Source organism: Lithobates pipiens, unplaced genomic scaffold (assembly GCF_037356315.1).
Source record: "Lithobates pipiens isolate NorthernLeopardFrog02 unplaced genomic scaffold, aLitPip1_a1.2 Scaffold_16, whole genome shotgun sequence".
Classification (NCBI taxonomy): Eukaryota; Metazoa; Chordata; class Amphibia; order Anura; family Ranidae; genus Lithobates; species Lithobates pipiens.
In genome coordinates this window covers 436213815-436285903 of record NW_027507748.1, presented here as the reverse complement: position 1 = coordinate 436285903, position 72089 = coordinate 436213815, and the positions used below count along the sequence as shown (strand labels likewise).

Sequence of the window (72089 nt, the reverse complement as noted above, 5' to 3'; positions counted from 1 at the left end):
AGTATTGAAGAACTACAAGAGGCAGTTGTAGTGAAGCTGAAATAATTGTTATGTTTAAGTTAGGAACTGTTAAAGACTGTTCCAATAGGAGACAGCATTCTTGCATGTGCAGATGTGGTGCCTTGCTGGGGCCTTTCCCTGCACAGCTGCCCTCCTGTTGAATTCTTGGAGTCTGTCAATTGAATCTACAGCTACTTAAGGGTGTCCTGGCCCTAACCCTCTTTCCCCAAAAAACACAAAAAGGACTGTTAAGAGAAATAAAACCTCTTTTACATCCAAGAAGTGTCTGGCGCCCAATAACTTTGTCCACCTTGCACCCACTATGCCTCACAACCCACTACATACAGAAGGATATCAGCTATCTTTGGCCTGGGAAGTTCTCATTAGACTGGACAGGGCTAGAGACCTTGCTACATAAATCTATTCTCTCCCTTGGTGGGTTACCGGTCGGGGTATTAAAGGTGGATTCATGGACTTATTTCTATAGATTTTGCACTATTTATACGGTATGATCCAGGGCAGCCTGACGTTAGGATGAACTAGAATCATGTATAGAGGAAATCTGTATTTTATACTGAATTTAACTGCACAAGTTTTCAAGTAAACGTTCTGGAATTTCAACAAGGTGTCTGGTCTGAATTTACATAAAAAGGGGTGCATACATGGCATATCAAAGAACAGGGCTTAGAATGGAGAGGAAGAGAGGTTATTGAAGATACATTACATACAGTATCTCACAAAAGTGAGTACACCCCTCACATTTTTGTAAATATTTTATTATATCTTTTCATGTGACAACACTGAAGAAATGACACTTTGCTACATTGTAAAGTATGTGGACAGGACCTCCTCCAGATCCCTGGGTGTTTGCATTGCTGAACATGTAACTAACATCAAGAAAGGTTTGAGGACACATAGCATTTCAAAACATTTTAGGATTTTTCATAACAGGGATCCTAAATGTCTTAGATTTTGGGGGTTAGAGAAGGTAATCAAACACTGGAGAAGAGGAAATTTTACACGCCACTTAAGTCAGCAAGAATCCTTCTGAATTCTCGCTGGAAGGGTTAAATGTTGAATTTGATTTGAATTGTTTTATATCGGATAAACATTATTTTAAGGTGTGATTTAGGGCGTTTTAAATGTTTTGTTATATTCATGTTTTTAGTGTAAAGGGATGGCCGTGGGTATCTAACGTCCAATTTATGCATTTAGTTGATTAATGATTATGGTTGCCCCTAATCATGCCCTTAACTCCTGATAGCTATCATATACATTTTTGTATATGTCTTCTTCAGCTGGGCAGTGTCCCCATAGGAATGACACATCGCAAAGGAGGACATGGGTTTCTGTTTCCCGCTATCCATGGAGACCATTTGCTTATTTAAACACTTGGGTGATATGATAGACCCGCCCTCACTGACGAAGTTCCATAAGATGTAATACATACGAGGGGAGAAGCTATCTTGCGGACATCACCCGCTGCCATCTCACGATCCTTGCTGTATTTTATCTACTACTTTACTAGTTCATCGGTAGTTCTTTTCAGCGCTGCCTTGTGCTATGATTCACAGTGTTTTGTAAACAAATTTTTATCAAATTACTTTCATAACGGAGAGCACTTAGATCATGTCCTTTCTTCCCTTCTGTTAATTCAGGAGTCCATCATATCTGGTAATAGCATCAATTTGCTGGTGACGGGGGCCTATCACTCGGAATCTCAGTGGATTGGAATTTTATCTTCTCACGAGGTGACTTCATCCTTTATCCTGGGACGTGAAGGTCTTTTGTACTTTTTATATCGACATACCCTCAATTATCATTGTGCTGCACTTATTATTATTTTTCATATGTATTTGAGGTGATGTGATTAGCTTGAAGTGTACAGCTTGCAACACTTTTATATTCATTATTTGTTTGTGCATATTGTCCTTTAATTTTACAATGTAAAGTAGTGTGTACAGCTTGTATAACAGTGTAAATTTGCTGTCCCCTCAAAATAACTCACACAGCCATTAATGTCTGAACCGCTGACAACAAAAGTGAGTACACCCCTAAGTGAAAATGTCCAAATTGGGCCCAATTATCCATATTCACTCCCCCATGTCATGTGACTCGTTAGTGTTATAAGGTCTGAGGTGTGAATGGGGAGTAGGTGTGCTAAATGTTGTGTTATCGCTCTCACTCTCATACTGGTCACTGGAAGTTCAACATGGCACCTCATGGCAAAGAACTCTCTGAGGATCTGTAAAAAAGAATTGTTGCTCTTAATAAAGATGGCTTAGGCTATTAGAGGATTGCCAAGACCCTGAAACTGAGCTGCAGCATGGTGGCCAAGACCATACAGCAGTTTAACTGGACATGTTCCACTAAGAATTGGTCTCACCACGGTCAACCAAAGAAGTTGAGTGTACGTGCTCAGCATCATATCCAGAGGTTATCTTTGGGAAACAGACATGTGAGTGTTGCCAGCATTGCTGCAGAGGTTGAAGAGGTGGGGGGTCAGCCTGTCAGTACTCAGACAATACGCCGCACACTGCATTAAATTGGTCTGCATGACTGTCGTCCCAGAAGGAAGCCTCTTCTAAAGATGATGCACAAGAAATCCCGCAAACAGTTTGCTTAAGACAAGAAGACTAAAGACATGGATTACTGGAACCATGTCCTGTGGTCTGATGAGACCAAGATAAACTTATTTGGTTCAGCTGGTGTCAAAAATGTGTGGCAGCAACCAGGTGAGAAGTACAAAGACAAGTGTGTCTTGCCTACAGTCAAGCATGGTGGTGGGAGTGTCATGGTCTGAGGCTGCATGAGTGCTGCTGGCACTGGGGAGCAGGGCCGCTGATAAGGCAGTACAGCCAGCCCTCCAGTAGGGGGCCCGAGCCTCATCAGTCCAAAAGGGGGCCCGGACAAGTGCAGGAGAGGAGAGCTGGCTGTTCTGCCTTGTGACTCCTGTGCTTTATCCCTGTGTTCTACTTACTTGCCTACAGTGCCTTTGTTTAGCAAGCTGTCCCATGCTGGCTTTATTCTCGGGCTGCATCGTGATTTTAGAGCAGCAGTGACAGCTGCACACTGTCTCTCTGCTTCTGCCTTGAAATCATTACACTGCCCGTGTTCTGTGGGTCCTTAAACTCCCCCTCCCCTCCCCCTTTGCAGCGTTATCTTGCAAAGAAGAAAGATTGAAGGTAAGAAGTTCTCTGCCTGTTCCTCCCTGATGAGTCCTGAGCTCTGCTCTCCTGACCTCTACTCTGTGCTCTGTGTGAATTGTGGCTGTAGGGTTTGAATGTTGTAGTGCTTCTAATGGAAAGGGGTGACTGAGGAGGTGGGGTGTGAAGCTGCAGAAAGTTCAGAATTCCAGCTGACAAACATCTCCACCAGCCACAATGCACCAGCTATTTCTATATGCCACTCCTGAGGCCCCATTTACACTTAGCATAGCGAGAACACATGTTCCTGCATTTATTTTGAATTTTTTTTTTTTTTTTTTTTTTTTAGATTGTTTATACATAGGGCAGCCCATTCACTTGAATGGGCACCCTATATTTGACAAACGCACCATAAAAGTTCTAGAACATTTTCAGGCTTGCAGCTTTGCAAGTTTGTCACATGACAAAATGCAAGCTGTTTTTGGGGTGCCATTAACAATTAACGGCACCACAAGCACTATGCGAGATTGCAGTGCATTTCTAAAATTAATGCAAAGCATGCGTTTCCCTTACCCTTTGTCACACGGTCAGGAAATACAAAGTGGAAATGCAGCCTAAGAGCCGGTTCACACAGCGGGCGAATGCGAGGCGACAAGACTCGCCTCGCCTCGCTCTCGCAAGTCGCCCCCGTTCTGTACAATGGAACCGTTCTGAGAGGAGCGACTCGAGTCGCTCCGACTCAGAAAAAAGGTTCCTGTACTACTTTTGGGCGACCTCGGGGCGACTTGCATTGACTTCTATACAGAAGTCATCTGCAAGTTGCCGCTGAGGTCGCGGCAGGTCGCGGCGAGGCAAGTCGGAGTCGCCTCGCCTCGCCTGCAGTGTGAACCGGCCCTAAGAACTCTTTCACATGGTTGGCTGAGCCGTGGATTTATCATCACCCTAGCTGCACACCCAAATCCTAACAATACCGTCAGACAGGGCTGTACACATGATGTAGTTGCAATGTTTTACTACACAGCTGCGACATTTTAACACAGGCTGCAGAGTTTGACAGGCAGCACCACCTATCAAACTTCCCATTGAATTCAATGGGGCCACTTTGCAACTGCAAGCCAAACACTTGGCTCACAGTTGCAGCCAAGAGTTGCTCACAGTTGCAGCCAGTCTCGCAAAGAAAAATTACTATTCAGCAATTTAAAAAAATGATAAAAAAAATACAGATGTCAGGAGGCAGTAGTAGCAAAGATATAATTTCTGCCATGGCTGCAAAACGGCATTGCTACCATCGCATTTTAGCAAAAATTTTATTTGATATTTTTTTTTTGGGGGGGGGGGGGGGCCCTGTCAGGTAGGCTGTATGGGGCCCTTTGATTTCTAACAGCAGCCCTGCTGGGGAGCTACAGTTCATTGAGGGAACCATGAATGCCAACATGTACTGTGACATACTGAAGCAGAACATGATCCCCTCCCTTTGGAGACTGGGGAGCAGGGTATTATTCCAACATGATAACGACCCCAAACACACCTCCAAAATAACCACTACCTAGCTAAAGAAGCTGAGGGTAAAAGTGATGGACTGGCCAAGCATGTCCCTAGACCTAAACCCTATTAAGCATTTGTGGGGCATCCTCAAACGGAAGGTAATTAGAAGGAGGATCTGGACAGCTGCACTCCAATAAAAATGCCTTTATTGTGTAAAAGAACAAAAGTTCAAACCACAGCAGGGTACAGGATAGATTTACTGACACGTTTCACACTCTCAACAGTGCTTAGTCATAGCTGCAGGACTACAGGAGAGTGCCATTCTCAACTTCCCACCTGGAACGGTGATCCTTTCTCCCTCAAATGGAATATGGAGGACCATAAGGTTTCTAACATCCACCAGCTCTGTGATGTCATCATGGAGTGGTGGAAGAGGACTCCAGTGGCAATCTGTGAAGGTTTGGTGAACTCCATGCCCAAGAAGGCTAAGGCAGTGCTGCAATGTGGGTATGTGGGGCACCGATCGCTAGGAAGCAGGCTAAGCTCACAAACCCCCCCACTAACTGGGCTTTCCATTACTGGTCACCTGTACTATGTCACCACGACACTGCTTTGCTGACTGCTTAAGTACCCAACATTACTTGGTTGTCACTCTTCTCTTACCACTGTAGGTTAGACATACAGTATCTCACAAAAGTGAGTACACCCCTCACATTTTTGTAAATATTTTATTACATCTTTTCCTGTGACTAAACTGAAGAAATTACACTTTGCTACAATGTAAAGTAGTAAGTGTACAGCTTGTATAACAGTGTATATTTGCTGTCTCCTCAAAATAACTTAACACACAACCATTAATGTCTAAACCGCTGGCAACAGAGAATGAGAACGAGCCCACCCAGGTGTGAAACAATAGCGAATGAATATTCGCTATTTGCAACACTGAACCTCCTCTCCTCCCTAATCAGGAAGCGGATCTTGAGACCCGTCACTCGATTGGCTGAAAGGACAGGCAATCTTATTGGACGCCCATGAGGAGGAGACGCACGTTGGAAGCCACCGTGATTAAGAAGAGGACGCAGGAGTCACTGCCAGCTGTCCGATGCCCGCCACCCGCCATCTAGATGGGGTAAGTGCTAGACTGACCGACAGACATCGGCCGCCCGGGGTGGGGGGGGGGGGTTGGTGGTTGTTTGCTGCCCCCCCCCCCGAAAAAAAAAAACACCAACCACCACTGATTCTCTCACGTCAGTATTTCCCACGCAGAGGTTTCAGGTTTCATCTTCACAAAGCGTTATAAGCAAACTCAGGTAAAGAAAATGCTAAGCGCTCTGACCCACTCAGCAGCACCATTGCTCTTGGCACTGGTCCCTCAGACCTGGCTCTCTGAACTTTTGTGGCTCTTCAGCTTTTTAGATTGCAGCCTCTCGCTGCACAGGCCCATTTCTGGTCTCTCCGTAGGAGATTTCCTGGCATTTCCTGACCTTTCCTGAGACTAAAGCCTTGTACACATGATCAGATTTTCGGACGTCCATTTTTTGTTGCATACTAGTCTCATGACGAAAGTGAAGAGGTTACTCACCATACGAAAATTCTCGTACAACAGACTACAACTTCAGAAGTGACGTAATGTGTTGACTAGTTTTGTATGTATTCTTTTGTTTCTGAGAATACGTAGTCTTGCTCTTACAATTTTTTTCATACGAAAACGAATTTCCGAAAATCGAACGTTGAGTTCACATATGACAAAAAATGTATGGTGTGCACATCCAGCTTTTTTTGGACGAAAAACCCGGAATCGGCTGTTGAAAGTACCGTACTAACAAAAACAGCAGATCATTCGCCAGACAAAATTTTACTTCTACTTTCTACTTTTTACTACTACTTTTTCGTATCATGTGTATGGGCCTTTACAGACTCCCTCCGTCCTGTGGACTTGCGTAGTTGCCTCAGCTCTCCCGGTCTCGTTCAGCTGTCCCAAGTTTCCTTATCCTGTGGGTGAGGGATCTCTCCAAAATGGGGTGCAGTCTGTTGACGATATCACCTCTCTTAATGGAAGCACAACTGTCCCCTGGCTGGAGCACAGAGCTTCCTTGTAAAAGGGCTCTAAGCTATGACAAGCTCCTTGCTTATAATGAGTGTGCACACCTGCACCCTCATACAGCCTGCAGGGTTCCAATAAGACGTGGGCACAGAATTGGAGACTTCTTCCCACCCAAATCACTTCAAAGTCTCCAAACTCCATACCCTGATCCGGGATAATAAAACCCAGAGAACATTGACAAGCCAGTCTTCTCAACTCAGAAAAAATACTCTACATTAGGGCAAATCCTGTGTGTATTCTGCCTATCTTAATACAGTGTCATTGCTTAGCACTGTCACAGTATTCTTAAAATGTGTGTAAGGGGGAATAGCAATCCCTGTCCAACCCTTTTCCTGGACTGGTGTTCTACTTTATTTATTTTTGGAGGTTAAAAAAAAGTCAACATATAAAAAAAAAAACTGCACGCTTGACCTCACTCTCAATGATGATACATGCGGCAGTCCTTTAATTCAGTAAAGTACACAATTATGAATTTAAAACAGAGCGAAGAAGCATACATATATAGCGTTAAGTTTGCATTGTCATATAGGGAAATGAGTAATAGCAAAGGAAAAATAAAGAGGAAAGGTTACTACAGTGAAAGAAAAATATTATGTCCAGAATGATTTCTCACAGAAGGGCTCATGATTAGTTCATAGATGGATTGTTTCCCATGTAATGTTATGCTATTCTTAAGGGGGGGTTTCTTCCTTCATATAATTGGGAAATAACAGTAATATTAGCATTCCCTGTAGAGATGGTCCACTAGCGCAATTCACATACAGCATTCCCATCAGGAAATCATACAGCCACATAAAGCAAAGAAGAGTCTGAAAGAGAAAAAAAATCAAGCACATCCTTCAGCTGGGGTCTTGGGAAAATGTTATAGTGGACTTCTGCTATAAATCAGTTTTCACAGGAAATAACAAGAGATAGCTCATATATACCAAAGTGGTGACTGAATCTTATTTATTTTTGGAATCTTAGCTTGTATCAAACCAAACCAAACCCATCCTGCACTAGGAGTTGTGAACTCAGAAGTGAATCTAAATAGCTGGGTACACAAGGAGTTGTTCTTGGCACTCTGTATGAAGCAGAGGAATTTCTATACTGCCCATCTGGCATATGCCTATGCTTCATGGGGTTGGTAAGTAATGGTCATACACTGGTAATAGGCAGTTTAACTAGAAAAAGACTTAAGATTTCAGCTCTCAAAAGACATTGATCTACACCTCATGAACAAAATTATGCCAGGCATCTAGAGCAGGGGTCTCTGCTACCGATGTGTGTGTGTGTGTGTATATATATCACCCTGCTAGAAGTAGGATTTTTTGAGTGCAGGTAAATTTAATCAGGCCTGTTTGTTTTGATCTGTGTGGGCTGGGAGTGGCTCAGTGTAGGCTGGTGACTCACAGATAGCATCATCATTGGGTTACATCTCTCTGGCTTCTAAAGGATTCTAGAAGGGAGGAGGGTAAGTGAGGTGGAGCTGTCCGAAGGTGTCTCAGGGAGCCCTGTCCAATCCCTAACTAGGATTGGCAGGAGGCAGGCCTCCTTGATATACCCAGGGTCAGCCCAGCTGGCAGGGGCGGGCTGGGCCGGGGGGCAGGGTGGCAATTTCCCCCTAGGCTGCCCTAACAATATATGTATAATGGCTGGCGGCCACTGCTCACGATTTCTTTTCTTTTCGGGTCAGGGCAGGGGCTGCAAGCTGAGGAAGAGGGAGGGGCGCGGAAACTCAAGAGGCACTCGCACTTACTTATGTAGTGGAGGCCGCTCTGTTCCCGCACCTCCCGTCGGTCGCACTCACACTAATCCACTGACAGTGGAGTGAGAGCCAACCTGACCTGTCAGTTCGTGTGGGGGATTCCCCCCCTCCTCTCCTCCTCCTCTCCTCCGAACACTGCAGCCTGTGTGAGCGTCCACCCACTCTGTTCCCTCCCCTGCTTCCTCATTGGTAGAGGGAGGGAGCCCATCAGAGCCTCCAGCAGCTGCAAAGCATCGTGGAACATGTAGTCCCGGTGGCCTAATAGCAATTCCTGGGAGCAAAAAATTCCCTAGCCTGACCACAGGAAGAGAACAAACGAGAGGCTGTGGGGGAGCAGACTGTCACCCCATGAGGCTGATCCTGAGGACAGAGCACAGATAATGTAAGCTTTTTTGGTGAATGTGTTTTTTTTTTTTTTTTTATTAAAAAGAAAAGTCTTACACTATGAAGATTTCTCACTTCTTTCCCATTGTTTCAAGCTGGGAGCTGATATTATTAACCCCTTCATGCCTAAACCTTTTTTGACACTTGTTTACAAGTAACAAATCTTTTGTTAGAAAATTACTTAGAACCCCCAAGCATTATATATATATATATATATATATATATATATATATATATATATATAATTTTTTATTTTTTATTTTTTTATTTTTTTAGCAGAGACCCTAGAGAATAAAATGGCAATTGTTGCAATATTTTATGTCACACTGTATTTATGTAGCTGTTTTTCAAATACAATTTTTTTTGGAAGAAATACACTTTCATTAATTTACCACTTTAATACCGGGCATTTTCATCCCTTCCTGCCCAGGTCAGTTTTCATTGTGCAGTCATGCAACATTGTACCCAAATTTATTTTTTCCCACAAATAGAGCTTGCTTTTGGTGGTATTTGATCACCTCTGCGGTTTTTATTATTTGCACTTTAAACAAAAAAAGAGTGCCAACTTTAACCACTTCAGCCCCGGACCATTTTACTGGCCAAAGACCAGACCACTTTTTGCGATTCGGCACTGCGTCGCTTTAACTGACAATTGCGTGGTCGTGCGACATGGCTCCCAAACAAAATTGACGTCCTTTTTTTCCTACAAATAGAGCTTTCTTTTGGTGGTATTTTATCACCCCTGCGGTTTTTCTTTTTTGCGCTTTAAACAAAAATAGAGCAACAATTTTGAAAAAAACTGATTATTTTTTACTTTTTGTTATAATAAATATCCCCCAAAAATATCTAAAAAAAAAAATTTTTCCCTCAGTTTAGGCCGATACGTATTCTTCTACATATTTTTGGTTAAAAAAAATTGCAATAAGCGATTATTGATTGGTTTGCGCAAAAGTTATAGTGTTTACAAAATAGGGGATAGTTTTATGGCATTTTTAGTAATAATTTTTTTTTACTAGTAATGGCGGCGATCAGTGATTTTTATTGTGACTGCAACATTACGGCGGACACATCGGACATTTTTGACACATTTTTGGGACCATTGTCATTTATACAGCAATCACTTCTATACAAATGCAGTGATTCCTGTGTAAATGACACTGGCAGTGAAGGGGTTAACTAGGGGTGGCAGTGTAGGGGTTAAGTGTTCCTAGGGGTGTGTTACTAACTGTGGGGGGGGGGCTGGGCTTTCATTTAGTGAACACTGATCTCTGCTCCAATCACATGGAGCAGAGATCAGCGTCACTTGTTGCTAGGCAGAACGGGGAGATGCTGTTTACAGCGGCATCTCTCCGTTCAGCCGCCCCGTGAGACGATCGCGGGTATGCCCGCGGCGATCGAGTCCGCGGGACCCGCGACCGGACTCACAGGGGTCCCGACCAGATTGGACGTACCTGTACGCCAATATGCCTGCCTGTGCCATTGTGCCGACGTACATCGGCGTGCGCTGGTCGGGAACTGGTTAAAAAAAACAATATTTTTTTACTTTTTGCTATAATATGCCAACTTAAGCCTTAACAGTTTAGGCTGATGTGTAATTTTCTACATATTTTTGGTAAAAAAAATTGCGATAAGCAGTAATAAGTTATAGCGTCTACAAAATAGGTTATTGATTTATGGAATGTTTATTATTTTTTTATTTTTACTAGTAATTCTGCAATTTTTATTGTGACTGTGACATTGCGGTGGACAGATCGGACACTTTTGACACTATTTTGGGACCAGTGACTTTTATACAGCGATCAGTGCTATAAAAATGCACTGATTACTGTATAAATATCACTGGCAGGGAAGGGGTTAACACTAGGGGGCAATCAAGGGGTTAAATGTGTTACCTAGGGAGTGATTCTAACTTTGGGGGAGATGGGACTGACTAGGGAGGAGACCAATCCTATATACTAGGAACACACAATCTGTCTCCTCTCCCCTGACAGGATGTGGATCTGTGTATTTACACACACAGATCCACATTCCTGCTCTGTCATGAGCGATTGCGGGTGCCCGGCAGACATCACAGCAACCGGGTACGTGCATCGGCTCCTCTGTGACGTGTACCTCAGTGTACCGCCAGGAAGCCAAGGATGTCTTATGATAAAGAGCACACTGGTGACATCTATCATAGAACCTGGTCCAGGAGGCACGACTTCGTACGACAGAAGCCGCACTAGGTAAGCGGGAGATCTCCGCTCTGTGTTATCCAGCAGCTTTTCTCTCTCTAATCCCCATGCACTGAACAGACTGCATTGATGGGCTATGGTGAGGCTGCATTGATGGGCACTGACAAGGCTGAGCTGATGGGCACTGGTGAGGCTGCATTGATAGGCACTAGTAAGGCTGCATTGATGGGCATTGGTGAGGCTGCATTGATGGGCACTGTTGATGGTGAGCTGATTCGTGGATTAATGGGCTACTTGACTAGACTTGCCCCCCAGGCCTAAGGCTGCCAGCCCTCCCCTGCCAGCTGGGGGGGGAATTGTCGGGTTGAAGAAGCTGGAGATTGAGTACTAAGTCGTCGGGGCCTTTGAGGCACATCCCAGTCTGGGGGGGTGACCTTGGGCCTGAGGGGTTCAGGTGCATATCAGAACCTTTCTGAGTAACAAAGGAGGATCTGCACAGGAGGCACAGAGTGGAACTGAGAGACAATGGGAGCTAGTGTTGCCAGGCAGGTCTCCAGGAGGGATCCAACAAAGTGCAGCCAGGAGGGCTGGTGAGTGACTGACACAGTTGGGTAAAACTGGGGAGGCATGCCGGAGCGGACTGGGAGTGTGCAGTTTGAGTTGGATGTAGAGCCAGCAGGAGAGACTGTGATGTCATGGGAGTTGGAGTCAGGCGGTTGTATTCAGAAGGGCTGACAGGGCCGAAGAGGACTGACTGGGAGCAGTAGTCCACTGAAGGACAGCTAGCACTAAAGGACTTTTTCTTACACCATTTGTTGCCACAATAAAGGGGCCCGCGGTCCCTCCCTACAAATGGCAGTTGCTATGGCCTGACAGAGTCAGAGTTGGGCCTACCATGTGCTAGCTGTGCCTGGAACCAAGTATTGCACAGGAGAGAAAGAATCAGTCTACAAATAAGTGTTGTGCTGGAGGAGACTGGAGCTCTCGAAGTGTAAATAGAGGTTCCAACTGATCATCCTATTGATTCCATTGTTGATTCTGGGCATCCCATGATTTCCTTACCCTATCCAAGTTCAAAACCCCTCAATAAAAATACAAAACAAACATACGGACTGTTCATTGTCTCTAAGGTGGATGGGAAGTGAATGCCAGGCTGGGCAGGGTGACAGGTGGACTACAATATCCAGCAGTCCCTACAGGGGTACCGCTATATATATGACTGAAAAGATTTGTAGACCCCTGAGCCAGAACATGAATTTGCTGGTATTCTAAGGCCCCTTCCACACAGGGCGGGCTCCGTTGGAGTCTGCCTGTTTAGCAGGGAATCTTTCTGCTGATCTCCGCTAAGCAGACGGATGGCTGGTCCGTATCTGCTCAGCTTATGCAGAGCAAACACATACAAAGCCCGCTCTCCTCTATGGGTGGTGACGTATAGTCCACCTGTGCATTTACTTCTGACTAGCATGCGATCTGATCTGTCAAACGGATGGCAGAAGGGTGTAAACGGACAGACAGACCATTTACAGCTGACCGCCCATAGAGGAGAGCGGGCATTGTATATGTCCGCTCGCATAGGCCGAGCGGATACGGACCAGCCATGTTGGCAGATGTTGGCAGGTGCCTCCATAAAGGAGACTGGAGGGTCTGATCGGGTCCACCTGGTAACTGTGAAAGGGGCTTTACACTGTGTTTTCCTTATATGTTTACTCAGCTAGGACAAAATATTGTTCCTATAACTTTTACATTAATTAGTTGATTAGATGCTTATGTGCTTGTATAACCCGCTTTCTATATTTGTTGAAAGACCAAAGACTGGGAAGTGTAAACAACCATTGGCAATTAATAATTATTGGTTATCCTCGCGCTACAATGGCTAAACAAGATAGCTAGCAAAACACCGACAGAGGTGCAAACCCTCCCCTCAAAATGTGATAGTAAATAAAAGGTGGTGTTGCGCTCCACAAAAAAACTAAATTAATTCAATAAATACATAGATAGTGATAAAGATAATAAATAAATAATACCGTACAGGATCTAAAATACACTCTATGTGACTATTTAAAATCAATTATGTGCAACTTATTAAAGTGTATCAATGCCAATTAAACATTATAAAAACCATTGTAATGTGACCAGTATAAATATTCCAAATCAAGGTAATAAAAATATTCATAGTAAAGTGCAGGTGAAATAAGTAGTGAAATCACAGATATAATTCAACCAGTGATAATAAAGATACAAAAAAAATAAAATCCAAGATGTGTCTCAATCCATAAAGTGCATCCAGTGAAACAAATATATATTAATAGAATAAAAAAGCACAATCCAAAAAACGGAATTCTTAGAGTGTCTCTATTTATAGAAAACAAGGCAATCCATATCAGGCCATGCAATAGGTGATCTCCTAAATCCGCAAGACAGGTGCTCACACACTGAGTGCAGTGGGTACCTTTCCTCACTGCTGTCAGGTAAACAGAAATACGTTCCAGCGGTTAGAATATGTGTTCTCAGCTGGTGCAGACACCCCAGGCAATCCCCTTTAGGTACTCAGCCATGGACCATAGATCGCAACCAAAAAAAGAGAAGGGGCTCCAATAGTGAAGTAATGCTAAACAAACTTTATTATAGAAAGGACATAGTCCTGGGTACTCACATTCAGTAGCACAGTATTACACACATGGCAGGGAGCTACAGCAACTGCAGAGATGCCAGAGGGCCAGGGGAAGGAGGAAGAGGAGAAAGCCGCGGTGCCCCTCTCAAATCAGCTCTGGGTGTCTCCCCCATTCAGGTGGGCAGATGGTCACACCAGAGGGCAGCCAGAGGGGTGACACTCAGCTCTGAATGGCCCCCAGGGCTTGTTGAGGGGCGCTGCAGCTCTATCCTTTTCCTCCTTCCCCTGGCCTCCGGCACCTCTACAGTTGCTGTAGCTCCCCATGATATGCGGGGAGGGAAGGGAAGAAGGAATTGTCAGGCAGACAGCTCTGTATTCTCAGAGCCCAGTGCCCGCATATCCTGCAGGAACTGACCCGCGATTGCCCTCTATTAGGACAGATGCCGCACGCCTATAACATATACACACCTCAGAGCTGCCGGAGCCTAGGCTCCTCCTCCACTCTGACAGTACATCCACAACAGGAGGAGGACCTAGGAGGAGGGACATCTCTGTGGACAGAGCAACGCTGATCTGAGGTCTGTAAATGTAGGGAGGGGAGATTTCCATAATTTCTGTCACACTGTGCAGATATACACGGGCGGTTACATTGTGGGCATTACATGGTGGAGTTACATTGGGGGCATTACACAGGAGGGATTACACAGGGGCATTACACTAGGGGGTTACATAGGGAGCATTACACAGGGGGCTATACACTGGGGGCATTACATGGGGGGGTTGCATTGGGGGCATTACACTAGGGGGTTACATAGGGAGCATTACACAGGGGGCTATACACTGGGGGCATTACATGGGGGGTTGCATTGGGGGCAATACCCAGGGGGGTTACATTGGGGGCATTACACATTGGGCATTGCAGTGAGGGGGCTTTTAAAGGAATAACAGGTTTCAAAACAAAGTAGAACAAACCCCCTCAAAAAATGTAACCGCTTGTAGGCAGGCAGTAGGCAGCTGTCTAGAAATGGAATGTAACATGTTAGAAAACTAGCTAGCCTACCCAGGTTAGGGAAGGGTTAATGCTAGTTCTGTAGTTCCTGCTCTTTCTGGGCTCTGCATCTCTTTCTGTACTACTATAAAAAGGGGGAGGGCTCTGGGAAGAACATGGGAAGAAGACAGAGACAAGCCATAAAGATGTAATCTCCAGTTACTTTATAGAGGGCTCTGCTCCAGTTCCAGTGACATGGGAACATAAGCAAGAGGCTCACAGAAGAAGATGTAACCTTTTACAGCCAGCGGCCACCCAGGAGCTCCCTGGGGTTCTTTTGCAATAGCATGGACTTGTACCAAGTAATGGACTCTCACATTTGCAAGGTATGCCTGGGCAGTCACACTCTAGAGTAGCTAGATAGGGATGGGTGCATGTGTGTGCACGTAACCTGTTATTCTCCAAAAATTCAATAAAGTAAATGGTTTCCTGAGCCTGGTCTAAAGTCACTAAAGGGGTGCATGAGTGTCCGATGACAGATACACCACACTACTTTGGGTCAATAAAGCACATACAGGGTATGAAGCAGGTGAGTTGCAAGGGGTTAACTCAGCAAGGCAAGGAAGAGTAAAACTGTTGCTAAGGCTAACCAAGTGCAACCAGTCATTAGGTGTGGTACCTGGTAAGGTGACAGGTCATCTTAATTGATAAAAGAAAAAGAGAGTACGGGAGGATCAAGATGCTGGTCTGATAGTGGTTATTGCCAGAAGAGATACGGAATACCGACTCACCAATGATTATGGTGGAGCGCCTCCCTTCAACTCCTGAACACACGGATATTGCCAAACAAAACAAATGGGAAAGAACCCACAGGAGTTCTAACGGGGGAGGAGGGTATGGGGCAAACAGCGGTCTCTCCTTAAATGTAAATTTTATTAGCCAGTTCTGGATGCGTTACATCCACACAGGCTTCAACTGGGGCAGTTTAAGTCCATGTGGACGAAACGCGTTGGATTTTAATGCTTGTTTAAGCTCTACCTATTGCTCATTTCTTATATATTCATGTGATCACTTTTTTACAGTATCCATCTGTCTTGATGCTGTACTTTTAAATCAAATAAAGCTTATCATTTTTGATCTATGCCATGTGGAGGATTTTTTTCTCATCCTAAATAATTGCTGTTCCCATTATCACTTGGAGAGTGTGGCTGGTGACTGCTTGCATTCCTGATCCTCACATCTAATGATCATCAGAGAAGGAGCCAGAGTGAATCCTGATTGGAGTCTGACACCTACAATCTCTGTTTGCATTCACGCTTGTACGATTCACTGCCGCTGGTGTGTGGATCCACTACTCAGGGTAAGAGTACAGAATCCCCTTTATTCCTAGACGGTGGAGGCACAACCCCTGGTGCTGCTTAATTCCTGGAATGTTCTGATGACTATACATTCGAATGAAGCATTGTCATTTCCTTTGAGGTCGCATTGGGATTTTATCTTGGTACTCCATTTACATGGACTTACCATTTCATTGCTTTCATTTGGTGGATTTTCATCCTATGGACTGATCCCCTATTTCACACTGTACTATTTACCTAGAAACATTTCTGTTTTTATTGGGAAACAGCATTTTTTGTTTCAAGTTTTTGTACATGACAGTATTACTTTTATGTGAGCTACATAATACTTTTCTGTGTGCTTTCAACATTTATATGTTTATTTGTATCTATTTACAGGTACTTGGCACTAATTACACGTCACTGTGTTATTTGCATTCCATTTTTTTTTTTTTTTTTTTACACAGACTATAAATGTTTTATGCTTTTTTGCACGTATTTACATGTATGTGGCACTAGTTACATGTCATTGTGTTATTTAGATTGTCTATTTTTCATTTACACACAGATTTGTATTTGTGTTTATGCATATATGTTTTTTGAGTGTTTATCACCTGCTTGGTATTATTCACAGGTTGTCACAACAGTCTTTTAGCACTACACATTTATCCACATACGGGACGTGGCCTGGACTGGCATGGCGTGAGGAGCATTGTGTGTGAGCTCCGCTGGATTGATATCCGTTTATTCCTATCCTGAGGCTATTTCTGCTTTAATTTGGGTTGCTACGAACCCCTGAGCATCCCGGACACACAGGGGACATGTCTCCCTCTAAAGCTAAGCTGGAAGCGGCGGCTAAACTGGCTAAATTCCGCCACGCGGAGAAGGGCAACATGGCCGCGGATGGTGCATCTCCCCCCTCCTCCTCCGCCGCGCCTGACCCTGATGCTAGAGTCTTGGAAGCTATCCTGGACTGTAAGAGTGCTCTCATGGGGAAAATAGAAGAGGTAAAGGTGGATGTATCTCTCCTCCGGCAGGACATGCAGAAGCTGCGGGAACGGGTGACCGAGACGGAGACCCGAATTGGCCGCGTGGAAGACGAGCTGCCCCCGCTCCAGACAGTCACCAAGCGATTGCAGCACCAGCTCTCCACGGTCCTGGCGAAACAGGACGATATGGAGAACCGCTTAAGGAGGTGCAACCTGCGCTTCGTTGGCCTACCCGAGGGGGAGGAGGGCAACGATCCCCCCGCGTTTCTTGAACAACTGCTGATCACCTCCTTTGGCCGTGCGGAGTTCTCTTCGTCCTTTGCGGTGGCGAGCCTCCCCCGCAGGGGGCTCCCCCTAGGACCTTCATTGCGAAACTTTTGAATTTTCGGGACAGGGATGCGATCCTGAGATTGGTGAGATTGAAGGGCAACATCCCCTACCACAACTCTGAGCTCAAGGTTTTCCCGGATTTCTCGGCCGAGGTTCAAAAGAAGAGGGCACTCTTCACTGAAGCTAAGCGCCAACTGCGCATACATCACTACTCATATGCCATGCTTTTTCCGGCCCGGCTTCGAGTTGCGGGAGAGGACAGGGCTCACTTCTTTGATACCCCAGAAGCGGTGCTCGGGTGGCTGGAGAGCAGGGCGGCACCAGCGCGAGAGGCAGCCTGAACATTCGTGCTGCTGCTGGGCATCGTGACAACCAGTTTGATGGGGAACCGGGGGTACGAGGCAGTTTGGATCCTGTTTCCCGGACTACACCGGCGGACTGTCCTCTGGCAAGGTACTGTACTTTTTACCATCCCGTCGGCCGCGGTGGCGAGATGACCTAGTCTGGCTGTTTTCCCTGCTGATGGACTGGCGGCCTCCCCCCCCTGATCCTATCCTACACCCCTGTTGTGCTTCCCCGGTCCTCTTAATCCTGGGCCTCCTCTCCCCCCGCCCCCCCCCCCCCTCCCCACCCTTCCCCTATTCTACATCGAAAAGGTCGCTGTTTTCCAGACTTGTTCGTGTCATTGCTAAGGATGTTCAACCATTTGCATGCCTACTGAACGATTTGTGTCCTTCCAGCGGACTCTGACCTATCATGGCACCCCGGACGGACACGGGACGTTGGCCTGCATGTTGCATCCCAGTGCTAATCTGACCATCCGCGGATGCACCCGGGGGCCATGCTCCTCACGGTGTTGCTCGTTCTTCAGAGTTCAACCGTCACACTAGGTTTATGTTCTACTGGAGCCTCTACAAGGTTCCGTGAGCCACAGGACTGTGGGCTCAGGTTTCAAGTTTGGTTTCCCCGGGCCGGGCGGTGCCGGCCCCTGACTTTGGCCCTTTGGCCGGGACGGGGCCGCACCGAACGGTCCGGTGTATGTTATACTGTATATTTTTTTATGTTCAGTTCTTTAGTTTTTAAATGGTGGTATGTATTATGCCTACTTATGACAATTGAATGCTGGTTAGTTTACATGTGCGACAGTGGGCTGGGTATTTTGTTGGTCTTTTATGTGTTGTGGGAGGCGGGAGGGGGTGCTGACTTCTCTCTCCTAGTAAATTTTTGAGTTCTCTGCAATGAGTAGTTTGAAATGCCTTACTTGGAATGTTAGGGGGATCAGGGCAAAACAGAAACGCAGTGCAGTTCTGACCTATCTTAAAGCTCAGAGGGCAGATATAGTGGTCCTGGTAGAGACCCACCTTACTGGCCACTTGATGCTGACGCTTAAGAAAACCTGGGTGGGTTGGGTGTACCAGGCCCCGTTCTCTGCTAACTCCAGGGGAGTAGCGATGCTGGTGTCCAAGTCTGTGCAATTTTTACTTATTCTGCTTAAATCCGATCCCGAGGGGAGGTTTCTCTTTTTACATGCCCGGATTAACGGTAAAGAACTTCTTCTTCTGGCTATATATATACCCCCTCCCTTCCAATTCACTGTTTTAAATGAGGGCTTAGCGTTTATGTCCCAATTCCCCACTGTCCCGGCGGTGTGGCTGGGGGACTTCAACAATGTTGCACACAGGGATCTAGACAGACTTGTGTTGACTCCCCCACCCGCGCTGCCGCCTGGACTTACAAGGTTTGGTAGGTTCTTCCTGGAGCTTGCTCTGGTGGATACCTGGCGATATAGATTCCCCACGGGCAAGCAATACTCCTGTTTTTCGGCGTCGCACTCTACTATGTCTCAGGTCGATTTTATTTTTATTTCCCGCTCCCTCCTCCCCTATTTGGGGGAGGTAGGGTTCAATCCACGTGTACTTTCGGACCATGCCCCGTATTGGGTCGTGTTGTGCTTCCCGGGCCCTCCAAAGTCCTATTCTTGGAAACTGAATCCTTTTTGGTTGGGAGTGACCCCTGGACTGGAGGACGCGGGGTCGGAATGGGAACTATTTTTTAATGCAAATCGCGATACGGCCCCTTTTGCGTTGGTCTGGGACTCGTTTAAAGCTCATGCTCGACTGTTCATGGCCCAACAAATTTCGCAATATCGCAGGTCGTCTGCTGGGGCATTGCTTCAGGCGGAGCACCAACTGTCTGTCGCTGAACAGGAGTTTGTTAGGGATCCATCCCCGAGTAAGGCTGACTTTCTCAGGCTGCAATCCAGGGTGGTGAACGGCTTGCATATTGAGAAAGCAGAGCGAAATATGTTCCATATCAAGCAAAGGGTGTATGAGTGCGGGGAGCGGGCTGGTCGCTTGTTGGCTTACCTGGCGCATATGGACCAATGGCCCCCCACAGTGGTCTCCTTGCGTGGCTCTGATGGAGTGATGATCTCTGATCCTGACGCGGTAGCTGAGGAGTTCAGGGCATTTTATGCCTCGTTGTACTCCACGGTAGCCACTGATGCTGGGGATGGGGTGGATGGGCTTTTTGGAACTCTTGATTTACCCTCGCTTACGCCAACTGAGGTAACACTCCTGGAGGCCCCCATTACCACCGACAATATTGCAGAGGCGATGTCCCAATTGAACGTGTCCAAAGCCCCTGGTTTGGATGGGCTCCCTCTCGAATTTTACCTTAAATATGCTGACACCCTGACCCCTAGGCTGCAAGAACTGTTTTCTCACATATTTGAGTCGGAATCTCTTCCTCCCTCAATGTGTGAGGCTTACATAGTCCTTATCCCCAAACCCGGGAAAAATCTGGAACTCCCCGAGTCTTATTTCCCTGCTTCAGTTAGACATCAAGATCCTGGCCAAGGTCCTGGCTATCCGCCTGAATACGGTTATCCTAGACCTTATCCATCCCGACCAGACGGGGTTCATGCCATCCAAAAACACAGCTTACAATTTGCGGAGGCTCCACATGAACCTGCAGGCGCAGCACGACCTGGTGGGGGCTAGAGCGGTGGTGTCTCTGGACGCAGCCAAAGCGTTCAATTCAGTGGAATGGCGGTATTTGTGGAGTTGCCTACGGCGCTTTGGCTTCGGACCCCGCTTTATTAAGTGGATCCGCCTTTTGTATAGCGGCCCTTGTGCCAGGATCTTGGTTAATGGGCGGGTATCGCCCCCTTTCCCTCTCTCTCGGGGTACTAGGCAGGGCTGTCCCTTATCCCCACTGTTGTATGCTATAGCAGTGGAGCCGCTTGCGGCGGCCCTTAGGGGGCACTCCGGTATCAGGGGGCTTGAGTGTGGCAGCCTGGAGGAGAGGATCAGCCTGTATGCGGATGATATGCTGTTGTATTTGGCGGATACAGGCCCCTCCCTCCGGGCAGCTCTTGAGACAATTCAGTTATTTGGAGCACACTCAGGGCTTAAAATCAACTGGGAGAAATCCCAAATTTTGCCCGTTGATCTGAGTGCCCCCTCTGAGACTGAGGCCTCTGCTCCCCTCCTACGGATTAGTAAGATAAAGTACTTGGGCATCTCTGTCACCAGGTCCCCAGAGGACTACATAAGACTAAATATAGATCCCCTGGTAGCCACCATGAAAGCCAAAATTAAGACGTAAGACGTAATTAAGAACTAAGCTCCCATTGGGCGTTATGGGCCGAATAAACCTGGTGAAAATGGTTATTTTACCAGGGTTTTTGTACGCGTTCTGGCACTCCCCTGTTTATTTGCCCTTGAGGCTGTTTAAGTCCATAGAAGCCCTGCTGAACTCCTTTATTTGGGGCGTGCAGTGGCACAAACTATTGTGGCAAGCGTGGAAGTGCCCTGGGGATCTGGGAGGGGCGGCCCTGCCGGATTTTGCCCTGTACTACCTGGCGGCCCAGGTGTCCCACTTCTACCACTTGGACAAACATGACAAAGACAGATATTTGACATTTATTTGCCCTAAACGTGGATACTCGATCACCCATCCCTTCCAATTGCTATTTAGAGACCGTGCTTCAGCGGAGTTTCGGGGAATCGCAAAGGACTACTTTACGCACATTGCAGGATTTGGGAGGTGGTTGGGAAAAGGTTGACGCTTCCTGAGACCCACTCCCACACCCCGCTTTGGGATAATCCCGGCCTAGGCGAATTGCAGTCGCTTCCGGACTACTCGATATGGCTCACGCATGGGATTAAATATCTCTCTGACTTATATCGAGAACGGGTGCTGAAATCATTTCAAGAGCTCAAGGAGGAATTTGCTCTCCCGAACTCCATGCACTACAGGTACCTCCAACTTCGCCATGCTCTTCAGGCACAATTTGGGCAATCCCCACCCAGGGTACATAGTCTGGCGGTAGTGGATGTGCTCTTGGGGCAGGACCCACGCAAATTGATTTCTAGTATATACAACCTTCTGATTAGACCCCCAGCAATTGCATTGACAGAGGACCTTAGAGGGAGGTGGGTGGAGGATGTGGGGGAGCTTGAGGATGATGAATGGGAAGAAGCCCTGGACAATGGCAAAAAAGTCTCACCCAAGCTCTCGAATCGTTTCACCACCCTGAATATTCTACATAGAACTTACTTGACACCGAAACGCTTTGCCAAATATAAACCTGACTACAGCCCCCTTTGCCCCAGATGCGGCAGCTCACATTTATCCACATACACTTTCACAATTAATCTTATTGTTGTGTTGGCAGCTTATCCCTTTTAGGAGGTGCAGTAATTTATCTTTACTTTCATCCCCCAGTTAACCCTTTCACTCTGTCACAGTGTCAATAGTATAGTGTACAGATCTATTTTCTGATGAATATATTAGTGTTAAAGGTGACATCAGTTAGGTGTTAGCGTCAGTTAGTGGTAGCATCAATCCCAGACAGTGTGATATTTTAACCCTTTGATTGTTAGTAACACTAGCACACACACTATATACAGTGCCTTGAAAAAGTATTCCTACCCATTGAAATTTTCCACATTTTGTCATATTACAACCAAAAACATAAATTTATTTTATTGGAATTTTATGTGATAGACAAACACAAAGTGGCACATAAGTGGAAGGAAAATGATAAATGGTTTTCAATTTTTTTTTTCAAATATCTGAAAAGTGTGGCGTGCATTTGTATTCAGCCCCCTTTACTTTGATACCCCTAACTTAAATTTAGTTGGAACCAACTGCCTTCAGAAGTCACCTAATTAAATAAATAAAGTCCACCTGTTTGTAATTTAATCTCAGTATAAAATACAGCTGTTCTGTGAAGCCCTCAGAAATTTGGTAGAAAACCTTAGTGAATAAACGGCTTCATGAAGGCCAAGAAACACACCAGCCAGGTCAGGGATACAGTTGTGGAGAAGTGTAAAGCAGAATTAGATTATAAAAAAAATCCCAAGCTTAGAACATCTCACAGAGCACTGTTCAATCCATGAAACCCCGAAAATGGAAAGAGTATGGCACAACTGCAAACCTACCAAGATATGGCTGTCCCCACTTAAACTGACAGGCCGGTGTCTTGTGAAATAGGGTCCTCCATCAGATGCTGTCCCCTGCGTACTGCGCATGCGCAGTACACAGGAGCACAGATTCCGAAAATTGCCGAGGACGAACGGCGCCTGCGCCGTGAGTCCAGGTTCTATCCCCACTATCCAAGTGGACATAGAGTTAGAATAAAAAAGAGCCGAGCGCAGCGAGGCCGAGCCCGAAGCGTGGCGAGCGAAGCTCGCCCGCGAGGGGCCCTCTAAAATTCTAAACCCTATGTCCGCTTGGATAGTGGGGCTACCTCCTCCACTCACGGCGCAGGCGCCGTTCAGCTTCGGAGATTTTCCGAAGCTTCGTCTGCTCCGTACTGCGCATGCGCAGTACGGAACGGACACATATGGATGGCCGGACTCTATTAGGCAGAACACCGGCAAGGAGAGCATCCCTTTGTAGAAGTCATGTGACAAATGACGCAGCGCGTCGGTTGGAGCTGGCATCTTGTACATCAGAATTAGCGATGAGGAGCCGAGGAGCTCGCAGCCTGGAAATTATATTTGCATTCTATACAAGATGTGGAAATTGTGTTGAGTGTTTTAATAAATCTTTTAAATGGTATTGCGCAATAAACTTTTTATATATTTTGAGCAACATCTGAGAAACCGTTTTCCAAAGAAAATGTGTGTCCTTAATTACCAGAGCTGGTGTTCTTGATTGAAGATCCCCTTTACTTACACACAAGGCTTAATTAGACCCATATGGGTCTTCCTTTGAGGTGAGCGGCTATTTCATGGTGGATGGTGGTGGTGTTTGCACATCCATTAATTTGTGGCATGAACTGTATTACCTTCTTACAGATGTGAGGGACATCCATTCATCTCAGAATCATCACACGTGTTGGACTTTTTTTAACTTTTTTTACACATTATTTTTTGGACTTTTTTGGTGATATTCATTTTTGTGTCTTAATATTTCTGTTTTAGTTGTTAAGATAGTTACTTTACAGGATTCATTTATACTGCTGAATAAGCACACCGTTATTTGCATATTTAATTAATCAGAGAAGCAGCCAAGAGGCCCATGGTAACTCTGGAGGAGCTGCAGAGATCCACAGTTCAGGTGGTAGAATCTGGCCACAGGAAAAACTATTAGTCATGCACTCCACAAATCTGGCCTTTATAGAAGAGTGGCAAAAAGAAAGCCATTGTTGAAAGAAAGCCATAAGAAGTCCCATTTGCAGTTTTGCGAGAAGCCACGTGGGGGTCACAGCAAACATGTGGAAGAAGGTGCTCTGCAAAAGGCTTGAGACAAGGGTGGAGGTTCACCTTCCAGCATGACAACAACCCTAAACATACAGCCAGAGCTACAATGGAATAGTTTAGATTAAAGCATATGCATGGGTTAGAATTTCTCAGTCAAAGTCCAGACCTTAATCCAAATAAGAATCTGTGGCAAGACTTGACAATTGCTGTTCACAGACGCTCTCCATCCAATCTGATAGAGCTTGAGCTATCTTGCAAAGAAGAATGTGCAAAAAATGGCACTTTCTGTGCAAAGCTGGTAGAGACATCCCCAAAAAGACTTGCAGCTGTAATTGCAACGAAAATGGTTCTACAAAGTATTGACTCATGGGGGCTGAATACAAATGCACACCACAGTTTCAGATATTTATTTGTAAAAAAAATTGAAAATCATTTATCATTTTCCTTCGACTTCACAATTATGTGCCACTTTGTGTTGGTCTATCAGATAAAATCCCAATAAAATACATTTACGTTTTTGGTTGTAACATGACAAAATGTGGAAAATTTCAAGGGGTATGAATAAATTTTCAAGGCACCGTACCTCCATTACTAGTACAGTGTCTGAACAAATCAATATCTTTAATGTGATCAGAACTATATTAGCATCCCCAATAGTATAGTGTTTCCAAAAATGCAGAGTTAGCGGGATCAGACCAGACACCTGCCAGCACCTGCGTTTAGCCCCTCTGCCCAGCCCACCCAAAGTGCAGGATCAGTAGATCACTGTCACTTCCAATACACAGCTCAAAAAAACGCAGCGTTTTGTAGAGTCACGTCTGATCTCTGCTAGTGTTAGCAGTTAATTTTTGTAGCAATTCAAACAGTCTCTGACAACCAGGTGTTTTTTTTTACTTGTGAGCCACAATGGACAAAATGTCAAATGAAAGGTACACTAGTGAAGAGGCCTATAGGATACTGAGCATGACAGATGATAGTGCAGGGGAAGCCTCACTGTCAGCATCACAATCTGATTCAGGCTTACTATATGAACCTCTAGGGAGCAGCTGCACCCTGACAGATAGCTCTGACGACAGAGTAGTGGTCCCTGCTAAGGTCAGGCATACCTGACCACATTCTTCTGTTGCTGAGGTGCAATCTCATGGTTCTCATATGCAGCAGAGAGCCAGTACTAATGCCACTCAACCTTCTGGTGAACTGGCAAGCACCAGCAGCCTAGTACGTCCTGTTCGTAGATAAACCAGCACTGCAGTAACACTTGGTGACGTGATAAGTCCCATAAGTGCAGTTCAAGCTGGTGCGGTGGCCAGCACAAGTAGTGGCCCGCAGCCACCAAGAATTCAAACATAGACCCAAAAAACCCATAGTGCCCTTTCTGATGCATTTGCAAATCCTGATTGGCAGCCCATCACTTCTGCACCCGTACTTCCCCCATTCACTGGCCAACCCAGAATTCAGGTGGAAACAGCAAATTTTACTTCCCTTGACATTTATGAGCTGTTTTTCACGGAAGATCTGTACAGATCTATTGTGGACCAAAGCAATTTATATGCTGGCCAATTTATCGCCGTAAATCCATATTTGAACCTTGCCAGAGAATTTGCCGGGAAACCTATAACAGTTCCCAAATTTAAGACATTTCTGGGCCTATCCCTCCTCATGGGCATTACTGAAAATAGCGAGTTGTGGTCTTATTGGTCCACTGACCCAATTCACCATATGCCTGTGTTCTCTGCTGCCATGGTCAGGACTAGATATGAGCAAATCTTGTAGTTCATGCACTTCAATGACAATTAACTCTGTGGTCCTCGGGGTGACTCTGAATATGATTGGCTCCACAAAATTCAGCGCCTCGTAAACCACTTCAACCAACAATTTGAAGCCTTGTTTGTTCCCGATCAAGATGTCTTTGTTAATGAGTCCCTTATTAAATTTTCTAGCCGCCTTGCGTTCCTACGGTTTCTCCCCAGCAAGCGTACCAGATATGGAGTCAAGATGTATAAGCTCTGTGACAAGGCAACAGGCTATACATATAGTTTCCTGTTTTACTAGGGAAAAGATAGGAGCGTGGAGCCCCATGACTGCCCAGACTACATAGGGAGCAGTGGCAAGATTGTTTGGGACTAGGTGTCACCCTTGTTTGAAAAGGGGTACCATTTATACGTGGACAATTCTTATACAAGTGTGCCACTTTTTAGACAACTCTTTTGATTATGAATTTGGCGCATGTGGCACCATGCCATCTAATCGCCGGGGCTTCCCCCAACGGCTTGTAGATACCCGATTTAGATGGGGGGAGAGAGCCCGCTTGAGGTCCAATAAATTGCTTGCCGTGAGATGGAAGGACAAATGGAACATTTTCGTTCTGTCTTCCATTCACGCAGACACAGAAATCCAAATTACTACAGCGACTGGTGTTGTTGAAAAGCCCCTCTGTGACCACGAATACAACCTTAAAATGGGAGGGGTGGACATCAAAGACCAGATGATGGGGCCATACTTAATTGCCCAAAAGGCCAGACGCTAGTACAAAAAAAGTGTCTGTATACCTATTCCAATTGGCTCTGTTCAACGCTTATGTAATATACAAAGCGTCTGGAAGAACTTGATCCTTCCTAAAATTCCACTAAGAAATCATCACATCCCTTCTGTATCCAGAAGGTGCTGTGACCCAATTTCCCAATCCAAATGCAGTGAGCCAGCTGCATGAGAGGCATTTTCTGGATGTCCTCCCTGGTACCCCTAACCAAAGAACACCCCAAAGAAGATGTGGTGACTGTGGAAAACACGGACATAGGTATGATACCGACTATTATTGTCCGTCCTGTCCTGGCCAACCTGGTCTTTGCATCGGATTTAGTGTTTCCATTGCTACCACACACTAGTGGATTATTAGCATAGGGTACAGCACAGTCATAGGGCACACTTTCACAGGGTCTCGAAAGATGTTAGCTGGCCATCGCATTTTGAAAGACCCTAAACTGGAACCTTTACAGTTACAAATAAAAGTAAAAAGAATAACAAACAAAAAAAAAACATTTTTAAAAATATGTATATGTGTATATATATATATATATATATATATATATATAATAAAAAAAACTGTCGTTTTTATGCTATACTGTATTGTTTTATTGTTACTGTGAGCTGCAGTGCTCGACCCTGCCCACTTGAACTGTCAGCTAGACAGAGGAGAGGAGAGAGGAGGAAACTAATCACAGGAAGATGCTTGGTTATCAGTACAGATAAGCATATTAATGATATAACACAGACACAAGGGAACTTATTGTTATAATACAGAGGAGATAGGAGCATTTTATTAACAACCACTTTGACCATTGTTTGCTTTGCAGGTACGTCCTTCAGCTGTAGCACTGATTTATTTATTTTGACAGCAACAGGGTTTGCTCTCACGATATGTAAATCAGTGACCCCAGTGCTGTAGGATGTGATTTCACCACCACAGTTAAAAAAAGAGCAGATATGCCGAAGTATAGGGGCAGGGGTGGACATAGAGGTGGATTGCCCCTATGTTTCACCATATATTTTTATTTACTTTTCTTGGCAGAGATTTCTTCAATAACATCGATCGATGTGACTGGAGGAATCTGTTGGGCCGCGTACACACGCGCGGACTGTTCGCCCAACTTTGTCCGTCAAACAGTTTCGGCAAACAGTCCGCTCAAACTTAGCATGGACGGACATGGCCACACACGACGGACGAACAGTTTGCTGAAACCGTGCGCGATGACGTGAACGGCACGTACGACGGGACGAAAAATACGACGTCCTATACACTGCATTATAGCTTTCGGCGTGAAAATCCTTTCTGAGCATGCGCGCAACTTTGTTTGACGAACAAGCCTACACACGGGCGGACTATTCGCTCAAACAAGGTTTCAGCGGACAGTTTTTCGGAAATTCCGAAAAACCTTGTCCGTCAAACTGTCTGCTGAAACTGTCCGCTGAAAGCCCACACACGAGCGGACTGTCCGCCCAAACACTGTTCAACAAAGTTGGGCGAACAGTCCGCCCGTGTGTACGCGGCCTTGGTTGTTTTATTTCTTTCAGCCCATGTGCTGAACAAAAAAAAAAAAAAAGAAAGAAAAAAGAACGGTGCATGTATGTCCATCATTAGAAGTAGGTGGATGCAAGGCAGTATTCTAATGTTGGGCATACCACCGATGTGAATAGGGGAATCTGATAGGATCTCTTTTTTTTTTTAACCCACAGGCTACAAGAAAAAAAAAGGACATTACAATATATGCCCAACAAGGACCAGCGGTATGTTGTTGGACTCTGATTGGTTATACCGGAATGATGTCTGCAGATTTAGGTATCATTTTGGTATAGCTTTTTTAAGCCAGTGGTCGGCTTTCATGTAAAAGCAATCCTAGCAGCAAATTAACTGCTAGACTGCTTTTAAAAGCAGTGGGAGGGAACATTCCCCTGCCATCTACCATGGTTGTCTGGGGCTCTCCTGTCCCACCGGGGGAACCCAAGAATGCAGCTGGTGCTTCCGCCAGCTGACCATAAAGCTGATCGGAGACCAGAATGGCTCCAATCATCTCTATGGCCTAAGGAACCAAAAGTTACAAGCATTTCATAACTTCAGTTTTGCCGGATATAAACAGCACTGTTAGGAAATTGGGAAAGCACTCATCACACCGATCTTGATGTGGTCAGATGCTTTAAGGGTAGAGGACTGAAGAGAGATCTAGAGTCTAATAGACCCCACATTTTTCAAAAAAAGAGCACCTGTCATTGCCTATTGCTATGATAGGGGATATTTACATTCCCTGTGATAACAATAAAAATGATTAAAAAAATGAAAGGGACGGTGTAAAAATAAAATAGCAAAATAAATAATAATAATAAAAATTAAAGCACCCCTGTCCCTCCATGCTCGTATGCATAGGCGAACGCAAGCATCGGTCTCGTGTTGTATGTAAACAGCAATTGCACCATTCATGTGAGGGATCACCACGAAGGTCAGATCGTGGGCAGTAATTCTGGCAGTAGCCCTCCTCTGTACATCTAAAGTGGTAACCTGTAAAGGGTTTTAAATATGTATGTATTTTGTCGCTGCTGCACGGGTTTGCGTAATTTTAAAGCATGTCATGTTTGGTATCTATGTACTTGGCATAAGATCATCTTTTTTTTTTTACCAAACATTTGGGCAATATAGTTTGTTTTTTGTGCATTAAAATTCAAAAAAGTGTTTTTTTTCCCAAAAAATTGCGTTGGGAAAATACTGTGTGGAAAAAATTGCAACACCCACAAATTTAATTTGTAGGGCGTATGCTTTAAAACATATATAATGTTTGGGGGTTCAAAGTAATTTTCTGACAAAAAATAACATTTTTTTCATGTAAATAAAAAGTGTCAGAAAGGACTTGGTGGTTCAATTGGTTAGAAGAGTGGGTGATGTGTGGCATAAGCTTCTAATGTTGGCCATAAAATGTTGGGCCAATTCAAACCCCCCCAAATGACCCCATTTTGGAAAGTAGACACCCCAAGCTATTTGCGGAGAGGGATGTTGAGTCCATGGAATATTTTATATTTTGCCACAAGTTTCAGGAAAATTACAAAAGGGTTTTTTGTTTTTTTACACAGCGTTGTCAATTAAATGATATATTGCTCAAATATGCCATGGGTATATGTGAAATTACACCCAAAAAATACATTCTGCTGCTTCTCCTGAGTACAGGGATAACACATGTGTGAGAGTTTAGCCGTGTACAGGATCCCAAAAACCGATCACCGCCTTCAGGCTTTCTAAGGGCATAAAATTGTTGATTTCACTCCTCACTACATATCACAGTTTCGGAGGCCGTGAAATGCCAAAATAGTACAAACTTCTTCACAAAGTAGACACCCCAAGGTATTTGCTAAGAGGCATGGGGAGTATTTTGCAGCTCTCATTTGCTTTTGAAATTAAAGAAAAAAAAGAAATTGAAAAAGCGAGATCTGCAAAATACTCGGCATGGGTCAAATTGGGTCATGATGGGGGGGGGGAGTTGGGTGGTGCTATCTTGACATCTCAGGACCTCCAAAAATGTGATAGGTAGTGAGTAGAGAAATTAAAAATGTATGCCCTTAGAAAGCCTGAAGGCGGTGCTTGGTTTTCAGGGTCTTGTATGCAGCTGGGCTTCCAGAAAGTCTCACACATGTGGTTTCCCTGTACTCAGGAGAAGCAGCAGAATGTATTTTGGGGGTGTAATTCCACATATACCCATAGCATGTGTGAGCAATATATCATTTAAGGACAACTTTGTATAAAGAGTTTTTCTTTTTTTGTCAATTTTCAATCACTTGTGACAAAAAAATAAAATATTTAATGGGCTCAACAAATTCTTTGGGGTGTCTACTTTCCAAAAAAGGGGTAATTTTGTACTGCCCTGCCATTTTAGCACCTTAAGAAATTAGATAGGCAGTCATAAACTAAAAGCTGTGTAAATTCCATATAGTCTGTAGATGCTATAACTTTGGCGGAAACCAATAAATATACGCTTATTGAAATTTTCATTACCCAAGACATGTAGCTGAATACATTTTGGCCTGAATGTATGATTAAATTGAGTTTATTGGATTTTTTTAATAACAAAAAGTAGAAAATATATATTTTTTCAAAATATTCAGTCTTTTTTTCATTTATATTGCAAAAAATAAAAATCCCAGAGGTGATCAAATACTCCCAAAAGAAAGCTCTATTTGTAGGGGAGAAATTCTTGTTTGTACAGCACTGCATGACCGTGTAACTACCAGTTAAAGGAGCGCAGTGCTAAATTGCAAAAAAAGTGCTCTGGTCATGAGGGGGGTGTTGGAAGGCAACATGGTTTAAGATCATATTTCTGGAGTTTCACTTCCTGGTTGATGCAGAGAGGTGGCCTTTGGAATGTAACAAGTTGAACATCAAACTTTTGTAGCATATCAGATTATTCATCTGAAGAAGCAAGGGTGAACAAATGCTGGCTCCTGACCATCTGATGTGATTAACCCTCTGTAAGCAAGCTTCAAAGAACCATAGCTGACAAGATGATTGATGGATGTCCTGCTACAGAAGATCAAAGGGCCAGCTAAGACTGAAGGACCCAGGTCACATAGCAATGATACATGGATGAATGCTGCCCCTAGAGGCCAATACAGCAGGACGGACAGAAATATTATATATTTCGAAGAACTGCCTCGGAACTACTTTCATTCAATAGAAACCTAAATGGGCAGGCAATGGGGTTGGGTCTGGATGTGTATGATTGAAGTATAAAAAGAGCACACATAAGGGAAATCGTCCCTTTTGCGCTCTTGGCTCATGCCTGATGGCTCTCTGAGCCGCATGGCTCTCTCTGTTACCATCTCGAGCCCAGCTGAGGATAACGGATCTATAGGACAGCTTTGCGATAAGTATATTTGATGTTTCTTGTTGTTATATGCTTTGTAATATCTTTCTTTAGTATTTTCATGTTAGTATTTTCCTATTTTCTTGGGAAATAAATAAGACGTTGTTACTTTTATGTATATTAATTATAAAAATAAAGAAATTATGAACAGCCCCTGAATTGTTTTTTTTATGCAGTGGGAGGCGGTCCTTACACTGCTTTTCCACGTCTCCTTCCCATTGGGGAGTCCGGGACTGAAGGCGGCTTACCATAGAGATGACTAAGGACTGTAATGTCCCTGATCGTGTCAATGGTCTAAGAAACCTGAAGTGACGAGTATTTTTTCACTTCTGGTTTTGCCAGCATATAAACATGCCATTATTGGCTTGTGAAAGCATCTGATCAAACCAATCTTGGTTTGATCAGATGCTTTAAAAGTGGAACTAAACTCATCGATTTAACAGTTTCAAAAAATAGTTACATTCCCAACATGTACTGGTAATGTAACTGTCACACTGTTTGTGCTGTTAACAAAACCTTTAAACCATCAAATGGCTGGTGTCATAACTGATCACATGTGCAACACCATGGCAGTTAAAGATCAAACAGAGGCCAAGATGGCAGCTTCCTTGGCTGAAAACGATAGTAGGGTTTATTTACAATTTAGGCAGAAGAGAGATCTGGGTCTCAGTAAAGAGAACCTGTCACTGCCCATGCTATCACAAGGGATGTTATTCATTACCTTAATAAATGTGTGCGTAGACTTTAAAACCACTCTACGTAATATCGCTTTAATTAACCACTTGAGACCCGCGCTATAGCTGAATGACGGCTACAGCGCGGACCTCCTTTGCCGGGACTACGTCTATTGACGTCGTCCCGTGCATGAGCGGCCAGCACGCCCCCTGAGGGGCGCGCGCGGCGCGCTCTGTGATCGGCGAGTCTATGAGACTCGCCTGATCACTGATCCGAGCAAGGGGTCGATCCCGACCCCTTATCACGTGATCAGCTGTCAGCCAATGACAGCTGATCATGTGATACAACGGAGCCGGTAATCGGCTATTATTCCTCCTCGCGCTGACAGCGCGAGGAGAAAAAAAAAGAGCCGATCACCGGCGGCCGTGATCGGGACATCAGTTCCGATCACGGCCAGCCCTGCCAGTGCCCACCTGCCCCCTGCAAGTGCCCACCTGCCCCCTGCCAGTGCCACCTCATTAAAAAATAAGTGCCCCCCGTCAGTGCCACCCAGCAGTGCCCATAGTGCCACCCAGCAGTGCCCACAGTGCCACCCAGCAGTGCCCACAATCTGCCTCAACAAAGGTGCTGCACCCCAGTGCCACATATCTGTGCCCATCAGTGTCATCTACCAGTGCCCAGCAGTGCCCAGCAGTGCCGCCCATCAGTGCCCAGCAGTGCCACCTATCAGAACCACCTATCAGTGCCACCTATCAGTGCCCATCAGTCCGATCTATCAGTGGTACCTATCAGTGCCCCTTAGTGCCACCCATCCGTGCCATCTTATCTGTGCCCATCTTTGCCCATCAGTGCCGCCTTATCTGTGCCTATTAGTGCCGCCTTAACTATGCCTATCAGTGCCCACCAGTGCAGCCTATCAGTGCCCACCAATGCAGCCTATCAGTGCCCACAGTGCAGCCTATCAGTGCCGCCTCATCAGCGCACTTCAATGAAGGAGAAAAATGACCTGTTTGCAAAATTTTATAACAAACTATTAAACATGATTTTTTATTTTATTTTTTGCATCTTTTTTTGTTTAGCAAAAAATAAAACTCCCAGCTGTAATTAAATACCACCAAAAGAAAGCTCTATTTGTGGGAAATAAATGATAAAAATTTCATTTGGGTACAGTGTTGTATGCCCGCGCAATTGGTCTGGGCAGGAGGGGGGTTTAAGTGCCCAGTAAGCAAGTGGTTAAATACAATGTTACAATTAACATAAAGTAGAACAGGGGTCTTCAAACTATGACCCTCCAGTTGTTCAGGAACTACAATTCCCATCATGCCTTGTCATGTCTGTGAATGTCAGAGTTTTATAATGCCTCATGGGATGTGTAGTTCCACAACAGCTGGAGGGCCGTAGTTTGAAGATCCCTGAAGTAGAACAAGGCAAAGGCAAAACTTCATATCAGATAGAGTAGCTAAGGGTTATATCTTCTGTCAATTTAATTTTTGCCATCCCATGGGGGAGATTTCCCTTCATTTCTTGTCCCATGGACAAATCAGGAAGTCTAAGGAGATTTCCCTTCACTTCTTGTCCCATGGCCAAATCAGGAAGTCTAAGGAGAAGGTTTCCTGGATGATTCTAAATTTTTTTAGAATGTGTTAAAGTGTCTTTGTCCCCACACTGACTGAGATATGTCTCATTAACATACAGTGCAGGGGCAAGTGAGTATAAAGGTTTCTTTTTATAATCCCACAGCTACTTGCTGACCAGCGACGTACCCGTACCCAAGGGTTATACTGGGATGATGCCTGCAGCGGCCCAGTACCCTTTTTTAGAGCTGGCGGTCGGCTGTCCTGTAAAAGCAATCCTAGCAGCTAACTAGCCCTGGATAGCTTTTACAAGCAGCGGTGGGGATGCTTCTCCCTCCCAGTGTCTTCCGCGGCTTTCTCAGGATCTCCCATCCCAACAGGAATCCCGAATGAGCAGCCAGTGCTTCTGCAAACTGATCACAGAGCCCAGCAACAATCCAATTGGCTTTGCTGGGCTCTATGATACGCATGCGTTTGCAAATGTGTGCTAACTAAACCCCTGTTTTTAACGCAGACTGTTGGACAGGTTAATTTGGTTGACTGGCAGACTGGATGATGAGTTGAGCTATGGAATGTTCTGTTTTTGTCTTTTATACGTTTGCCCTTTCATGTACTCCTTCCTGTGAAGGCCAGTGATAGGTGGAGGCAGGGGCCTTTTGTTTGTTACTGGTGTAAATATGGTCTAGGGACACACTGGGCACCTTTGCTGCCACTGAGCTGGGTGCTGGGTGTCCAGTGTGCTCCTGTTCTTTTAAGGGGAATTGGGCTTCCTCCAGGCCCACCTGTCCCTCATCTATCCATTGAATGCATGTGCTCCCACTGTGGAGACACCCATAAATTCAGTATCGTTCAGGACTGCAAGCATACATAGGATCATGTGAAGAGGCCTTGCAGCTTACGCATGTGTTTGCAAATGTGTGCTAACTAAACCCCTGTTTTTAACGCAGACTGTTGGACAGGTTAACTTTTTTCCCCAAAAAATTGCATTTAAAAAACTGCTGTGTAAATACCGTATGACATGAAAAAGTGAAAAACCCACCAACTTATTTTCTAGGGCACTGGTCTCCAAACTGCAGCCCGGGGGAACGAATGTGGCCCTTTGCTTGCCTTTATCTGTCCCCTGGGGCATTATTTCTCCCACTGACACCGATGGAGCAATAATTTGTGTACTGACACCAACATTGGGGCACTATTCCTTCCACTGACACCAATGACGGGGCACTATTCCTTCTACTGATACCAATGGTGGAGCACTATTCCTCCCACTGACGCCAACAATGGGGCACTATTTCTCCTACTGATACCAATCATGGGGCACTATTCCGCATACTGACACCAATGATAGGGTACTACTCCTTCTACTGATACCAATGATGGAGCACTATTCCTTCTACTGATACCAATGATGGAGCACTATTCTTTCCACTGACACCAACGGCAGGACACTATTCCTTCCACTGATACCAATGATGGAGCACTATTCCTTCTACTGATACCAATGATGATTCCTTTTACTGATACTAATGATGGAGCACTATTTCTCCCACTGACACCAACGATAGGGCACTATTCCTTCCATTGATACCAATGATGGAGCACTATTCCTTCCACTGACACCAATGATAGGGCACTATTCCTTCTATTGATACCAATAATGGAGCACTATTCCTTCCACTGACACCAACGGCAGCACACTATTCCTTCCACTGACACCAATGACGGGGCACTATTCCTTCTACTGATACCAATGGTGGAGCACTATTCCTCCCACTGACGCCAACAATGGGGCACTATTTCTCCTACTGATACCAATCATGGGGCACTATTCCGCATACTGACACCAATGATAGGGTACTACTCCTTCTACTGATACCAATGATGGAGCACTATTCCTTCTACTGATACCAATGATGGAGCACTATTCTTTCCACTGACACCAACGGCAGGACACTATTCCTTCCACTGATACCAATGATGGAGCACTATTCCTTCTACTGATACCAATGATGATTCCTTTTACTGATACTAATGATGGAGCACTATTTCTCCCACTGACACCAACGATAGGGCACTATTCCTTCCATTGATACCAATGATGGAGCACTATTCCTTCCACTGACACCAATGATAGGGCACTATTCCTTCTATTGATACCAATGATGGAGCACTATTCCTTCCACTGACACCAACGGCAGCACACTATTCCTTCCACTGACACCAATGATGGGGCACTATTACTTCTACTGATACCAATGATGGAGCACTATTTCTCCCACTGACACCAACGATAGGGCACTATTCCTTCCATTGATACCAATGATGGAGCACTATTCCTTCCACTGACACCAATGATAGGGCACTATTCCTTCTATTGATACCAATGATGGAGCACTATTCCTTCCACTGACACCAACGGCAGCACACTATTCCTTCCACTGACACCAATGATGGGGCACTATTACTTCTACTGATACCAATGATGGAGCAATATTTCTCCCACTGACACCAACGATAGGGCACTATTCCTTCCATTGATACCAATGATGGAGCACTATTCCTTCCACTGACACCAATGATAGGGCACTATTCCTTCTATTGATACCAATGATGGAGCACTATTGCTTCCACTGACACCAATGATGGGGCACTATTCCTTCTACTGATACCAATGATGGAGCACTATTTCTCCCACTGACACCAACGATAGGGCACTATTCCTTCCATTGATACCAATGATCGAGCACTATTCCTTCCACTGACACCAATGATAGGGCGCTATTCCTTCCATTGATACTAATGATGGAGTACTATCCCTTCCACTGACACCAACAGCAGCACACTATTCCTTCCACTGACACCAATGATGGGGCACTATTTCTTCCACTGACACCAATGATGGGGCACTATTCCTTCTACTGATAAAAATGATGGCGCACTATTCCTCCCACTGACACCAAAGATGGGGCACTATTCCTCCCACTGACACCAATGATGGTTCACTATTCCTCCCACTGACACCAAAGATGGGGAATGATTCCCCTTATACCAAAGACAGGACATTGTTTACCCACTGATGCCAGGACCTTTTCTACTCCCACCGGTCACAGTTAGCGCCCCCCCCCCCCCCCCCCCAAATCTGAGTGTCAGTAAACTGGCCCTTTATTTAGAAAGTTTAGGGACCCCTGTTTCTAAGGCCTCTGCTTTAATAAAATTTATAACGTTGGGTGGGGGTGTTCTAAGATATTTTCTAGCAAAAAAAAAAAAATACTGATTGTTACATGTAAACAGAAAGTGCCAGAAAAGGCCTGGCCTCCAAGTGGCATGTGTGCTGTGTACAGCAGTGTTATGTGCAGTTTGTCCACTAGGTGTCAGTCGCCGCTTGGCAGAGGCACACCTCCCAAACTAAGACAGACGAATGTGGATTCCAGCATCATAGAAGAGCCTGAAAATGTCTGCGTGCAGCTTCAACTACAAAAGCATTGGCCGTGCATCGTGTTTGTTGTGTCTCCTGGGCTGCAGCCTGCTGTCCTATGGTGGGGCCTATGTGATTGTGAATTCAGTCTCCTGGTCAGTCACCAATGAAGTGGAGGAGGAACTGGACAGCTCCTCCACAGAAGATGCTCTGCCTTCTCTGCTGGAGGATACCATCAGCATGTGGAAGCAGAGCTACCCAGCATCTACCTACAAAGAGGAGAGGGAGAAGATGAAGTCCAGGCCAGGGCCTGACATCACTCAGCAGATCTCCTCACCCTCCAGGATGTTCTCCTATAAAAGGGAAAGCAGTACAAGCACTGAGAACCCTTCTCCTACAGACCCCTTCCAGACCAAGCTGGCCACCTATGGCCGAACACTGGTCCACAAGAGCAAATGGGGGGTCCTAGCTACCATTTCATCCCAGGAGATGGTGAGTGCCTTCCATGGGCCATGTCCTGTACCCTAAGAACATCTCCTGCCCCACTCATCACATCGTGTATACATAAGGGGGATTTATCAAAACTGCAGCACGCAACCAACCAGTTTCCAGCTTTCATTAGCAAAGCTTACCTAAATAAGCTGAAGCTACAAGCTGATTGGTTATTGTGCGCAGCTGCTCTAGATTCTGCCTGCTCCAGTATTGATAAACTCCCCTCTAGATGATCACGTCTTTCATTTCACTATGCTGGCCAGTGGCCATACACTACATGAAAAATCAGCCGAAATTCGGTCACTTAGACAGTTTGTTCATTTTTCGGCCAGTTAATGTGCACAAAATCAATAATCATTGGGATGTTTTTGAGCCGAAAAAACGTTTGGAAATTTTCTACAGAACGAACGATAAATTGAAAGGTTAATGTGTTTCCTGTCCGAACTGTTTGCACTAGGTATATGTAAAACAACAAGCAAAAAATAGATTCATTTATGTCCACGGAACGATTTATCGGTCATTACATGATGGCACTATCGTTTACGCTCACGGCCGAATGTTTTCTTTTTCAAAAATGGGTTCGGCCGATTTTTCGTATAGAGGGTCTTTTGCTCACTAATGCAGGCCATATATGAGTCGAATTTTGAACAAATTTTCTTACGAAAATCTGAAACTTTGTGCATTTTGTGATCCGATGGTGCCGCCATTGATTACGAAATTCTATCAACCAAGCCTTCAATTTCACCTCCTGGTGCTATATTTAATTGTTAATTTTATATTTTTATTTTGACACTTTAAAAAAAAAATGTATGGTCACTTTTATTCCTATTACAAGGAATGTAAACATCCCTTGTAATAGGAATATGGCATGATCGGTCCTCTTTACAGTGAGATATGGGGTCAATAAGACCCCACATCCCACCTCCAGACTGGGAATGCCTGATTTAAAAAAAAAATTAACAATCTTGGCTTCCCAGCCAAGGCGCTGCCAATCCTTTGAATGCAGAGGCCGGGCGTGATGTCATAACATCGCGCCCGGCCTCCAAACGATCATAGAGACTCCAGCGACCATCTAATCCGCTGAAAATCACTATGATTACCACCCAGGGCCGGCAGATCCTGTCTCCGACTCACCGACGCAAGAGGTGAGTCGGCACAAGTATTGGAGGGCGCCAGAGCACCAGAGGGCAGCGGGAGGGGACACCCCCCTCCCACCGCCAGGCGCAATATTATGATGTCACGCCTGGCCTCGGCATTCAAAGGAATGGCAGCGCCTCGGCTGGGAAGCCGAGATTGTTAAAAAAAAAAATAATTTCAGGCTTTCCGGCCTAGAGGTGAGATGTGGGGTCTTATTGACCCTATATCTCACTGTAAAGAGGACCTGTCATGTCATATTCCTATTACAAGGGATGTTTACATTCCTTGTAATAGGAATAAAAGTGATCAAAAAACGGTCAAGCGGTGGAACAGCCACTATGATCATATGGTGTAGGGAATTGCCGACACTAAAAGAAGATATCTGAATGATGTCTGTAGCTGCAGGCATCATTCAGATATACACCCGCAAAGTCAAGGTCGTCCTTTGGCGGGAAGTGGTTTTAAACTAAATGAGAAAAATGTTGGCGTTTGTCCCTTTGTAAATTTTCGTTTGGAAGGTCGAAATTGGCTGTCGAGGGTTGCTTACACACTATCAGAAAATCGTACGATCGTTCCTCGTACGAAAATGTTCACCCAATTTTGCTATAGTGTGTATGGGCCATTAGGATTCATACATACCAGAGCGTTTAGTGAACACGCACAAAAGGGTGCTTGCAATACCATTTGTTGTCAGTGGTACTCCAAAAGCAGCAAGTGGACATGCGTTTTGATGTGCCATAAATGGGTCAATTCAAGTGGTCGAACAGCATGCAAAGCTCATTTGTTGTGCATTGCGCAGCCCATTGCACTGAATGGGCTGCCCTATATGTGTAGTGTAAAAACACTAGGTATAGACCTAGCCTTAGAGGCTGATATCCTAAATATGAACTCCAGGCAAACAGGTAAACGCACAGGTAAAATACATATAAGGGAGCTGTTGTGCCTTCCAAAGGGTTTGCATGTTTATCCATCTAGTCCTGAGATTGATACAGTCCTGATACAGTCCTGCCATACAGTACAGCCAGGTTAATGACACAACTAAAGCCAGCCATAGCTGGAGCGATTTTCTTTCCTGCCACCACAAGTTGCAGGAATCAATACCGCTTGAATCAACACTGACTGTTAGACCCTCTAAAGCAGGGGTCTCAAACTGGCGGCCCTCCAGCTGTTGCAGAACTACAAGTCCCATGAGGCATTGCAAAGCTGACAGTTACAAGCATGACTCCCACAGGCAGAGAAGTGATGGGACTTGTAGCTCTGCAACAGCTGGAGGGCCACCAGTTTGATACCCCTGTTCTAAAGGGTTTGTATATTTATCCACCCAGTCTTGAGATTAATACAGCCCTGCCACACAGTATAGCCAGGTAAATGACATGACTAAAGCCAGCCATAGACGGGCGATTTTCTTTCCTGCAAGGTTGCAGGAAAGAAATTTGCTTGAATCCCCTATCAACACAGACTTTTATACCTTCCAAAGGGTTTTCATGTTTATCCATCCAGTCCTCAGATTGATACAGTCCTGCCACTCAGTACAGTCAGGTGACACGACTAAAGGCTGCCATAGACAAAGTGATTTTCTTTCCTGTGACCACAAGTTGCAGAAGAGAAAATTACTTGCCTCCCTCTAGCAAAGCCATTGTGTTCTCCAGGCGTCGGAAGCCATCCCCTCTGGCAGAACTCAATGGTTATTGCTAGTGGCTAGAACAACCACTAATGATAATCGCATGTAAAAATCTAGCAGGCTGGTTGTACCAAATCGATTGATCAAATTGGGTTCATTCATGACTCGAATCTCGGCCGGTTCCTGCTGAACAGGGCAAGATTCGAACCGTCTATGGCTGACTTTACAGGTGACGCTGTCTCAGAGGGTTTTTTTTGGGACTCATTTAGTCCCCTTTCACACTTGTGCGACTTTTCCTGCGGCTTTGGAGATCAGAGTCACATGACAAGTCGTGCCCCATGATTCCCAATGATAACCTTTCATATCGCACCGACTTCAAAGTAGTCCCTGTACTAATTTGGTCTGACTTTGATGCGAGTTGAGGTACATAGATCTCAAGTTTACACAGGCATTCCCTAAAATCGGGGCAAAATTGTAGGACTTTTAAGTCACGACAGTGTGAAAGGGGTCTTCTGCTATCTCCATTGAGCTGCGGTGAACTGTATTGATCAATTCAGGCTTAACACCAGCACATAGGATCAATCATAATAATGTAGCTATATCACCGAATAAAGTTCTGTATTGCATGGAGTTGAACAAAGTATCATTCTGGGACACTTTAACCACTTACGGACCGGACCGCCTGCCGTAGTTTTACACTGCTACTTTGAAGAGGATTATCGTTGTCATGGCAGCAGCTAGCTGCCATAACCCCGGTATCCTCTTCTTCAGCTGTCCGCTTCAAGATAAAAGTGGTCTCTGCGGCGGATTCTCCTGCCACGCTCCGGTGCCCTCAGCCGCTTACCAGTTCTGTCAGTAGCGGCAGAGGCGATCGGGTCCTCTCTCTTGCTTGGTATGGAGATGAGTGAAGGGAAGATATAATTGCAGGGCAGAAGCAACGTCTAAACGTCACTTCCGACCATAGATCTTAAAGGGCCATTTAAAAAAAAAAACTATTTTAAGTGACAAAAAATGTTTTTATTCTGTTTTTATTGCATTTTAGTGTAAATATGAGACCTGAGGTCTTTTTGGCCCCAGATCTCATATTTAAGAGGCCCTGTCATGCTTTTTTTCTATTACAAGGGATGTTTACATCCCTTGTAATAGGAATACAAGTGACACCATTTTTTTTAAAAGAACAGTGTAAAAATAAAAAATAAAATGTAAAATAAATAATAATAAAATTATTATTTTTTAAACGTGCCCCTTCCCGCCGAGCTCACATTCGGAAGCAAACGCATACATGAGTAGTGTCCGCATATGAAACGATGTTCAAACCACACATGTGAGGTATCCCCGCGATCGGTAGAGTGAGAGCAATAATTCTAGCCCTAGACCTCTTCTGTAACTCAAAACATGTAGATTTTTTCTAATCAACGCCTATGGAGATTTTTAAGGGTAAAAGTTTGTTGCCATTCCACAAGCGGGCGCAATTTTGAAGTATGACATGTTGGGTATCAATTTACTCGGTGTAACATATCTTTCACAATATAAAAAAAATTGGGCTAACTTTACTGTTGTCTTAATTTTTAATTCAAAAAAGTGTATTTTTTCCAAAAAAAGTGCGCTTGTAAGAACTCTGTGCAAATACGGTGTGACTGAAAGTATTGCAGCGACCGGCATTTTATTCTCTAGGGTGTTAGAAAAAATATATATATAATGCTTGGGGATTCTAAGTAATTTTCTAGAAAAAAAAAAGTTTTTAACTTGTAAACAAATCTCAGAAAGGGGCTCGGTCCTTAAGTACCGGTAGTTAATAAAGTTGAAAATGAGGAAAACAGTGCCTTGAGTTGTAACATCACGTCTCAATGCTCCTATACGGCGGACACCAGCCAGCACGTGTTTTAGCATGTACGTTGATGTGAAGGGACCCTTAAGCCTGCATTTACACCTGAGCAGAGCCTATCCCTAGTGATTATGAAGTGTTTCCTTTTTGGGTATTTTCCAAACTTTGTGCAAGTGTATACATGTGTATCAAGCTTGGGTTGGGAGAGAGAAGAGCAGTTCTAGATGTGGGGAGGCAAAAACACGTTTACAGATGCACCTGTTCAAGTAATATTTTTTTAAATAGGTTTATGGTAAGTGTTATGATATTGCTTTGTAAAATGCCTACAGACATCTTTAAAAAATATATTGCCTGGGGTGCCTGAAGATGACTATAGAGCGCCCTTTTTCAACATAAAGGAACCCTTAAAATAACATTCTGGTCTCTGGAAACCCATGTTAAAAATGACTATATCTACAACTCATGATATATTAGTGTGATGGTCAGTGGGAATAATGATCCTTATGCTGGTTATGCATTCGGTCATTTAGACAGTTCGTCTTTTAGCCATACGCTGCGCTCGTTAGAGCGAGAGCAATAAATCTAGACCTCCTCTGCAACCTGTAGAAAATGTTAATGCGTTACCTATGGAGATTTATAGGTACTGAAGTTTTGCTCCATTCCACAAGTATGCACAATTTTAAAGCGTGACATGTTAGGTATCTATTTACTTGGTGTAACATCATCTTTCACATTATACCAAAAAATTGGCCCAACTAGTGTTTTTTTTTTTTTTTTTTTTTTAATTCATAAAAATTTTCCCCCAAAAAAAACATTTAAAAAAATTGCTGCACAAATGCCGTGTGACATAAAAAGTTGCAATGACCACCATTTTATTCCCTAGGGCATCTGCTAAAATATGTGTGTATGTATGTATGTGTATGTATATGTATATATATATATATATATATATATATATATATATATATATATAAAATATGTGTATATAATGTTTGGAGGTTCTGAGTAATTTTCAAGCAAAAAAATTATGATTTTTATATGTAGGAGAGACGCGTCAGAATTGGCCTGGGTAGCAGGTGGTTAATTACCATAAGTAAGTAATATACAAATAATTACTATAAATTGTTTTTAACGTAATTTACTATATTTTCAAAATCTGTACTCAAGCAGGTGGCTTAACGGACAAATTACTGAAGTTTGAGGTTATAACTTCCAACCAATAATTTCACAGTAAATAGAAAAATAATAAAATATTATGTTATAACATATAGCATATACATACCGTATATGATTTAGCTTGAATATAACAGTACCTTTTCAATAGAATCTGTTTCTCTCTCCTTAACTGTGTGAGAAAAACACGGGATTGTGGGTAAATCTTATACACATAAACCCCTGTTTTTTCCTTCTAGTTAAGAGGGCTGGGCTGGAAGGGAGCATTTGTCTTTTAGACACATGCCCCTTCTATGACACTGCTGTGAGAGGGGTGCCTCCACTGCAGCATTTTTATTGGACATCTGGAACCAATGGTACTTTACCATTGGTCCAATACTCCAAGCTGTTCATTGAGCTCAGTGCCTCTGACAAGGAGAAGCACTGTGAGCTCAACTTCTCAGTCTGCTGCAAAGTGGCCATTTAAACTGACCACTCTGTATGTAGCTTCTGACAGGCTGCCCAAGGAGCCCTGTATCTCTGCCACCATAGGTCGTAGGAGCCCTATATTTTTACCAGTGGTTGGGTATTACTTAGGCTACATACCCAAATGTGGGGACCCCAGGTCGCCAAGCTACGATCATCAAAGCTGAATTTTTTATTTTTAAATGTTCATGTTCATGGCAGGTGAGGCCCTGCCTCATCTGCTTCCCCTGACTGTATGTCCCCACCCCTTACAGATAGTTAAAAAGATCAATGTTGTCCAATGGAGGCAGAAATTGCTCATTGCTCAAGGAAAGTTGAGAAATCCTGCTATATGACAATTGACCCAAATCAGGGTAGGAAAACCCTCTTTGGTCAACCAATGCTGGCAGAAATGAAATTGAAGAGCAGTGGCGTAACTAGAAACTTTGGCCGTGGTGCAATATCTGGGGTCTGCCAAATGTAGGATGCAGTCTGTCATGATCATTAGCACAGAAGTCTACCTCGTTACATAGTTTTATTATGTTATGTTTTAGGTAGATCTTTATAATTAGAAGGAAACTTTAAGGTATGTAAGTAGTAAATTTCATATAAAGTTAATTTATTTCCCCTACATAATTATTTGCTAGACCACATGCCAGCACCATTACTAGTAAACACTAAATGTGTTTGCAATCAGAAGGGAAATAGGTCAAGAAATTTTGGCATAAATATGTGCAATAGTCCAAATCATTTATACAAAGCAAATGTACATTATTACGCAAAATAGTTGCACAGTCCTTGAGGTTAAACTATAGGCGTTTTCTCTGGAATGTACCTACACCCTTTGATGGGATACTTTGTGGCAGCCTTTCTCTTTTTTTTACCCCAGACGAACACTTACTAAAAATAGCTCATTAGGGGTCTTTAGAGTGAAAATGCCCTTTACATTGGTGGTCCGTAGGGAAAATGCATCCCTTACAATGGTGGTCACAATACTACCCTTACTAGGATGGGTAAAATCACTTTATAATGCTCCAAGTGCTAAGATTGAAATCAATTATTTATATTCCAAATGTATCCAGCTCTCTCTCGAGAGGGACGAGGCAGGGATGTCCCTTATTCCCCTTGCTTTTTGCGCTTGCAATGGAACCACTAGCAATTGCAATTAGAAGGGAGATGCAGGGATTTAAAAGGAGGAATTGTATCCGAGCATGCGTAGGAATTTTGCGTGTCGGAATTTGTACAGATGATCAGAATTTCCAATCTGAACTTTTTCCAACTGAAAAATTGAGAACATGCTTTCAATCTTTTGCTGGCTGAAATTCCGCCAGCAAAAGTCCGATGGAGCATATACACGATCGCATTTTCCCACCAAAAGCTCTCATCGGACTTTTGCTGGCGGAATTTCCGATCATGTGTACAGGGCATAAGACACATACCAGATCTCTTTATGGTACTATTATGCCATAATAATGTACATGTCTGGGTGATGTCAGCTGTCAGTTGGTGTCAGTAGGGAGGGCTGAATTCAAGTATTTTTACCCCTAGGCAAAAGTTTGCGCTGCCTTCTGTAATAGCAAGTCTTTTGGGCCACACATTTATGTATATGTGCATGTAATGAAATTTATCTTTGCTTTATACTTTATTGGTAAGATATAGCCTTTGTCCATGTAAACCTTTTACAAATCTAGTCATTCAAAATAACTTGCTAACAATGGCATAGGTCGACACACCTGGCCCTAGTGCAATACGTGAGCTATGGCCCCTTACCTTTAATTACGTTCCACTGCTCTAGAACTAACATCATCAACCCCTATGACTCCTCTGCAGCTAACATACCCAGCTCAATACCTCATATACCCCTCATACAGTTTCTTCTAACTCCCTCTGATTTGTACAGTACACAGCATGTTCTCCTATGCCAGGAGAAGCATTTAGTTGCATACTTGCTGAAAGTGATGGCAAAGGTAAGGAGATTTGGATGTGGCTAGGTAGGCCTTTGTGGCCCCAAGAAGTAAGGGCTAAGCTGCATTCCTGCTTGTAATAAGTCTATTAATCAGTTAAGTCTTTTTTTTTGTAAAGTGTTTTTGATAATTGTTTTAAAAATATATATTGTGGAGAAATAAGTTGCAATTGTTATATTTTGTTGCCTTTTTTTTTCCAGATTCAAGGACTGCCGTTTGGGCAGGTTCTGCTAACAAGTGATGGTCCTATGCATAACAGCACTGGTGTTCCATTGTTTTATGTAACTCCTAAGGCAAGCTTCATCTCTGATTTGATGAAGAATCCAGTTATTTCTTTCACATTTGCAGATCCAGATGGTGACATGTGCAGGTAATCCCAACCACATGTATATTTTTTTATTTTTTATTTTTTTAAAGTACTTCCTAGTTTCACAAACTTTCTGCTTTCTATCACAATTTTTGTACAATGCAATTGGGACACAGAGGCTAAGGCCCCATTCACACTTGAGCGTAGTATTTTACCGTGATTTTGACACGTTTTTGCCGCAGTTTTTTACAGATCAAAAGGTGTAAAAAGCAGAACAACGCCTGTAATCTGCCTAAAAAAAGTTCCATAACTTGTTTGAGCTTCAGGTGTTTTGGGGCTTCTGGCTTCAAGTGTTCTGGAGTGAAGATGTGAACCATCTCCATAAAGAATAATTTATTTTTTCCCCGCCAGCGTTTTGTAGCTTCAGGCTTCAAGCTACAAAACACTCAGGTGTGAATGGGGCCTTAGGGTGGCCAAAAATGATCCAATGCAACCCCAACGGCTTGATGCCTGAAACAATGTTTGGGTGACATTACTTTTTAAAACAGGACAAATTCTGACCCGGGGAGATCTCCGCAATACTTTTTTCCAGTGGGTAGTAAATTCTGCCCATTAGGGAGCTTTGATATCTAGATGAGGACATCTCTATGAAGGAAGATGTGTGACCAATAATTAGAGTGACACTACAAACCATTGTTTCTCTGAAGTAGATGATGATCAAGGAAACGCATCAAGAACTTGAAAATTCATATACTATATATTAATGTATTTCATTGTAATGAACAAAACTACATACATAAACTATGAAATATGATACTGTATGTATCATATCTTAGTTATGGTCCTATGAATGCACTATGAGAAAGCCCCAACTTAGTGGGGCTTGTTAGTTTACTAAATTTGAGTTTGTTAACTAAAATTGTGGTAGGACAGCTTTGTAAAGGACCATGCAGAATGGATCAGTAAAAAGTGAAAGAAAGTCTCTGCAGTTGCATACCTCCTAAATTTTTAAGATGGAGAGAAGGAAACATTATAGCATAATGCAGGCAAAGGACACTCCGCTGCCAGGCCCCCAGCTACATGAACCATGGAAAATGAATACCCCAAAACAAGACTCATTAAATTGATATATACATATACCCATTAAAGTGCCTAGCCTCAGGTGATACACAATGATAAAGCAAATCAGCCTGCATAAGCTGTACCTGTTTATCTGTAGCTATCTCTTCTCCACAGCCCTTCAAAATACACAGAGTACACAGCATTTCCTAGCTCCAAAAGGCAGGGGGAGGGAATCTGATGTCAAACTCTGCACAGCACACTGCACAGAGCTGACTGTAATCTGAAACCTGAGTGGTGGACACACCCCCTTCTACGCAGTCTCATAGCTAAGGCTGTCAGTCGCCTGCTATGTGCTGGTGGGGTGGGGACATCTCCCAGGATTCCTGCATAAACTGTCAGGAGTGGATTATACAGATAGCAGAGGACGGAGGAAGCAGGCAGCATTCACATTAATACCAATAACAAAACAGTGTAGCGCTACTTAAATACCAAATTGACTAAAAATAAGTTCTCATAGGAATATATAATTACCTTGCAGAACAGCAAGATAAGTGCACAATCAAATATATGTGTACCCTATTTAAGAATAATAAATGCTAAAAAATGATCATAGTGAAAGTGACATCAAAAAAAATTTATAAATCAAAAATTATGTGAAAAAAGTCAGAAAAACAGTCCTCTAAAATCTTCTGAATGAAAGTGGCTTTCACCCAACAAAACACCAACGGTGCAAAGATTTCAAAAGTGCAAGTGCTCTCCTCCACCTCAATATCCTAGCCGCTCACCTCAAAATCTGACCCCTGTTTCACCAGCAGGTCAGAAATAGCAAGTTCCCTCTCTGGGATAAAAATGGGTCAGCTGAACATGGAGCTCCTATATTATCCATACTGCCACAGACTAATAGTATGGATGTCAGCTGGTATGCTTTCCCTCAGAACGATCCGGTGAACATAGGGATTAAAAATGCAAATCTAGTGCTCTCTGTATAACAAACGGTTTATTTCATCATAAAAACATATAGCACATTACTCACAAATGCAGCACTTAGTCAGTGCGGGCTCAGGAAGCATAAGAAACAGCAAGATGCTCACAGGATGATGTCACCACTGCAACTTCTCCCCCTATACACGTTACGTCAAATAGACATGACTTCTTCAGTAAGGGGCGGAGACTGGACGTCTCACAGCTGATTAAATAGACTAAAGTCCCATACACACACACATACACATCAGATTTTCTGCTGATTTTTTTTTCCATTAGATTCACCAAAACCATATAATGTGAGGTCAAACCTTAGGAGTTTCAATTTGTATGCAACCAAGCAGGCCCTTAAACCTGAAGGAAAAAATCAGCAGAAAATCTGATAGTGTATATGGGGCTTTACACTCCCCACTCAGGTGCAGTAAATCATAACTCACCGCTCCGGCTCATCACACACCACCCGGCCGCATGACACGAACAACCAGGCTGACACCGGATACAAGAAGTGATGAAACGGCACCTTCTCACATGGGGACATCCGACTGGGGAAACACAATTATTCCCAAATCTGGCGAATATTATACAAATATCCATCATACAAGCATCTTGACTACAAAAACACACAATCATTTATAACATTACATACATACATTTTCATCAACACATATAAAAATAATAAAAAATAAATTAGAATACAGCCATTAAGCTATGTTTTGCATAAACATAATAACTAATTACTAATAAAACAGTTCAGGTCGAAGTCCACATTCAAACCCCTTGGCCAAAGAACCCTACTTTCATATATCCAGAAGGATTCCCTTCTGCTGAGTTGTCTGATGTAATGACCCCCCCCCCCCTCCAGTGTTTTCCCACCTGTTCAATACCCCAAAATTGCAGTGAGCTTGGGTCCTTATTATGCACTAATTTAAAATGTTTAGGGACACTGTGAGTGTGAGTTTTTTAGGATTCACATTGCTACAAGTGCTATAAATTGAGGAAAGTAAAGTTGAGGCACTGTTATAAGCAATCATTTTTATGAATGGCATCCATTCATGTGCCATTGTGTACTATCATGATAGCTGTGATTGGCCACGGCTATCACATAGTACATGGGCCAATCACAGCAGACCTGTACAATGTGATCACTGTGGCCAATCACAGCGATCACAGCAGCACACAATGAAGGGCTATGAATAAAAGCCATTGTGTACAACTGACATGTGATTACTGTAAGTGGTCCCCACTTTCAGAATACAGTAGCACAGCAGGCCGGATTGCTCCATCCACCTCACTTGTGTGGATGGAGGAATCAGTTCGGTTTGGATGGCTGATTGAAGAAAACAACCCAAATATGGCCACCCTAAGGCCGCGTACACACGGGCGGACTGTTCGCCCAACTTTGTCCGCTGAACAGTGTTTCAGCGGACAGTCCGCTCGTGTGTGGGCTTCAGCGGACAGTTTCAGCGGACAGTCTGACGAACAAAGTTTTTCAGAATTCCCGTAAGACAGTCCGCTGAAACTTGGTTTGAGCGGACAGTCCGCTCGTGTGTAGGCTTGTTCGTCAAACTAAGTTCCGCGCATGCTCAGAAAGGATTTACACGCCGAAGGTTGCATTGCAGTGTATAGGACGTTGTTTTTCTAGTCCCGTCGTACGTGCCGTTCACGTCATCGCGCACGCTTTCAGCGGACTGTTCGTTCATCGTGTGTGGTCAAGTCCGCTCATGCAAATTTTGAGCGGACTGTTTGTCGGATTGTTTGACAAACTAAGTTGGGCGAACAGTCCGCCCGTGTGTACGCAGCCTAAGAGATTAAGAATATTTGACCAACAGGGGATATAGTATGAGGGAGACTTCTGCACTATATGCAGTCTGTGGATAATCTTGTGCAAACATCTGCTAAACGTGACCTCTTCCTCCTGGTTGTTAGGGAGCCGGAAACCTGCAGTCATCCTAACAACCAGTGATTTATTTGGCCACTTTCAGCTGTCTTTGTTTACTGTAACAACAGGGATAGTGTGATTGACACCTCCAGGTATTAGCTGGTAAAGTAAACAAAGTGGGCCACCCTTTATGAATTCCCCCCAGTATACAGTTATAAATGACAATCATGTAATCCTGTCCTTAAGCCATGGACTGTCAGACTTGGGATGTAGAAAGCCATTGTTTGAGGCCTACTTTTTGTATAGCCAGTGTGCAGCAGACCTCAGGGAAAGTTTGCATGTCATAGGTACTCCCAGGTAGACATTTTGCCCTGCCAGGCTTCTTTGTGAGCTGGGGTTTATAACCTAATTTTATGAAATAACCCACATGCACACTGAACATGATGGAGCACATTAACATGTAGCTAATGCACACAGTTCTATCCCCAATTCTGCTTTCTTTATTTTAACATCATTACTCTTTCTAAACTACCCCTCTGTTACCATTCAGAAAAGTACCCATGCTCTATTAACCCCAGCTTCATGCAAGTACTCTAAATAATTCTCCTTGACATCTAAGGAATATGGAGAAGCTGTGAATTGATTGATTCTTCTGATGCTGTTTCCAACCATGATTTGGATTTACTTGAAGCTGCCCAATAACACATGTCCATAAACCACTCACGACCCACTCAGACACCTTTGGAAATTATAGATAGATGCAATAAGGATGACAGCTTTGTGTAGTTGTGACCAGGGGCAGTTGTCCAGGCCTACAGAACCCACCGCCCATTGTTGTTACAGAACAGAAATACTTTTGTCTTTAACTTCCCCACCATCAGAATCCACTAATCAGTGCTGCTGACTATAGCCAGTGGTGCTGATGGAGCAGAACGTTTCCAAAAGAGCAGCTGTACAGAAGTCAATCTACAATTTTGCAAACCACAAAATTGGCCTGATTTACTAAATTGAGAAATGAAGCGTTGTGAACCTATATTTACATCAAACATCCAATTATGTACCTTTCTTTCCTGTCACATTTCAAATACCACAATTTTTACATCACCTTATTTTTCACTTTAGAAAAAAGCCCCAATGACTCAGGTTACAAAAAATAACATTCGTTAAACAGTAGCAGACATTTCTACTGAATGGAAATGACACCCTCTGCACCTTCCTTTAAATGTATTGTTCTTTAAACAATGATTGGCACATTTTTCTCAAGTTTATCTCCTAGCAGCAAAAAAAAACAAAAACCTTTCTCTTTAGAAATATTGGATATATGAATATTTGAAAAGCCTTGTCAGGCATAATTCATTAAAGTTATTCAATGGAACATGGATGGATGAGTATTGCTGGGATGGATGGATGAGGATTGCTGGGATGAATGGATGAGTGTTGCTGGAATGAATGAGTATTGATGAGTATTGCTAGGATTGATGGATGAGTATTGCTGGGATGGATGAGTATTGATGAGTATTGCTGGGATGGATGAGTATTGAGTCGTAATGCTGGGATGGATGGATGAATATTGCTGGGACGGATGGATGAGTATTGCTGGGATGGATGAGTATTTATGAGAATTGCTGAGATGGATGGATGAGTATTGCTGAGATGGATGGATGAGTATTGCTGGGATGGATGGATGAGGATTGCTGGGATGGATGGATGAGGATTGCTGGAATGGATGGATAAGGATTGCTGGGATGGATGAGTATTGCTGGGATGGATGGATGAGGATTGCTGGGATGGATGGGTGTTGCTGGGATGGATGGGGATTGCTGGGATGGATGGGGATTGCTGGGATGAATGAGTATTGCTGGGATGGATGAGGATTGCTGGGATGGATGGATGGATGAGGATTGCTGGGATGGATGGATGAGGATTGCTGGGGTGGATGGATGAGGATTGCTGGGGTGGATGAGTATTGCTGGGATGGATGAGTGCTGCAATGGGCACAGATAAGCGCTGTGGGCATTACACATCCAGCCCACAGCGCTGCAGCACTTGATCTCTCCCCTCTCCCCTCGCACTGTACCGATTTGTACAGTGAGGGGAGAGATGAACCGGATGTGACGCCGGTTTGTTTACAAGTGATTGCTCCGTCATTTGACGGAGTGATCACGTGGTACACGACCATTATCAGCAGCCATTTACCGTGATCCGTCACGGACATTCCCTGGTGCCCAGGGGGCACGCTGGAGCAAGATTCTGGGAGGACATCCATGGACGCCCTCCCAGAATAAGCCGACCATGCTTATTTTGGCTATGGCCCAGTCAGCATGTGGTTAAAACCTGGTGCAGCTGTGCATGGTAGCCAATCAGCTTCTAACTTCAGCTTGTTCAGCTTTGACAAAAAAAAAAATCAATTTTGGTAAATTTTGGTAAATCAACCTCAGTATATCATGAATAAACAAACACATCAAGAGCAGAGATTTGCAGATCTTCCAAGAATGAGGTAGATATGCAGCAGGAGATGCATCCCAACGCATTTCACAAAGAGTTTCTTCAGGGAATCAGGGTAAAAATAATTGCATAACACAATGTGCGAATTAAAGATGAGTTGGCACTGCATTATAAAAGGCTCAAGGGTGAGGTGTAAAGGTGGGGTGGGTTCCCTTAAAGAGAAGGAGGAAGGGGGAGACAGTAACAAGCCTACAAGGACTCAGTTTATAAGGCTGGCTCATCTATTGAAGTATTATCATGCTGCAGTGGAGAGGGGGATCTCAGAAATAGAATCGTCACTCACAAAATGTATAATCCTTGTTAGAAGTATAGCATGGAGTCTCTTGCCACCCATGAGGCTGGTGCCTGATGTCAACACTGCCAACAACGGATGATCCATCCATAGTAAGCCTAGGGATGACGTTACAGCTCAGGCATTACCAGCTGTTGTCTGAGCACCTTTCACGGGGGATATATCTCTGTATTTGTGGACAATACTGAGCTAAGCAGGGCAATAACTTCTCCGCAGGATGTGGAAACCTTGCAAGAAGATCTAAACAAATTAATGGGGTGGGTAACTACATGGTAAATGAGGTTTAATGTGGAAAAATGTAAAATAATGCATTTGTGTGGCAAAAATATGAATGCAATCTATACACTGGGGGAAGAACCTCTGGAAGAATCAAGGATGGAAAAGGACCTGGGGGTCCTAGTAGATGATAGGCTCAGCAATGCCAAGCTGCTGCTAACAAAGCAAACAGAATATTGGCATGCATTAAAAAGGGGATTAGCTCGAGAGATAAAGTGATAATTTTCCCACTCTACAAGACTCTGATCCGGACTCACCTAGAGTATGCTGTCCAATTCTGGGCACCAGTTCTCAGAAAGGATGTACTGGAAATGGAGCGAGTACAAAGAAGGGCAACAAAGCTAATAAAGGGTCTGGAGGATATTAGTTATGAAGGAAGGTTGTGAGCACTGAACTTATTCTCTCTGGAGAAGATACGCTTGAGAGAAAATATGATTTCAATTTACAAATACCGTACTGGTGACCCCACAATAGGGATAAAACTTTTCCGCGGAAGGGAGTTTAATAAGACATGCGGCCATTCACTAAATTTAGAAGAAAAGAGGTTTAACCTTCAACTGCGTTGAGGGTTCTTTACTGTAAGAGCGGCAAAGATGTGGAATTCCCTTCTACAGGTGGTGATTTGATTTGGTATTGATAGTTTAAAAACATTATTAGATAAGAACCTGAACGACCACAACATACAGCAATATACAACGTAATACTGACATTTAATCACACACATAGGTTGGACTTGATGGACCTGCGTCTTTTTTCAACCTCATCTACAATGTAACTATGTATCAGTGTTAGAAGGGGGGTGGAAGCAGTTTTTAAGATTATGTAGATCGATCCTAGGATTCTAATTTAACCACACACCTGTTCCTCAAGTACTAAAGCAAGAGAGTACACGTGACCTCCAGGCAGGTAGCATAACACTGAGGCACTGAGAGCTCTTGTTAATTGCATATCTACATACCTGCACATTTAGTAAAAAAGGGCAAAATGAAAAAATAAAAGTTGTATAAAATAATTAAAGGTAAATACTGAAATAATAATTTATAATAAAATAACCTTCCCGTGTAATGTTCCTAGTAATGTCATTATGCATTATTTTAAGACACAGCAACATAATAATATTTGCTTTATGTAATATAAACTAATGTTTTCTGAAATATACATCTGACATAAGATGATATAATGAACACTTACTGTATGTTTTTTGTTCTTACAGAAAGGTGCTTACACAGCCACAAGAGCCACAGTGTGCTGCACTAACCCTAATAGGCCAGATGGTAACTGTACCACCAGATGGAGTTGACTTTGCCAAGAAAGCTCTCTTTGCCAGGTTTGTTTCCTGTGGATCTAAAAATATATACTGTATATTATGTCATTTACAGATAAATATAGTATTTCTGCAGGATCTTCCTGCTAAGCTAATCTGATTTTCATAAACATAGCCTTTTGCATACTGTCAGAACTAGCATAAATTGATAGAGCTTTAATGCTTTTGCTGCCAGAGCCGTTTTTGCACACGTTTCAAAAATAATTTTAGGCCTGAAGATTACATAAAATCCCCAAAACATTATATATTTTCTGAAAACAGACACCCTGGAGAATAAAATAGTGGTAGTTAAATTTTTTTGTCACATATTACGGTCTAGGAAATGCAATTTCAGTAAAAAAATACACTAATGTTAGTTTTAGGTCACAAAAACGCAATAAATTTCTGGGACCTATGACATGTTCCAGAATGCTGCAGGCAAAGGAAGGTGGCAAACGTTCGCTTGGATTGCCTAGGTGATCCAGGATGAAGTGGGAGCGGGCAGGGCCGGCCCTACCATGGCTCCAGGCAGCACTTTCAGGGGGGTGGTAAATTGCCGCCCGTTCCGCCCGCTCCTCTGCAGATCCCACTGTGAGGAACCCGGTGTTCAGGTCCCCCATTGGATAGCGTCCGCCCTGTACTGCAAAGGTGCACAGGTGCAGCGCTTGCACAGTACGGAGGACAAAGGAGATGCCGAAAGGCTCCAAGTATCAGCTCTACATGGGCGGCACCTGTGCAATGCCCTCCCGTTGTTCATGTTCAGAGACTTTCGGCGTCTCCTTTGTCCTCCATACTGCGCAAGTGCTGTGCCTGCACAGTACATGGAGGACACTATCCGATGGAGTACAGGAGCGTGCGGGAGAACAGGGGAAGTGACAGTAGCAGGTGGCGTGGCAAGTGACAATCCGCAATGTGTGGCAGGTGGCATCATGGCAAGTGACAATCTGCAATGTGTGACATCGTGGCAAGTGACAATCCACAATGTGTGGCGGGTGACGTCGTGGCAAGTGACAATCCACAATGTGTGGCAGGTGACATCATGGCAAGTGACAATCCACAATGTGTGGCGGGGGATGTCGTGGCAAGTGACAATCCACAATGTGTGGCAGGTGACATCATAGCAAGTGAGAATCCGCAAAGTCTACCAGGTGACGTCGTGGCAAGTGACAATTCGCAAAGTGTGACATTGTGGCAAGGCACAATCCACAATGTGTGGCAGTTGGCATTGTGGCAAGTAACAATCTGCCATGTGTGGCAGGTGGCATCATGGCAAGTGACAATGTGCAATTTGTGACATTGTGGCAAGTGACAATCCGCAATGTGTGACATTGTGGCAAGTGACAATCCACAATGTGTGGCAGGTGACATTGTGGCAAGTGACAATCCGCAAAGTGTAGCAGGTGGCGTCATGGTAAGTGACAATCCGCAATGTGTGACATCGTGGCAAGTAACAATCCGCAGTGTGTGGCAGGTGACATTGTGGCAAGTGACAATCCGCAATGTGTGGCAGGTGACATTGTGGCACGTGACAATCCGCAATGTGTGGCAGGTTGCGTTGTGGCAAGTGACAATCTGCAATGTGTGGCAGGTGGCGTCATGGCAAGTGACAATTCGCAATGTGTGACATCGTGGCAAGTGACAATCCGCAATGTGTGGCAGGTGACGTCGTGGCAAGTGACAATCCACAATGTGCGACATCGTGGCAAGTGACATTCCGCAATGTGTGGCAGGTGACATTGTGGCAAGTGACAATCCGCAATGTGTGGCAGGTGACATTGTGGCACGTGACAATCCGCAATGTGTGGCAGGTTGCGTTGTGGCAAGTGACAATCTGCAATGTGTGGCAGGTGGCGTCATGGCAAGTGGCAATCCGCAATGTGTGACATCGTGCCAAGTGACAATCCGCAATGTGTGGCAGGTGACGTTGTGGCAAGTGACAATCCACAATGTGCGACATCGTGGCAAGTGACAATCCGCAATGTGTGGCAGGTGACTTGGTGGCAAGTGACAATCCACATTGTGGCAAGTGACAATCCGCAATGTGTGGCAGGTAATGTCATGGCAAGTGACAATCCACAATGTGTGGCAAGTGACAATCTGCAATGTGTAGCAGGTAGAGTCGTGGCAAGTGACAGTCCGCAATGTGTGACATCGTGGCAAGTGACAATCCACAATGTGCGGCAGGTGGCATCATGGCAAGTGACAATCCACAATATGTGACATTGTGGCAAGTGACAATCCACAATGTGTGGCAGGTGACGTGGTGGCATGTGACAATCCGCAATGTGTGGTAGGTGACGTTGTGGCAAGTGACAATCCGCATCTGAAGGCAGGTGACGCTGGCAAGTGACACACTCACGGCTCCCACTGATTCTGCATAATGGTGAGTTGAACTATTTTATCTTATATAACAATGTAATAATAGAAATATTGCATTTCAATCATTTTATTTTTTTTTTGCAATACAGCACTGCGTCGATTTAACTGACAATTGCGCGGTCGTGTGATGCTGCACCCAAACAACGTCACCTGCCACATATTGCAGATTGATTTTTTTCCCACAAATAGAGCTTTCTTTTGGTGGTACTTGGTCACCTCTGTGGCTTTTATTTTTTGTGCTATAAACAAAAATAGTGACAATTTTGAAAAAAAAAATATATAATTTTTTTTTTTTTTACTTTTTGCTATAATAAACATCCAAAAAAGATAAAAATAAAAATGTCTTCATCAGTTTAGGCCAATATGTATTCTTCTACATATGTTTGCTTAAAAAAAAAAAAACGCAAAACGTGTATTGGGTATGGGATTCCCATACCCAAGATGGCGGCGGCAGGACCCGATAGACGAGCGAGCGATCGGCTTCGGGTGCCGACATCGCGGGCGCGCTGGACAGGTAAGTATCACTATTTAAAAGTCAGCAGCTGCAGTATTTGTAGCTGCTGGCTTTTAAAAAAAAAAAAAAACGCGGAGTCCCGGTGGACTCCCGCTTTAATTTAGTTTCACCGCTTTTTACCAACACACATATTTTTAAATATAAGTATATGCACATATGTTAGAGGGTTTAGCGCAGATATTCCACCATATATAATGTATAGAGCCATGACAGGTCCTCCTCATACTCCTACATACATGTATAGTGCCATGACCGGTCCTCTTTATACTCCTACATACATGTATAGAGCCATGACAGGTCCTCTTTATACTTATATATATATATACGTAAAATGCCATGAATGCTCCTCTTTATACTCCTATACATGAATAGAGCCATAGCAGGTCCTCTTTATACTTCTATATACATGTATAATGCCATGATCGGTCCACTTTATACTCCTATGCATGAATAGAGCCATAACAGGTCCTTTTTATATTCCTACATACATGTATTGAGCCATGACATGTCCTTTTCCACTCCTATACACATGTATAGAGCCATGACAAGTCCTCTTTATACGCCTACATACATGTATAGAGCAACGACAGGTCCTCTTTATACTCCTGTATAAATGTATTGAGCCATGACAGGTCCTCTTTATTCTACTTTACATGTATAGAGCCATGACAGGTCCTCTTTATACTTAAATATACACGTATAGTGCCATGACAGGTCTTCTTTATACGTATATATGCACATATAGTGCCATGACAGGTCCTCTTTCTACCCCTATACATGAATAGAGCCATAATAGGTCCTTTTTATACTCCTATACATGTAAACAACCATAACAGTTCCTCTTTATACATATATGACAGGTCCACTTTAGTTATCATGATATAAATAATTGGATGTGGGGGCATTTTGGTGGGCGTGATTTTTATTTTTTCTTGGGGGCGGGGGCGTCATTTCATTCTTGGTACCAGGCAGCACAATGTCTTGGGCCAGCACTGGGAGCAGGTAACTGTCAATACCAGGTACTCGCTCCCCCCTAACAAAATATTATTTGTCAAATGTAGACCAGGGGGAGGGGGGGGAAGTGGATTACATAAAGTGGAACTTCCCCTTTAGGGTGAAGTTCTCAAACTCTGGAATCCTAAACACTTTTTGGGTTAACCAGTCTAGGGGACAGTAAAAGCACTTTTACTTATATGATCCTCTGGCAGATGACGCTCCCCCATGTTCTAGCAGTGAACGGTTCCGTATGGACCTGTTAGCCGGGGTATACCCCAATGGCTCTGTTTTGTACCTATAACTCAAACGTTTTCAATAAAACTAATTTATAAAAAAAAAAGGAATGCTACATGTGTTATAATTTGGCTGTAGGCCTTTAAGAAGGGAAGTAATTGATACAATGTGCAAGAAGGCAAGATTTTGTAAGTTCCTATGTGCAACATGTTTTTTTTCAGAAATTGTTAGGAGGCTCTACTTTAGGGGAAGTTATATTAGAAATGTTTAATTTCTACTTTAAGTAAACACTTTTTATGGAACTGAGTTTTAACATTCAGTCAGTAGAAACTTAAAGCAACGTTCCACCCAAAAGGGGAAGTTCCTCTTTAAGTACTCTTCCCCTGCCACATTTGGCAGGTCATTTTTTTTGGAGGGGAGAGGATATCTAGTTTTGAGAGGTATTCACTCCCACCCCCACTCGGATGACCAAGGCAATCCAAACTAGAAGTTCTCCTCTTCCACCCTGCAGTCTTCTGGTGACACGGCTCTGATCCCAGTAGACTGCCTGACCATTCAGGAGACGCAGCACGACTCGCACATATGTAGTGGGCACCCGTCTCTGAAGCCACAAGCCGTCACAGCTGGGTGCCCCCAGTTGAGATGCTGGCGCAGAGGAGAGCAGATGGAGAGAAGGGAGTGTATTTATTAAAAGTCAGCAGCTACATTTTTTGCAGCTGCTGCTGACTCTTAAAAAACACAAAAACGGCTGGAGTTCCTCTTTAAGCAGCAGTATTTATAGCTGAATTTCCAATATTCATATAACACCTGTAAAGTCTCTAACCCCCTATACTTTTTGGTTCTGATTTAAAAAATAAGTGTATCTTTTGTGTATTGTAGATTATAGTGTACTTCCCAGCAACAAAAAATGCTGAAACTGAAAAGCGTTCTGTCTTAAGGGCATTATTGCGAAGTTCTGCATATGTCAGTGATTCTCACTAAAGTTTTTTAGAAAATGTCAAAACCAGTTATATAAGCAACTTTTTGAGATGGGAATGAGGGACACCTATTAGAAAAAGTTAACCTTAAAAAGTTAAACTTAACCACTTCAGCCCCAGAGGATTTGACTCCCTTCCTTATCAGAGCACTTTTTGCGATTCAGCACTGCGTCGCTTTTTTCCCCACAAATAGAGCTTTCTTTTGGTGGTATTTGATCACCTCTGCGGGTTTTATTTTTTGCGCTATAAACAAAAGAAGAGCGACACTTTTTTAAAAAAAAACACAATGTTTTTTACTTTTTGCTTTAATAAATATCCCATTTTAAAAAAATATATATGTTTTCCTCAGTTTAGGCCAATACGTATTCTTCTTCATATTTTTGATTAAAAAAATCACAATAAGTGTATATTGATTGGTTAGTGCAAAAGTTATAGCATCTACAAAATTGGGGATAGATTTATGGCATTTTTTTTTTTTTTTTACTAGTAATGGTGGCAATCTGCGATTTTTTTTCATGACTGTGACATTATGGCGGACACATCGGACACTTTTGACACATTTTTGGCACCATTCACATTTACACAGTGAGCGGTGCTATAGAATTGCACTGACTACTGTGTAAATGTGACTGGCTTGGAAGGGGTTAACACTAGGGGGTGTTGCAGGGGTTAATTATTTTCCCTGGGAGTGATTCTAAATGTGGGGGGAGGGGACTCGCAAGGGGATGAGACCGATCGGTGTTCCTCTGTACTGGGAACACACCATCGGTCTCCTCTGCTATGACAGCACGTGGATCTGTGTGTTTACATACACACATCCACGGTCCTGCTGTGTTCCCGACCAATCGCAGGTGCCCGGCGGACATTGCGGCTGCCGCGCACACGCACTGGGTCCCGAGCGACGCCGCAGACGCGCAGGTGCCCCCTAGATGGCCGGGAATGAGAGGATGTCATATGACGCCCGCCCAGGATGGGAGATCCCATCTGCGGGCGTCATATTACAATACGCCGGTGCTGAAGTGGTTAAAAGAAAATTACACAGAAAAGGACCCACAAGTGCTTTTTTTGTTACGATTAATATTCCTTTGTACTGGCCTTTTTCAAATTTACAAATGCAATAATTTAGAAATTGGATGAAATGTTTAGTACTGGGAAACACTTTGAAAGACAAATAGTGGATTTTATATACAACTATATAGATCAGGCCAATATGAAGGACTAATGAGGAGGAAAGAGCTATGCATTTTGGAACATGCCAGTGTATGTTCAGTTCATTTTGAAGGGTTTTCTTTTCACTTTCCTGCTATGGCTATAGGACAGGAAGTGAAGGGAAATCACAAAAAGTGTGGCCTTGTGAGATTCTGTGCTGAGTTTCTATGAGGTCTCTGTTGAAGACATCAGAAAATGGAACCATTCCAAGTGAACGTAAAATAGCATTTCCTGAGAAGAAAACATAACCAAGTAACCAATGTGGGAAAATCACAATTCCTCATCTTTGAAAAAAATGTTGTGTAAGACTTGAACCTTATAATAAGAAAATTATTGAAGGATAAAAGACGCATAAAGCAAAAAAAAAAAAAAGAACAAGCCCTTGTTTCCTGGATGCTGGTATATGAGGCAGTCATGGGACAGACATAAGTTGCCTAGTGAGAGATACACATTGAGGTTGATTTACTAAAACTGGAGAGTGCAAAATCTGGTGCAGTTCTGTATAGAAACCAATCAGCTTCCAGATTTCTTTGTCAAAGCTTAACTGAACAAGCTGAAGTTATAAGCTGATTGGCTGTTATGCACAACTGCCCCAGACTTTGCACTCTCCCGTTTTAATAAACCAACCCCATTGTCTAGTCTTTTTCTGCTGAGATATGTAGTTCTACAGTACCTGGAGACCTCCCTAGAGGGAGAGAAAATATTTTTTTTTTTTACATTTTTTGGGTTGTTGAGATATGTAGTTCTACAACAACATAAAAAGGAAAGAATGTCAATGAGAGATCTACACTGATAAGCCTGACTATCCCGGGATATGTAGTTCTACAATAGCAAGAAATCCACAGGCTCCATAGTACGAGACCTATGTTTTATATAAAGTCTGTTTTGGAATATTTAGTTCTTTAGCAGCTGGAAAAATGAATGGGAATACATAGGTTGCTTTTTCTGGACATGCTGGGATATGTAGTTCTACAGCACTTAGAGGCTAGACCTCTCTAGTGGGAGAAACATGAAACTTTCATTAGACATAGATGCTGGGATGTGTAGTTCTATTGCACCAGGAAAGGCACAGATTGCTAATTAGAGATCTATATTGCTTAGCCTGTTTATGCCAGGATATATAATTCTACATCTGACAAAAATCAATGGGATGTCTAATAAAAGACATATGTTATTTTAAAGTTTTCCTGGCATATGTAGCTTTTCAGCAGCTGGAGACAATTGGGGAAATACATACTGTATGTTGCTAGCTGACATATGTGATTCTGCAGCAAAGGTAAAGACAAAGGCTATATGGTAAGAGACACAGATTTTCTAGCCTGGCTATGCTGAGATATGTAGTTCTACAGTAGTTGAAGAATTACAGGGAGATGCAAAGTTTGCTTAGTTTCTACATGCTGGATATGTAGTTCTAGAAGAACGTAATGCCTAATGAAAGACATATTTTACCTAGCCTGGTTGTACTGAGATATGTAGTTCTACAGCACCAGGAAAGGCAAAGGTTGACTACTAAGAAACCCATGGCTTGTAACGGCTGTTCTTCTGGACACAGAAGTTGTAGCAATGTCATTTTCCCAGTGAGACCTAAGCTTTCTAGTCTGATCATGCTGCGTTATGCAGTTACATCAATTTCCTAGCCTGGATGTGTTGGGATATGTAGTTCTACAGCACCGGGAAAGGCTTAGGCTGACTACTAAGAGTAACCCATGGCTTGTAAAGGCTGTTCTGGGATAAGGACATGGTCACTATGAGCACACGTCAGACACATCAGAGCCGAGGAGGAGGGGGCAGGTTCATGTGGCTCTGCAGTGACCTGGACAGGCAGCTGACGGCGAGAGATGCCGGCTGCCATGAAGAGCAGTGGATGCGGCTTGCTGGACCCCAGACACCGCGCACAAGCCGCAGGCAGCTGCTACTGGTGCCCAGAGTAGTACACACCTGCTGGGCAAGTCCCTGGAGCCAAGCGCTGGAACTTGCTCCGTTCAAAGACTCAGACTTTGTTCGCTGGGACTCTGGGATTTACTTCAAATCCTGTGACGTTCCCGGCAAATCCGGGACGGTTGGGGGGTATGATATAAGCAGCTAAATATTTGTGCTGATCATCACTATCAATGAGACTGAATATTTTTTCATTTGAAACCAGTATTGTTTTTTAGTTTTATGAAGTCTATAATTTCATAACCTAAAGGAATGTATAGTCTTAGCTGTTTTTTTTTAACATACAAAAGGAATGATGTAAACCTTGGTTATATGTATTTGAATTATTTACAGTATGTACATGGGTGCAGCCATTTTTGCATGACCTACTCAGGATCTGCTTCCTGATAATAATGTAAAGCACTGTTCACGTTAAAGCGGCATTAAATCCAAAAACAAAAATGTAATATATTACAGATTACCAATCATTAGATGTGTTGGCCTCAAAGTTTTTTGAGGCTTACCTTCCTCTGTTTTCACCTGGTGATCTGCCCAGTAACAGACCACTTCAGCCCCAGAAAGATTTATCCCCATGTTTTTGGCCAGTTAATGGGCACAAAATCGAAAATCAATGGGGCGTTTTTGGGCATAAAAAAAACAAAGGACAAATTTGGAAATTTTCGGACAGGAATCTGATCGCATATGTGAGAACATTCATGCGATCCGATTCCAGTGCGGGGTAAAAAAAAAGTCCCTGGACCTTTTTTCTGCAAATCCAATGTTAGTTCAGCCATACATCTATATGGCTGAATTGCACTTCACAGACATTGCATGTGATCGGCACTGCAGTGTGGGTGCGAATCACATGCAATGTTTGTGTTCGTTACAGTGTGAACCCGGGCTGAAGGAGAATTACAGTCAAAGTTCATACTGCACTCCTGTGACCTGTTTTCAGCAGACGTTGGGCTGAAGCCCGCTATTGGCTGGCGTCACAGAGCCAGTTCAGGCTGGGGCATGATTGTGACAATAAAGTCGGGATCTGCCCACATTCATGGATCGCCACCTGGCTCAGCCTCTCCTGCCCCCTCCACAGCCCAGCTCTCCAGTGAGCATGGGGGGTCAGAGCAGAGAGCCGCTGATTGACAGACACCAGCTCTCTGCTCAGGGAGCTCTGAGAACTAAGCATCCAGCGGTCTTTCATTGCTCGAATCTCAGTCTTATGCTGGCCATACACTATAGGAAAAATCGGCTGAACCAGTTTTCGAAATAACAAACATTCGGCCATGAGAGCAAATAATAGTGCCATCATGTAATGACCGATAAATCGTCCAGTGGACATAAATGAATCCCTTTTTTTTTTTACATATACCTAGGGCAAACAGTTTGGACGGGAAGCACATTAATCTTTCAATTCGGCAGAACATTTCCAAATTTGTCCTTTGTTTTTTTTAGGCCCAAAAACGCCACATTGATTTGCGATTTTGTGCTCGTTAACTGGCCAAAAACAAACGAACTGGCCAAATGACCGAATTTCGGACAATTTTTCGTATGGTGTATGACCAGCATTAGAGCTGGCAGAGGCCAGATGCAGCATCAGACCCTTTCTGCATCCACCTAGGTAAGTATAATAAAAAACAAAACAAAAAAAAAACGAACGTCTCTTTTAACATTCATCCTAGCTGTAACAAAGTCCCGTTTCCTTTTGTTTCTTTTTCAGACATCCTGAAATGCAGAAGTGTTCTCAGGATTACAACTGCCTATTAATGAAGCTAATGGCAGAACATATCTATGTCACAGACTGCTATGGGGGAATGCACAACCTTTCGCTGGAAGATTACTACAAAGTAAACCCAAACTGATCTAGATTCGATTACTCTTCTTACACAGCATGGAGTATAACCCCGCTCGCTGGAAATTTTTTGGAATATCATTAATTAGAAGCATAATGCTGACTTCCTTTTGCTTACCAAGACTACTGTTGACAGGCTGTTACATGCAAAGTACAATAAGCTGTAGATAGTGTTATATTTCAGGCAGTTTTACTACAAGTATTTGGTTATGGTGGTGTATATATTTAAAATTGTGAATATTGTTAAATGATGTCAAAAAAATACTGGTATTTTACAAGTTATGTTAGAAGCCTTCAAAACTGACAGGCAAGCCAATGTATTTTTTTGTGAGCAGGTTTAAGATATCTATGGAAGTAGATATGCTAAGGACAGATTGTTTTATCTGGTCCCATTTCATCTAATGCTGGACACACACGAGAAGATGGCTTTGTTCTATTTTCTAGTTTCAGTTTGACCAGCTGGGTAATAAATCTTTGGACTATCAGCCAATTTTGCACAATAGAAATCTGTCAGTTAATTGGAAATGGTTAATCCAGAGTAGAAAATAAGATTGTTTGTAACTCAATTTGTATTATCATGTTTATCTTCTGAGACTATAGGATGTTGCTACAATGTTGGCATGTCTGAGTATACACAGAGGGGAATTTGTTAAATCTGGAGCAGAGTCTGGAACAGCAGTGTATGGTAACCAGTCAGCTTCTATCTTTCATTTTTACAGCTTAAAGCCCCACTCCAGGATAATTTTTCTGATCGCTGGATCAAAAAAACAAAATCCCTATCTAAATGCCCTTTTTTACTTGCCTTAACGACATCAGCCTCCATGATGTACCCGTACATTGCCAGGTTGAAGGGGTTATACTGGGATCGTGCCTGCAGCTACAGGCATCATCTTGGTATCTTTTTTTGGCTGATGCTCTGTAATGTAAAAGCAATCCTAGCAGCTAATTAGCCGTGGGATCACTTTTACAGGTGGTGGAAGGGGGTTTTCCCGCTCCCGCCCCCTTCCGGGGCTCTCCCATACCATCAGAGATCCTGGGCCTGACCAGAGAGATGACCAAGGACTGGAACATTCCCGAACATCTCTATGGTCTAAGAAACCAGAAGCAGTGAGTATTTTGTCACTTCCGGTTTTGGTCTAATGCAAACAGGCCATTACCCACTTGTGAAAGCATCAGCTCAAACCGATCTTGGTTTGATCTGATGCTTTTAACGGCAGAAGAGAGATCTGGGGTCCAATAGACCCAGGATCTCTCAGCAAAGAGCATCTGTCAGTGCCCATACTATCACCAGGGATTTTGTTCATCCCTGATGATAGCAATAAAGTTGATTTTTTTTTTAAAGTGACCGTATAAAAATAAAAAATAAAATAAAAATGTTTTTGAAGTGGCCTTGTGCTTGTGCGCTAAAGCAAGCGCACGCATTGGTTCCGCACACGTACATAAACTGCAGTGACACCACACATGTAAACTATTACTGCAACCTTTAGAGTGAGAGCAATAATTCTAGCTCCAGACCTTCTGTATAAATCTAAAGTGGTAACCTAAAAAGGCTTTTTAATGCGTCCCCATTGATAATTTAATGTATAATAGTTTGTTGCCATTCCATGGGCATGCGCTTTAAAGCGTGACATGTTTGGCATCTAATATTTGGGAGGGTCTAAGTAATTTTCTAGCAAAAAAAGGTTTTTTTACATATGTGTGAGAAGTGTCAGAATTGGGCAGGGGCTGAAGTGGTTTAGCTGCATTCACATGGCTCCACAGCCTGCCTTCTCATTTTCTGTTTACTTCTTGCTTGGGTCCTTCTTCGGGTGTCCACATTAGTGCTTCTTACTGGATGTCCAGTATCAGAGTCCTCTTAGGATCCAGAAGAGGGTGACATCATCGATCTTGTGCTCCGTTTGCTGAATATGCCATGCATCTTCTCCCCCATCCCTGGTGCCAGCGAGGGACAATATATGTGAGCATATCTGGCATCACAAGGTAAAAGGAAAAAATAACTAGTAGCAGGGATTAGACGTTGGTGGGAGAGAGGAGTAGTAATAAAAAATATTTTAACTGAACAGGCAGAAGATAGAAGCTGATTGGTTACTATGCAAATCTGCTGTAGATTATGTCTGCTTCAGCTTTAATAAATTCCCCCAGAGTATTCATCCAACCTTCAGAGCCTCTAGGAAAGCTCTAAAAAATGACCCTTATTTAAAAATGTCAATGGCTTTTCTCTTAAACTATAATAGCAAGTTGATAACAACATATGAATTCAATGACTACAATATTGTATTTTTAATATGCGATACAATTACTATAAAAATATCATGTATTCTTTTTTTTTTTAAAGGAACTGTTTTATCTTGATCATCTTCCATCAATAAGACTCTAATGGTCACTCTCCAACTGTCATCTTCCAGAGCATAGTTTAACGTGCTGGGGAGGGATTAACAAAGTCTGGTAAATGCTGAAAAATCTACCAATTTCTACAGTATATGCCTGCTTAATTAGTGCTTTCAGTGATAAATTAATAAAAATTGCACACACCAGTTTATTAATTTGTTGCATGGTGGTGGGGTGGGCCGTGAGACCCCTGTGAGCACGAGGCCTTAGGGGACTGCCTAATTTTCCTATTTAAAGAGCTGCCTCTACACCCATATTAACACTAAAACAGACATAATCTGCTTTGTTAATCTTCCTAGATGTGTCAAATTCAAACTTTCCCTGAACGTTTAACTTTAAGCAGCAAGAAACTGTTCTGTATGGAACTTTCATGTGACACCCTGTATGTTTTAAAAAGAATTGAAAATTATTTGTAGAACTGCTGCATGGGAGAGCCTTTGCCATAATATGCAAGTATGCACAGCATACATTATGGCACGTTATCCACTACTCTGATCCCCTACAGCACCTTAGTTCCCCTCTAACTTATGTAGAAATCTCAAAATCCACTATTAAATCCAACTTATATTTGCACCTTGTTTAGGTTTACTTACTGTCAGTCTGTTCAGATAATAGGTAAGTGGTTACAAGTCGCCAAAGTCTAACATTTGTCAATTGCCTGACCTCATATTCTATCTCTCCCATAGAGGTATCCTCAGTATGTTTGTATCATTTATTTTATATGCTTACCTTTTCTAGATGCCTTCTGGCTGGTCACGTGGTAAGTCGGGTCCTATTCTTTTTAAGCAATGAGCGGTCCTTGGAGATGTAGAGAGCAGTGCTGACATGATGATGCCAGCACTGCTCTCTGCTTTAATACACTATTGAAGGCGCAGTATTAATGCCACTTTTGGGGGGCAAGGCCATGACACCCTGCATTCATAGTATGTCTGCATTGCTCTGGGTTGAATGACTGGTCATTATTCAGCTCAGAAGACTGAATATATTTTTGTTCACTGCCTGGACTTTACATTTATGTTGTGAGGGCAAACTATAGGGTATTTTGAGTTTTTTTACAAACCTAATTTACCTGAATTTTTTACATGGCTTGTACACTTTGTGTATGCTGTTTTATATTTTGACCACTGCATTTCATATATGAATCTGTAGCCATACTTCCCAACGTTCTGAGATGGAATGAGGGACACCTATTAGCAAAAGTATTTAGGTCTAGGACACACTCCCTGCCATGCCCTCTGCATTACTACTTTGCAGAAAACTGAATGGGTAATGAAACAAATATGGCTGCTTAAACATATGTATATATTTACGAACTAGCTTTTCAAATTCATTACCAGCCAGTGATGTGATATATATATATATTATTATATTTTTACAGTTTGCGCAGAGCTTTACAACATGAGGGCAGACAGTACACTTACAATACAAATCAATACAGGAGGGATCAGAGGGCCCTGCTCGTTAGAGCTTACAATATAGAAGGGAGGGTCAAGTTGAAACAAAGGTAATAACTGTGGGGGATGAGCTGATGGAGAAAATGAAAATACAGTTGTTAGGTGTGGGTAGGATAGGCTTCTCTGAAAAGAAGGGTTTTCAGGGATCGCCTAAAAGCTAATAAAGTAGGAGATAGGCGGACAGATTGGGGTAGGGCATTCCATAGGATTAGAGAGGCTTTGGAAAAGTCCTGGAGGCACACATGGGAGGAGGTGATGAGGGACCTAGAGAACAGGAGGTCTTGAGAGGAACGAAGAGAACAAGTAGATTGGCTAAGCTAGTGATGTAGCTGGGGGGCAAAATTGTGGATGGCTTTGTACGTAGTTATTAGTATTTTGAATTTAATTCTTTGGCCGAGCGGAAGCCAGTGGAGGGATTGACAGAGAGGAGTAGCAGACACAGAGCAATTGGTAAGGTGGATGAGTCTGGCAGCAGCATTCATGATGGATTGAAGAGGTGATAGACTATGTAGAGGTAAGCCAATGAGAAGGGAGTTGCAGTAGTCGAGGCGAGAGATGACCAGCGAGTGAATTAAGAGCTTTGTTGTGTTTTATATTATATATATATATATATATATATATATATATATATATAATGGTAAGGGGAACAGGCTCAATTGGTACTGGCAGTGGTAAACCATGCACAAGACAGGGACACCCAGGAACATTCTAAGCAGGCTTGTTCTGCACTCACGTATCCAGCAAGGTAGCAAACAAAGATAGTTTAATACAGGATGGCTTTGTACAGAAATTTCATAGCATAAATAATATGGAGCATCTGCTCGTCAGAGCCACTAACTGAATTAATTTCAGTTTCTGAATACCAGGGTGCCCCACATGGGTCCCACAAAACAAACAAGCAGCCTTTTCACTGTTTTGGTGCTTTTTAAGCAGTCAGCCTTTTTCACACAGCAACAGGCTAGTACAGCAGAGTGAGAGAGAGAGAGTCCTGAGCATCAGTTAGTTCACATTTAAGGACCTGTGGACACCTGAGACTAATAATAAAGTCTGGCTGCGAGGCAGGATGTGGACCTATGAGTGTAGGCTTTATCCCAACCAAAGCTCTACTAAGCCTCCAAGCTCCAGCACCCAGAACCTCTTATAATTCTGAGAGAAAACCTAATGCATGTGAAGGAGAGACATCTATGTGACAGATACAAGTATAAACTGTCACACTGTCACAATCCTTCCAGCCAGTGCCTCACTGTATATATATATATATATATATATATATATATATATATATATATATATATATGTGTGTGTATGTATTATATTTTCCCTTTGAATTATCTGCATGTTTCTGAATTTCTGCCCTCACCATATCCATTATAAAAGGCTAACATTGAGCTCAGGTGTGACACAAGGAGTATGTGAGTTTATTATAAATTTACCATCTGAGATTATTATTATTTTTTTTTTTTTTATATGTTGCGATCAACTCATTTATGTTACAGTATTATTGTAAATAAAGAAATGTAGTACCTTTGATATTGTTGCAAATACTGTATGTCTGCAGCCCCCATTCTCTCTGTACTCTTTATATGAACAGACAAAGCGAATGTTTAAGCCAAATGTACTGTATGTTTAACATTATTTAGAATGATATCAAGGACATTCATTAGTCCTGACAGTTAACTTTTGTTGTAGCTGTTAAAGTCTAGCTGCAGCCAAAATATTTTTGTTTTTAAATTGTGAACAATGGGGAATGGTAGAACCTTTGTAAGTTGTTTTTTTTATCACTGTCTTAGTAATATAGTTGATACATTTTATATTTTTATTACATTTTCTGTTTCACAGCCCAATTTAAATCTGAACTCTAGGCAGATAGACACAAGTGAAAGAGTTTGTGAATGTAATTTTTTTTTAAATAAAATAATAAACATGGTATACTTACCTGCTCTCTGCAATGGTAATGCACAGGTCGGCCCCAAATTTTTTCTTCTAGGGACTTCCGCTAGCACTCCAGGCTCATTCTCTTCTCTGTGTGCCCCCATCGCATGCTGCCTGCTATGGGGTAGACATATGGTCTTGATCCCAAGCCGGGCTGTGTGTGTCTATTGAAACACACAGCATGCTCAGCCCCACCCTCCGCTCTCTGTTCCTGTGATTTGATTGACAGCAGCAGGAGTTAATGATTCACGGTGCTGCTTCTGTGAGCAAAGAGAGAGGAGAGATCTGCTACAGACAGGCACATCGCTGAATCGAGTGAGGATTCAGGTATGTATAAAGGGAGGGTGGGGCGATGCAAACAATGGGAATTTTTTACCTTAAAGTTTAGCTAAAGGCAATCACTCTGTGGGTAGCCCTGTTGCCTCCTTCCCACCCGATATACTTCATTTGAAAAATCAAAGGAGTCGGGTCAAAAATTGTTAACCAAGGAGTCCCTTCATCCAATTAAATGCAGCAGGTATTCAGGTATTCTGACAGCCACCAGCAGCGCGTGTCAGAATACAGTATGAGCAGCATGAGATTTGGTGATTCATGCTGCTAAGGCTGCGTACACACGCGGGGACTGTTCGCTCAACTTTGTCCGCTGAACAGTGTTTCGGCGGACAGTCCGCTCGTGTGTGGGCTTTCAGCGGACAGTTTCAGCGGACAGTTTCAGCGGACAGTCTGCTGATCAAAGTTTTTCGGAAATTCCGAAAAACTGTCCGCTGAAACTCTGTTTCAGCGAACAGTCCCCTCGTGTGTAGGCTTGTTCGTCAAACTAAGTTCCGCGCATGCTCAGAAAGGATTTACACGCCGAAGTTTGCATTGCAGTGTATAGGACGTCGTATTTTTCGTCCCGTCGTACGTGCCGTTCACGTCATCGCGCACGGTTTCAGCGGACTGTTCGTTCGTCGTGTGTGGGCAAGTCCGTCCATGCTAATTTTGAGCGGACTGTCCGCTGAAACTGTTTGACGGACAAAGTTGAGCGAACAGTCCCCGCGTGTGTACGCGGCCTTAGTGTGGATGGAGGAATCTGTTAGACTATAAAACCTAAGTGTTTATGGTCTGCTTTAGATTGCTGTTAAAATTATGAGAGTTGGTTTCAATTTTTCTGCAATTCACAGCAAATCGCTGTTCTATATAGTGCTCTGGTATCTACGTTTTTCTTCTGTTTTTAAGGACCAGGCAGCGGTAATATCTTTCAGTATTGCAAATACAGCCTTGACAGTTTGGATAGTTGCAATATTCCCTTTAATCTGGAAAACAGTATCTGCACAAGTAGCTGTTGACATAAGGTGAGTATGATTTCTGATGTTTTTCTGAATTACCAGTGGAAGTCTAGTGATAGTGCTCTCCAGTCATTTTTGATTGGACTATCTTTTACAACCTATTGTGGATCCGTACTAATGTGTTAGGACTTACTACACAACTTAGCTTTAAACAAGAGCCTTACTTTCTGCTAAACATTCCTAAAATGATGTATTTCTTTCATGTGCCATTGTTATAATTGATTGATTTTTTTCAGCTGAACTCTTAAACTAATAAAATTGTGGAACATTTATTTGCCTGTGAATTTAATTTGCATCATTCTGAACTGTATGCTGTCATTAGAGAATAAATGTTATGTCTTTGTATGTGGTATTACATTTCATGACGTTTCTATCTTACTAATAAATCTGACAGCACGTTTTAAACAGGAAGCACATTCTGAATTGTGCTTTTTATATTGACATTACATATTTCACCACTGAGCACATATACATGAAAGCTCAAGCATGATAAAGGCATATCCAGGGTATAATCTTTTACTATTTTAGATAGATAATATTTGGTTTCATGATTTCATCAGATGGGCAGGATAAGCTATG

General features: G+C 43.3%; 1 protein-coding gene across 1 annotated transcript; it reads left to right on the top strand.

Annotated features, from left to right (window-relative positions):
• Positions 1–37049: 37049 nt before the first annotated feature.
• CREG2 (cellular repressor of E1A stimulated genes 2) lies at positions 37050–70179 on the top strand. The gene is made up of 4 exons (XM_077482651.1): positions 37050–37564; positions 45929–46098; positions 54244–54357; positions 64277–70179. The coding sequence occupies exons 1-4, from the start codon at positions 37109–37111 to the stop codon at positions 64416–64418; spliced, it is 882 nt and encodes a 293-aa protein (XP_077338777.1). The 5' UTR covers positions 37050–37108; the 3' UTR covers positions 64419–70179.
• Positions 70180–72089: the final 1910 nt, after the last annotated feature.

Bases quoted from the DNA above. Each gene is read 5' to 3' on its own strand.
- CREG2 (XM_077482651.1), top strand. From the start codon at position 37,109: ATGTCTGCGTGCAGCTTCAACTACAAAAGCATTGGCCGTGCATCGTGT. The intron at 46,099-54,243 runs GTAATCCCAACC...TTGTTCTTACAG, and splicing joins CCAGATGGTGACATGTGCAG to AAAGGTGCTTACACAGCCAC. The intron at 54,358-64,276 runs GTTTGTTTCCTG...TTTCTTTTTCAG, and splicing joins AAGAAAGCTCTCTTTGCCAG to ACATCCTGAAATGCAGAAGT.